Consider the following 55,965-nt stretch of genomic DNA (forward strand, 5'->3'; position numbering starts at 1 on the left):
GGGACAAAGAGAATATTTTTATTATCACTGGAATAATATTGTACTAGTTGGAAAATGTTATTCCAGCATAGCTTAATGTATGTACATGTATCTTATCGGCGAAGGTTAATATTGAGCTTCTAAGAGCATCCACAGTGGGACGGATATTCCAATAGCCTAGCACTAGGATATCCCATTGCACTGCCACATCACTAGGACAACCCACTGCACAATAATAGTCTAGCACTAGAACATCCCAATAGCCTAGCACAATAAAAAATAATGTTGTCGTCGTCCGCTCGTCCGTCGCGTGACCACAATAGCGGACGAGCGACTGGCGACACGGACAACCTCTCGTCCGTCGCCTGCTCACCGACTCCAATAGTGGACGTCCGTGACGGACGAGCCGTCGATCCCCTAGTCGGTCACTTGTCCGCCGGGACGCCCGCTATTGTGAATGCTCTTAGCATGTAGCCTAACAATTCATATGATCTATTGACCTCACACTTTTAGTCTCAAGCATCCTTGATTATTTAACCTAAGGTGTTAAACATTTCTGGTACCCCTCCGTCCAACTAAGTTAAGTCGCATTCCTTTTGGAACGTCCCAACAAAGTTGAGTCATTTCTGTTTTTGACAAAAAATAAAACATCCAATCACTCTTAATTTATTTCATCACATACTTTGTTCTCTCTTCATTTCTCTTACTTTTTTTTCCCTATTTTATTATGTTTTCATTTAATCTATTCAACACAATTTCTTAACCTTTGTGTCTAAAAGTTTTGTATCAACTTAATTAGGACAGAGAGTGTACTATTATTACTCATCTATTAATAAGTCTTGTAACAACACAATAAATCATTCAGATATTGGCCAAACAATCAAAAGCATTAGGATTATTAAAGTAAACAAGTCTGGTGCCCGGAACTGCTGTTGAAACTGTGAAAAACAGTCGAAAAACTGTGAAGCCGAACCGAAACTGCAAAAAATCACTAAAAACCGACCGTTCGGAATCGTAAAAACCGCCGATTTGGAACCAAAACTGGAACTGGTTGTTTTGGAACTGAACTGTAACGGCGAAACATCCTCGCGTTTCAGTTCCAGTTCGACAATTTCCAAAACCGGAACCGTGGGCATCTCTAATAACACCGACAACTCTATCACAAAATGTCAACTAAAGCACAACTACAATTTTTTTTCAATTCATCAGAGTTAGAAATAACATGAAATGTAGGATGAAATGAATGAGCGAGGATGTGAATTTTATATCAGGAATATATAAAATTTTTTATTATAATGATTCAATAAATTTATAAAGAAAAGAAAAAAGTCGTAGCCGCCCAAACCGAAAGTGACGCTTTAGCTGCTTAAAGATTATCATCTGCTTAATATGGTTTATCTCAACCACAAAACAATTAGTAGTGCATTAGCTAAATTAAGAATTAGGCCAAATGAGATGGAAATTTTTTTTTTGAAAAAAAAAAAAAAAGGATGGAAGCTGAGATTGAAAATAGAGATAGCTAGAAAACAACAATGGTGAGTTAGGGAACCAAGTTTGCGCAGAAGAATGAGTTGGCATTTATTCTATCTTTTTTCTATAAATGAATTTAAATTCAAAAATCGCACCATGGTCGACTTGAATTCAAGACCTTTGGCATCAGATAATCACTCTACCACCATACCAACGTACACACACAAAAGAATACATATTTTCTCTTTTTTATGCATGGAATTATTTAGTACGAAATGGCTCGTTTAAATAGAGTAATATATAAACAGAGATTTCTTCAACAAGGTAATGTGCAGCTAAGTTTGATGAACATATCAGTTAAAAGTAATGGACTTTACAATTGAAATGATATCAGAAGAAATATATATATTTACTGCCCTTCATTACAGCCAAAGGTGTTCTCACCACTATAAGTCATGTAGAGAAACCCATCCTCGTCCTTGTATTCATCATAGATTGCTGATAACAGAGAAGCTATAACAACGAAACCACATTGTAAGCGAACTACAAATATGAATACGCAGTCAATCACAAGGAGCCCACTCACCAGTCGGAGGCAGCACGTCCTTGACAAAGATGAAAATAGCTTTCTCAGCACTTAGTTTGATCCTCTTTCGAACCACATAAACAAACTGCCCCACAGTCAGATCAGCAGGAACCAAATATCTGTAAATCATATGAACAAGGGTGATGATGCACTCTAGTAAGAAACAAGAAGAATCTATTATTCGCATAACCTAACAGCCACAAACTAAGGCTTTGTTGCAACCCGGGAAAGATATAGGTTAAAATCGTACATTTAAGCAGTATCTATCACTGAATGGGAAAAAACATGTGTGCAAGCGAAAGTGCTAAAGGATTGTAAGAATAATTCCTTGTACATTAACCCATCGACATAAATGAATAACCGAGCCAAAAATGTCTGAATCAAAATATTCAATCTCTATAAAGACCAGTATTCAGCACATTAAAGCCTATGCACCAGATGAGCAGTCATTCCAACAAGGACCTTACATGAGTAATTAATAAAATCAACTTAGCATATATCCCAATTTGCTGATTACATAATCTGAAAAGTAAGGCAAAGATAAACACAGATAGTCAACTAAGCTTTATCCAAGCAAAAAAGAGAAAATCCTACTGATTATAGTACTCTAGTTACTACTATTATTCTTTATCTTCCTTTTTTTTTTTTTTTTCTTTTCTCTGGCTGCTGGGGAGGGATTGAGCTTGAGACCTCTCCCTTTTACACAGGAGAGGATCCACTTCTGCGCCCCAGAAGTGACTACTCATTACGGTTCTTAATTAACAAGCATCTACAAATTATACTAGTAACTCATATTTAGCTGTAACCAATAATTAGACATGATACTTTACGCCAAGTTCTGAAAAGACAAAATAGATTGAAAATTAGATTAATGAGCTCTTTACACCACAGTAAAGTTGCTGCTCTCACTTCTTTTTATCAATGTCAGGTACATCACTTCTCTCTGCCTTCTCCACAATGACCTTTATAGTAGCAAAAGGAAACAAGAATTACAAACACAAAGACTGCAAATAATTAGACCTCAACCACAGAATAAATTGTTTATAACTCACTGGAATTCTATCCGGATATTTCTCTCTGATACGAGCAGATTCCGCCTGTCTTTTCTCTGCAGTAATGGATACCAAACCATGAATGATGACTGATGAATAAGGAGATATATGGATGAAGAGACCGAAGCTTGACAGGAATCTTTAAGCATGAAATGCTGGGCAAACAAAAACATTATACATGTAGAAATATGTAAAATAAAAGCTGATGAATTGACTAGAGAGTCCAGATTGAACCTATCCAATACCTACAGAACAACGGCCGGCTGTTCATGATTATGCAATTTTATACAGTTAACTCTTGCTTACATCAAAGATAGACACAGCAGCAAAGTAAAAGCTTCAAGAACTCTAATTTAGAAAGTGGTGTGGCACTATCCATTACATCCAGGGAAGTATGTCAGCCAATTTAGGGGGAGCTTTCAATCTGACTGTTATTGTTTGGTTATCAGCATCCCACGAGAATTAGGCCAAACTATTATATTAACGCATCATTCAGCAAGAAATCGCATACATGTATAATGTATCCAACCCAAAAACAAACCAATAGATATTCAATGGTATTTAATCACATAATTAACCATATTAGATCAACAAAAACGAAAGTTTTCCATTGGGGAAAGATATCAATCAATAGTAGGGGCGACCAGAACATTTTGACCTAAATCAATCAAAATAGGTAAGGGAAAAAAGCATACCCAAAGGATGCTCTAGCTTGAAAGAACTCTTGGCCATCGCAAGATTTGATTTTTTTTCTCCAACTGCAAATTTAAGACATGTAAACAACATCAAGAAACAGGGAAAGGAATTAATTCTTCACAAATACCGAAAACCCAAAAGAGCAGCAAACACAAGTATATTTAAAACAATCACGGGTTATAGTTTTGCGTGAAGAGGGCAACTAAAACACAAATTCAAGCAGAGAGGTACTCGGAAACTTACTAAAGACGCAACAACAAACGGTAATTGGAGCTTGAAAGGGTGACTGGATATAATTTGGGACGTTAGAAACAAGGAATATGGGATAAAGAATATGACGCAGAGATCAGAGGGCTGAGGCTTATTCTAGTACGTATTTTAAAAGGATACAGAATTAGGTATCCAATTCGTATACGAAATCATAATTAACAAATTCCCATATTTTCTTTTTATCAATATTAAAATTGTAATTAAGTGAAAACTTCCTCCTCAGTTTATTTATGACTATTTGCAATTCCTTGGTTTAAAAAATGAAACTTTTTCCTTGGTTGGTGAAAAAGAATATAGTACTCCATATCATTTCACTGCATAGAATCATGCTCACACTCTCAAGTCTCAACCCGTCCGTCCGACTCGATACGAGTTTAAGCTACTATAACAAAAAATTAGCTGAATTTTTTTTTTGATATGTGATATCTATTTTTATACTGTATATTAATTTTATAGTAGGTGTGAGTGTTAAATGAATTAGTGAAATATCATATCCTTACTAAAAAAGTATACTAAGACTCAGTTTAACAAAAAATATGGAATATGAGAAGATATGTAAAATAAGATAAGAAATAAGGGTTTCGTGTCAAGATATGCAAAGATATGGTTTTTTTATTGTCTGATAAAACAAAAATTATCTAAATTTGTATAGTACTCCTATATTAAATAACATGGCTTAACTTGACAAATTGATGGGTTACATAAACATGGTTAAAGTTATAATTTTGGTAAGATTAGGTAGGACCCTTGTCTTATATTGGGCTTCGAGTTAAGCTTAACTATGATATCAAACAATTAGAAGTGTTCATATATAATTCTCTATCTTGATATTACTAACTTATCAAACACGCAGTACAAAGTGAGTGTGACAAGAATTGATGAGCATAATATGACATAGAATGCCGATCAGTCTCACAGTCGGTCAATGAGGGCTAGAAAACTTCACTAAATTTGATATTTGGATCCAGTAGCGGAGCCAGGATTTTAATCATGGGGGGCCTAAATTACTACTTAAATTTTGTTAATTTGTCTCGGTGTCAAGTTGTTTCAATATCTACAATATGAAATTAACTCGAATATAAGTAATAGAGAGATATACGCAAGAGATGGATAATGAGATAATTAGAGGATGGTAATAAAAATAGAGATACACGTCAACATCGATATAATTAAAGAATATAGTATTTATTTTATAATATAGAGCATAGTATTAACATTAATTTTGCTAATATTATATGCTTATTTATGTAATGAAAGAGTTATTTTCTATTCATAAATACCATAACATTAAAATAATATTATACTATGGCGGGCATATTTACATATTTATGTTCTTAAATTATGAAAATAATTCTTAACCGTTACAAAAGAAAATATTTATACAAGATTACTAGCTAAGATTATAGTTACTAGAGAAAATAAACAAAATTATTAACATTAGGAAAAAATCTAATAGAACATAAACATATTCAAGAGAAAATCTAAAGATATATAGAAAAATATTAACACAATATTCAATAGAAATCTAAGGAGATAATGATAAAAAAAAATATACACGCTGCAGGATCAAGAATCGAACCTGAGATCAATTAGTTAAAAGTGTACCGTCGTAACCAATTGCACCACTACGAACTTAGATAATTGTTTCGTACATATATAATATATAGGCAAAGTTCGAAAGGCTGAGGGGCCCAAGGGCCCCCCGGCCCCACCCTTGTTTGGATCTTACGCCGACCCCATGATGTAACTTCTTCGCTCTAGTCTTTGGAGTTGGAGTTCACTTTCGTTCTTTGTCTGTCATTCATTGATAGTGACGGACCATTGCGTTGTACACTTGTCTTCCAACGCTGACATGACCTTCACCGTGTCCAATCTCATAATTTTTTTTTATCCGTAGTTATATTCCACTATGGAAAGATTGATATATTGTGCCATCAATTTTGTGTTTTACAAATTGATGCTGACACGTTCTTTTAGGCGAATAAAGTGTGCATGTTGATGCATGCTTCATTTGTGGCTTTAATGGCGGTAGTGGATCAAATGAAGTTGTTTGGGTACAGTTAGTCGAGTTACTTCATTTATTAATTAAATAATTTTGATTGAGTAATTAATAATTGAGGTGGTTTTCATCGTGGGCGAATGCTCATAGACATTGATATTTGATACGCATGTTAATATGCAGTTGAGTTATAAATTTAAACTTTAGGTACTCAACGTTATCACATACACTGACATTTACATGCATGTTAATTATTAATATGTATAGTTGAGTTATAAATTTATAATTTAGGTATTCAACTTTAACACATACACAATGTTAATTAATTAAATATGTAGTTGAGTCATAAATTTATAATTTAGGTACTCAACTTTAACAAATACTACTAACATATTACCGAGTGCGGTAGTTCGTGAGGTTTACTAACTGAAATCCATATTGACACTACGATGCTAGAATTTTGACATAATGGTACTCTTGGAAAATCATTGAATGATCAAGATACTTTTATACTACTCTGTAGTAAAAATATTTTTATAGAACGTGTCAAAATTCATACCGTAAGTTAATAGCATGTGGAAATTGGAATTACAATTGTAAGATGTCCTCACTATCACATTATTGCACATGTCAATTAATTTCACCAACACTATAAAGACTCCCAAATCGCACCTTATTAAGCTACTTTTAACTAAATACAACAGTTTTGAGAAGAATGAGTGAAATAATAAAATGAGCCAAAACTTGTATTTCGTGTTTTTTTTTATTAAATACTCGGTTGCTATTCGGCGCCATGACATTGGAAAAAGTATTTTTTTTTTACCAGTTTTAACCCATGGACTAAATTGGTATTTATGAATAATAAATAGCAATCGGAGTTGGAAGAGAACAAGTAAGTGAGCAAGTGGTCCATCTTCATTTATATTTTGTAGACGCCACTCTCACCCTTCCCCTCCTTTCCTTTATTATAAGGTCCCAAATTAAATTTGGTCATTACAATTATCGGCGCTCTATTCAATTCTAGTGAAGCTTAATTTAAATTATACTACTAGAATGGTTCATTGTTATTCTGGACCACCCTGCACAAAGCTCGATACCATCCGTTGTCGCCGTCGACATATTTAGACAAAGAGCCAGGGGATCAAGTCTCCATATTTATAAGACGTTGCATCTCATTGCTACATATATGTATGTGTGTGAATTTAATCACAATTGTATTGAATTTTGATGTGTAAATGTGCAGAGAGAGAGATGAGTTAGGTGAGGTGAGGGGCAAGAGGGGGTCAGTAAAATCACGTGAAAACAGTCATGGGGATGTTTAATGTTGTACGTTGAAAACACAGCATGGTTTTTAATGGATTACTTACCAACATGAAGAGAGGGACTCTTCCTCAACCAATTATTTCTCGTTTCTACACTCCACATTCCTAACTTTCTTTTTTCCTACCCATAACAATTTTCTACTAGTATCATGCTTGCGTAAATACAATTATATAACATGACAACTCAACTCGTGTATATGATAAAAAAAAAAAGTGTTACTCTAAACACAATGGAAGAGCATATATTACTATAACCTTTAAAATGATGGCTCATGTCACAAATATATATGCACTCACAAAAACGTCCAAAAGAAGAAATAGGCATATTGCATTCAATCAGTGGTGGATCCAGGATTCGTAAACGGAGGGGGCGGAATATATATTACTAACTTGGTTTAAGGCGGAAATGACTATTTTTTTCCACCTTCGAGGCAAATGGAAGAGACATGGCAATTTTACGTCCGGATAAGAGGATGCCCCGTAGATCCGCAAGTGCATACAATATATTTTAGGAATATTGGTCTCTAAAACCATGAACTTTGGCCTAATTCTGGGTATTTTTTATGAATTTTAAAATTGTCCACAACTAAATTGTGGTTATTTTTCAAAAAAAATTCAATGCAAATAATTAGTTCTTATGCTGTGTATAGATCCTAATTAGTTCTATATGTGGTTTTATTTTTACTTTTTGAGCTGAATATAGTTTCAATTTTGTAGGCTGTAGCCCTTTCCCCCAACAGTATAATGTGCATGGGATTCGGGCATGGGCTGGTGGTGGCTTCTTTGGAGCACAAAGCTCTATTATAAGATTTATTTTGTCTCTTATCCTTAATTCCACTCATAATTTCCCACATTCTGTAACCACGCACCAACCTAAAGTAAAAGAGAAATGTAGGAAAATGAGTTGATGAAACTCGACAATGAGACCCCTCCATATTGATGATGTTAATTCAAACTTCTATTACAAGATCATATTTTATTCAGGGCTACTAAAACTTCCATCATTAATTTCCTATTAATTTAGAATATATTAATCACAATCAGGGCCGAAGTTGACCTCTTTGATTTCTTTAACATCACAATTTGCAATGTGTGTATAGATTACCATTACTAAATTGAACAACCCCGAAATGTGATAAAGATGAAGATTCCTTTTTTTTCAACAGATTGCAACTTTATTTAATAAAAGGAAGAAAACGAAGCTTGAAGCACATAAAGACAATTTACTGTTGAATTCATGATGGAAGAAATGGTCCATAAATAAAGGAATTAATAGTCCACTGGTATTTATAGTTATAGTTACAGCACTCCTAATACGACAATCATTTCACCCAAATACTTGACGATTCATAAATACAAATTAATAATCCCAATAAAAAACAAAAAGAACAAACAAGAAAAGGCCACAAAACCAGAGCATGCGATAGAAATTAGAAGCTTCATCATCAATGCACATTTGACAACGACGGATAAAGAACATTTCTTGGATAACTTAAATATAATTTTGGCAATGTATGAATAAATCAAAAAATGTTTGAAATTCAAAAAAAGAAAACAAAATGCAGGTAGTGATGGTGTTAACACGCCTTTACCCCGACCTCATAAATGCATATTGAAGGCTCCAGATTTGCTGCAGTCACCTTTTTCATGGTTACATAGCTTTTGAGTAAATATACTCTCCTTTTTGTTGTTGGGTTGTTGGCAAATTCAATGCCTTGTTGCTTCCAACTTCCATCCCTCTCTCTCTCTTATTTATATATCGCCTTGTATTTCTCTTGGAGGATCACAATTCACACACACCCTCCCTCCTTCACTAATCTTTCCTCTCATTACTTATCTGCAATGTGAAGGGTTGGAAGAGTGAGTGGTATGCTAATGATACGAGATATTGGTGCGGTTCAATTTGAAAGCCGTGCTCAATATGCTTAGAGCTCGGTTATTTGATTGAGCCGTGCCAATATCACGTATGCGTATTATGCTAGTGCTTCCTATCACTCTCTTCCCCTTCCATGCAATCCCAATAACAGGTAATACTCCATGTTCAAATGTTTTTTTAGCAACAATATCTGTGTTTTTTTACTATTACTGTGTTTTTTTACTATTACTGTGTTTTCTGTCTGTGGTCATTGGCCAAAAAGAGAGAGAAGGCAAACTTATAAGGTGAATGTCAGTCAATGCAAACATATAGCTAGATAGATAATTATGCTATTTTTATGTGTGTTTTTACCAGAAATACTGGATAGATGCTAACTATCATCCAAATCTGTACTTGGACATGTTCTGTTAATGTTGTTTCATCAAATATATTATGTTTTGTCCACATTAGGACATTAGTTTTGTCAAACAAGGCAAAGTCATACTACCCCAAACTTATTACAGTGATGATACAATATTCTTCTCTCACCAACTATTCCCCAAGATTCATAATCACAATGCATGGTAGCTCAAGAAAAGTTTATCTCCTAAAGGAAGAAGAGCAGAAGAATTGCATTTACTGAGCACTGCCTAAACGCTTCCTACTTTTCTGACCAAGTGCTTGTGGTAGGTGCAAGAGTGCCTACTTTTTGGTATCATCATTAATGCTATTTCAAAGAAGCAAACAACAGTTTCCAAGTTGGTTCACTTTTCTTCTCTCTGTAATAACTTCACAACTAAGCAAATCATGTTTAGGACATCAGTTTTGCAGTTGATTTAGACGATAATGTATGGAACAACAAGCTGAATCACATGCATGTTATTCCTAGCAATGGATAATTAAATGAGAAAGCGAAGAAAAAGACATACCTAACTGAGGTTATGTGCAAAGAGACTCGAGGCCCCAACTAATGAGAGACACGGAATAAATCTCTTCGGGTTTAACTTCAACACTGCAGCATCATGCACCCAACATGAGAGACTACTTTGCAGATTTTCATTTTCAGCTATATTAGCAATCCAACTTAAGACAAGCGTGCAAAGTGTCTTTCGTTATATAACTTCAAATACTCTTTAGTCTGTTTTTTGGAGCTGAGAACTCTAACTCAGAGAGTAATTACTGATCTGAATATACTGGAAATGCCAGGAGTTCTTAGTCATGTTTCAATCAAATATCTAGAAAAACATAGGATAAGGTCTTGGAGTACAAATAAACTAGCCTCATCACACCAGAGAGCCGTTATATCTTCACAACATTGCTCACAATGTACTTCCATGACCTAATGGATAATTACTCTGAGTTGCTACTTGCAGGTTGAAACAGAGTAAATGTATGTAATTGATTGAGTAAGCAATCATTCATCACATCTCGCCATGACCAACAATGGTTCATTGGCATACAGATATTTAGTTAACCATAGATCGATATATTTAATGCTTCAGGTTCTCAAACTAGATAATATATATCAGAAAAAATATTTGCAGTAGGGTAAAAACACTAAACTAGAAGCTTTCATTTACTATAGTAGAACTAATGTTCTTTAGACAACCTTATTCTAAGACACAAAACAAATAACATTGCCCGAATTATTTCAAGAAATGATGCTCCTAACTGAGCTTCTTTGCTAGCAAAAAAGTTCCATGCTCTTTCCAGATATAAACGAAGAAAATTATCGCATGATTCGAATAAGAAGCAAGTTTGTTGGCATATCAAGCTCCAAAATAACCAACCAACTTAATCAGTGAAAACAGTTCTAATTATTTAAAGACATCCAATTCCCTTCACTACAAGGCAAAATGTATTCCATCAGTAAAGAGCTTGAAAAGTTCTTGTTTTGGATTCATTTGCAAGTCAACCACACAACCACAAACAAAAAATTATTTCATCCAAGATTTTCCAGTTTCATACAGTAACAGATATTCAACGATTCCATTAGGATTCATCTCCGCATACAACATTATGTCAATTTGGCTCATGTTTTGACCTTTTGCGGTAAACGCACAAACTGACACGCACATATAACATTCTAGATATAGGGAGAGAGCAAGGATTGTGCAGCCTAAGGATAAATACATACTCCACAATGTGTACCCGATCCGAAATTTTCGGGTACCCGATCCCAAAATTCCCAAAATCCAATGCCCGATACCCGACCCGAATTTGATTTCGGGTACCCGGATACCCGACTCGGGTATCCAGTCCCGAAAAATCGGGTATCCAGTCCCAATTGTGATTTTGATTTTGTTTTTTTTTTTTTTTGAAAATTAACTACAAACTTTTAGAATTTATTTAATATTATTTAATTCAAATTTAATACAAAGTTGAAGTACTAGTATTCAAAGTAAAAATAATTACAAACTTTTAGAAATACAAAATTCTTATAATAGCTCGAATTTAAGAGAAAATAACTACAAATTTATAGGAATATAAAATTCTTGTAGTAGTTCGAATTTAAAAGAAAATAACTACAAACTTTGAAAAATACAAAATTCATAAGTTATACTACATATTAACATCTTTTATCCATCCACAATAAGTCAATAACCATCAAAATTAATAAGTTCAAACATTCATCCTTTATAAATATCACAATTCAATAATTCATAAGAAATAGAATCCAACAATTTTTAACGGCAAATTTTTATATTTGAAAACAATTTAGATGTTAATTGATCTCCATTTCGAAATTCATCTCCGAATAACAATCCAAATTAATAGCTATCTAATTTCAAAACAAGTAAACTAAATAGAATTCACACATCACCTATAGTAAGTTATTAAAATACAGTTTAGATTGAAAAAATAATTTAAAGTATCAAGTCCCAATTCACTATCATTAAATAATTAGTTGTCTAATAATTGTAAAACTAACACATAAGTATTTTTTACGGCAAATTTTAATTATATTTAAATTCAATTTGGATGGTAACTGAATTAAATAGTAGTAAAAAAAATTGTTGGACTCTAGGTATTTGACGCAAGATGAATAGCGAAAGAATTGTCCAAATTGCTCTTTGAAGGCTTGAAGGGCATTTTCGTCCGGAAAAAGTTCAAAATACCTCAAATGATATTAACTTGTAGTTCACGGACCTAAAATGATATTTTCAAAGTTCACAGATATAAAATGATACTTTGGCAAAGTTTGTGGACTAAAAAAGACGTTTCCTCATTAAAATATCATTAATCTTCAAATCCTTCGAATCCCTCCATATATTTATGGAATCTCATTCCTGCTATCACAATTGACACCGGATTGGGCGGGCCGACCTTAGAAGCTCGGCATTAACGGCCCTATGATGTCCAATATTGGGCCCGTCCTATATTGCAAGTTGCTTATAAGTTTTAATTAACTGATTTCTAAATGAATACTCGTCCTTGCAAGTTTCAGACCTTGTCTTGTCATTCTTTGCAATTGTGACAATTTATTGCATAAAAATATAGTATTTTATTTCCCTATAATTGTGGCATCTCAATTAGGGTCGGGGAAAAATACCGAAATACCGGCCTTATCGTACCGAAAAAATATCGAAAATATCGAATTTTCGGTATATCGTGATTTTCGGTACGGTATGATACCTTACCGAAAGATTCCGGTAAGATAACGGTATGAATTTTCAAATACCGCGGTATACCGCTGCATACCGAAATTCGGTATATACCGTAAATTAAGGTATATACCGTAAACTAAGGTATATACCACAAAAATATAAACACAATTATATATAAAATATATTTTATATATTTTAAAATTATAAAATCTATTGTGAAATATAAATATAATTATGAATAAATTATATTTAATTTATTTTTAAAATTATAAAATATAAATAATATTCTAAATACTCTAATTTTCTATTTTAATTGATGTTGAAAGTCAGGTATACCGCAAAAGTAAGGTATACCGAACTTTGGTACGGTATACCGCAAATGAGGTACGGTATCGGTATGGAAATTCGTCATACCGAAAATAAGGTATACCGAAGTTCGGTATACCGAAAACTTTGGTAAGGTAAAGATATGACTTTTTTGCATACCGTATTTACGGTAAGGTATACGGTATGGTGGTTTCGGTAAGGTATACCTTACTTACCCACCCCTAATCTCAATTCGATTGGTCACTTATTGTATGGGGGTGTTACAATTATAATTACATTCTACAGAATATACTAATTATAAACATGAAATAATTTTATTGTGTTTTATTATATAGAAAGATATTGTAAAATAAATTTATTTAAAAAAAATATTCAATAATTTTTTAGGAACAAAAATAATTTAAGATAGAATATGTAGAAAAACAGAGAGAAAAATGATTTAAGTAGAATATGCAGAAGGAAAAATAAAAGACAAAAATAAGAGAAAAAATATCAAAGGCAAAGTGGTTGAATAGTGGCAAGTTTCAGTGGAATGAACGATTAAAAAAAACAATCTAATTTAAACTAAAACACGATTGTATTTTAGCACAATTCCATAAGTTGTAATCCACCCCACAACAGGGGATCCACACTTAGCGTCGATTATCTGTTGTAGAACGAAACTAACCGAAGGTGATGTGTTTTAAAACGATCACACTTTGAATCAAATTAATATGGCTTCTTTTATTTTATTTTCAACCGAAACTTAGTGATTTTCTAAATAGTTCTATCACTTTGTTTTATGACATGTGATTAATCTTGGAAAGTTCATAAATTATTTAATATATAAAATTATCATTAAATTGTATACAAAGTAGGAGAACTAAACAGTATACAAATTTTGTTGTGTTTTTGTAGAGAGAAAAAGAGTGTTAAAATAAATTTAGTTTGATGCGAATTTATTAAAGAGATAGGGAACAAGAGATGAGGAACGAGATAATGATTTAATCTGAAGATAAAAAAAAAGGAGAGGAAAACATAGACAAAATGGATTAAAGATAGAAAATTATAGAAGGATAAAAGAAAAAAAAAAGAATAAAAGAGCAAGATTGGAATTAAAATAGTGAGAAGTTTTTGTAGAAAGAAGAATTATAAGAAAACACTCTAATTTAAAGTGAAACACGAGCATTTTTATCAAACATGATTTGCTTTGTCCCTTTTATAGCAAAGGATCCACACTTGGACGTGGATTCTCTGCTATGAGGTGAAACACAACACATGGTGATGCGTTATACAAAGATCGCACATTAAATTACATTATTACCGCTTTCTTTTATTCCTATTTCCACCAAAAACTTGCTGTTTATCTTTATTAATAGGATCCCACTATTTTAATCATCCTCTTTTTTCTCTCTTTTTAGCACTTTTTTTCTTTCTTTCTACGGGTTCATCTTAATCTCTTTCTCCTTTTCCCCAATCCCTTTTATTATCTACAAGTTCAATCGAGTCTCATAGCTCATGGAATGAATAATTTTTTGTTCAAATTAATTTATAATTACATTCTTTACAAAGCAAAATTTACAATATCAATTATCATGTGAGGGAGGAGTACAATCTAATGCCAATTTTATTGAATAATCCATGAGGCACCGTATCTATATATAAGATGCTATAACAAGCTTATATAAACAGTATTACATCAAATCAATCAAGTAACTATCCAAGAGTAGGTTCTATATTTAATCATGATTCGTGCCGGAGTGTATTGCATAGTCTTTCCACTGTGCATCTGATTTTTTCCATTAGAATTTTGCCAAAATATTTTACTAATGTTTGTTAGTGCTCCAAACAAAAAAAATACTCCATACCATCATACCGTCGAGATCAATTTTCAGCTCTATATATACGTGTCGATTAATATTGTATCTCAGGTTATTCGTTCATACTAAAATAAAATTTAACAACTCTAGATAGATTTGTCATTTGTGTACAAAGGAGCAAAGGCGTGACAAATGTTAGTGTGTCGAATCTATTGGAATAATTAAATGCATGACACGAATTTAGAAATTAAGATAAGCTATAGTATTCATATTGTTGGACCCAGATTATACAAATCAATAATATTGTAGTACTAAGTAATATTGACCCAGATTACACAATTCAATACAAATATTGTATTTTTTCCAAAAATGCAAATTGCCGTACAAAATCTTAGACCATGCCATTTTGAACATTTTTCTTGCTTCAATTTTATACTAGTACTACGCACTAGCTACGAAACCCTCCCCCCACAAAAAAAGGCAAACTCCGACGTCCAAAACATTGCTACCTCACAAAATCTGTCCCCTTTTATTTTCATAAACCAAACCTATTGAAGAAGTAGTAATAGCAACTATACTATTCAAGGAAACCCGTTTTCGTCAAAATCGCGTTTCTGAGGTTGCTGAGATCTCTCCCTTTGAGAGTTCTTCCCACTCCTTCACACATGGAGAAGGATGCAATCTGCGTCGACGCCACCCTCCTCGCCAGATACTCATGCGGCGGAAGCATCTCATCGTCGCCGTCATCGATGTCGGTGACATCGCCGTGGTGGCTGTGTGCACCACCACCACCCTTCTTGGGATTTTTCTTCAAGATTTTGGACCAATCGGGGATGGAGAGGGGCGCCGAAGACGCGCCGCCGGAGGAGGCGGCGGATCTCGGAATGGCCCTCGCGGCGGTCAAGTGCCACGTGGATGAGGCGGGCGAATTCTTTCTTGTTTTGGGGCCTTGATCTCTTGCCTTCATCATGGCCCACATCTCCTCTTCTTGATAATCCTCCGCCGCCATTCCTCCGCCGGCGCCGCCGTGAAAATCCGCCATCGCAACAAGAGAGGGAGAGGAGGAGAGCTTCGAATTTGATTGAAGTGGACGTTTAACAAAAGAGCTTACTTATTAGTAAATGCGCGCGTGTGAGCGTGGATATATATAGTGGTTGGTTAATGGTTAGTTTTAAATGGAGGTTTTCCAAATTGAAATTACTACTCCACTATATTAATTATGGAGTGCAAAAATGGGGTTTCTATTTTGTTTTTGTTTTTTATTATTTAATTGGACCACCACAAAACCCCAAATCAAATTTACATATATCAAGGAGTGAAAACACGAGTTTGATGCAGCAGGAGAAGGGAAAAAGACAAATTCTAGAGGGATACACATGACATAATCAAAACTAGAAAATAAAATGGCAATAAATGGATTAACAAAACTAGGGATTTTCACATGAGAAGTCACTCACAAGTACATTGAATTTAAGAGGTTTGGTTTTTTTTGTTATAGATAAAGTTCAAAACGCCCACAGAACCAAAATAAAAACGAAACTACCCAAAAGGAAAAGAAACCCCTCAAGATATGTAGATTATTTAATTTTCCACATTTAGTAAAATTAAAAGGCAAAAATGTCAGAATTCTGAATTAGGGTTTTCTACATCGATTGTAAGGGTGTACCCACCGCATATATATACGTGTATAATCATAAATATGGCTTATACACAAGTTTCAACAAGAGTGACTTGATTGGGCAAGATGGAAGAAACTTATTGGGCGTTGCCCCCAAACAGCTTATCCGAACTTAATGAATCAAGATGTGTAGCTGAGAAATCCAGATTGTAAAGAAAACTTTATAAAGAATGCCTAGGAGAAGGTGCTAATGCAATTGCACATTGAGATTTGAGGTTTTTTATTTAATTGTGACTCAAATCCAAGTGAGTCAAGTTTATGTAGTACTATTAGCATTTTAAGATAAATGTATCTTATTTCATTTCTATTATTTCATTCTATTTAAATGATGAAATTTAGTCAAATTATATTTTGTTTCACCATTTTTAAAATTAGAATATTAAATCACAAATTTTCCATTTTTCTCATTTATCTTATTCATATACAAATAAATGTCTTTTGGTGATGATAAAAATGAAATTATTTCAATAGAATAGATAAGTGAGAGGATAAAGTAATAGAGAAGAAATATACTCCTCCGTCCCTAAAATATGGACAACATTTGAAATAGAACGAATTTTAATGCATAATTGTAAAGTAAGAAAGAAATAGAAAGAAAAAGTTGGAGTATTGTTAGTGGAGAATGAGACCTACCTAATTAGAGAGAAAAAAAGTTTCCTTAAATAGAATTGATCTATTTTTAAGGGACATCCCAAAATGACCAATGCGGTTTATTTTTAAGGGACAAATGGGCATTATTTTTTGCTAAAAAGGTAAATGGTTCACTTATAATGGGACACTGTAAAAAGAAAAGGGGACACATTTATGATGAGACAGTGAGAGTACTTCATTCGTCCTTGTTGGGTTTCTGGATTACAAGAGATAAAACTAGCCGGGTGTAAAACAACCAAGAAGAAATACAAATGGAAAAAGCTGAAACAAGATTACAAGGAAAAATTCGAAACAAGTAAACCGTGTAAAGTTATTAGCCGAGTCGAGGAGTCATCTTTCCGCAAGACGAGATACGCCCCGGTAGTGCTCTTCGGATTGGCGTTTCGTCCCCAAAGATAAAACGGCTACGTCTCTGGTGAAGCAGCACCGCTATCGCTCCGGAGAATTGGATGGAGGAGAGGGCAGAGCTTCGACATAAAGACAATGCAGAGAGGAAGAGAGCTTATGATGCAGAATGCTTCTAGTGTTTGATGTTGTGTATAGAATGCATGGAATGGCTAGCCTATTTATAGGCTCGGTCCACTGCAGGAGGTCAACAGCCATGATGGCTATCATCATTGTGAGTCTGTAACCGCTGAGCGTTACAAGACGTTACAAATCTCAGAGCTAGAGAGGAGAGGTTGAATCTAGACGCGTCTAGGTTCGTTCCTGACGTGGACTATCACGTGTCAGCCACGTTGGCTTTACCGCGTCACACTGACGAGATGTCATCCCGCTTGGCTCGCTGACGTGAAAACGATGGTGGTCTAAACAGAACTAGACCAGCCTAAGGTCGAACTCAACCACCGAGCCACACGACCAAGCCCAAAGAATAGTTCAAAGACCAATTGCCAAGATCCAAGGGCACGGGCAGGGCTCGAGGCTCGCGGCGGGGCGGGCGGGCGCGCTTGTGCGCGCGTGTGGGCTCTTACAGCCCATCTTAGTCCACTATAATTATTAAATACTTGATTAATAAGGTTGTAACTTCCAATGTGGGATAATTAACTCTCTTAATTAGTATCACAGCTTCTCTCATAGCTCATTTAATTAGTTTGCAATTTTGCACAACTTTAATCCATTATTTCTCAATCACCGGGAATCGGATTTGAGAAAATGAATATACAACGGTCATCTTCTCCGAACGTAGATCGATCCTATATAATTTAATTTCACAAAATTAAATGTCTCGTTAAAATTATAATTAGTCAAAAGTCCATTAACCGGGCATAGATTCCAACAGTCCTACTACAGGTAGTAGAAACAAGCCTTAATTTATCCAATTGGGTAAGACTAAGCCTGTATAGTCACCCGACTTAGTACCAATCTATCATTCCAGGAGAATCTACCTTGTCGAGTAGAAGCAATCTTAACTTCATCTGGCTGGATCCAAGTTGGAATTCAGTTTGAAGCCTTATTTTATACTCCATCCATCAACGAAAAATAGTCTTATTTTTGGAAAAGACAAGTTTTAATAAGAAATTGGTAAAGTAAGAGATGAGAGAAATAGTAGATAAGGTAGGAGATATAAAGAGATAATAGCCCCATCGAAGAAATTTGGTCACGTAACCGTTGAGATTGTACTCTCTCCGTCCCACTCCCAACTATGTTGAATCAAAATATTTGGACACGGAGATTAAGAAATTGTGTTGAAAAGTAGGAGAGATGAATATTGAAAGATAAAGAGAGAATAAAGTAAGAGTGATTGGATGTTTTTTTTTGTCAAAAAAGGAAATGACTCAACTTAGTTGGAATATCTCAAAATGGAATACGACTCAACTTAGTTGGGATGGAGGGAGTAGTTTTTTTAGTATTTCGTGTTGTACTTTTTCGGGTTTGTAATAAAACAAAGATTTTCATATTGTGGTCTTAACTTTATGTATATATTTCACTATTTTATTATATTCGAAAAAAAAATTAAAAATAAATACAAAATGGTTGTTAAAAGATAGGGTGGGTTAGAATTTGCCCCATTGCCGGTGAATTGGTAGGATTACCGAATGCTGACGTGGAGGACCATAAATTGCTATAGGACGGACTATAGTCCACCACACTGCGGATGCCCTAAGAGCATCTCCAATGCTACATAGGCCAGCAATAGGCTAGCCATTCTCTCCCCTGCCACGTCAGCAACACTAAAAAATCTACCTGCCACATCAGATTTAGGCCAGCCGCAATAAAAATAATTCAAAATATACTACATTTACGGAATTAAAATTACGATTAAAATACGGAATTAAATTTACGAGACATATACATGAAAATTAATCCATTCCATTAAAAAAAAAAGTACAAAGATTTTTAAAAAAAAGTACATGATTTTTTTTTATAAAAAAGGGCTTCCACACACGAGCCCCGCCACTCTCTACTCCTCATCGCCGTCGCCGCCGCCGCTGCCGCTGCCGCTACCCGTGGTATCGAGCCCACGTCGGAACCCGCTAGCCGTGCCCTCGCGATTTCCAAATCAACCCGCATGCTCTCGAGCATCGAGTGAAGAAACATCTTCTCCGTGGGGTCAGTGGCGGTCCTCCAATCTTGGAAGACCTTGTACATCTGATCCCGCGTATGGTTACGCGAATGGAGAGTGTACTCGAGTGGGGCGGGTGGGAGGGCGGAGGACCTGGACCTCGCGGGGCGATAGGGGGATCCGCCCCTCGCAGCCCGTTGCGCCCGCTCTCGTCCAACCGGGCGGGGCGACCAAGCAAATGAAGGAGGGTATGGAAACTCCCTCAAGCATCCGGGGGGAGGTCGTGAGATCCGCCGCTGCTGCCCTGTAGTCGCCGGTATAGTTCAGCCTCTACTTCTTCGGCCACCCAGCGTCGCACCCCGCCCGGAACTTCTCGGAGTCCTTCAGCAACAAGAAGCACTCCCAGAAGGTGAACTCCTTATACTTTCCCGCCAAGGGGAACCGACTCTCGGCTATCCTCCGGGCGTCGTCCTCATTACGCCCACTATCGAGTTGACGGAAGGCGTTGGCGTACAAATTCGCAAAACGGCCCACCGCGGCCCCGATGCGCTCCCACCCCTTCCAGACCTCCTCCCTGCCGAAGTCCTTCCCGTGCGGGCAGTGCCTCCTATAGGCAGCTCGATCTTCGCCCACATGTTGATGACCCGCCGGTTGTTCGCAACCAGCGGATCGTCGCACACCTCCAACCACCCCCTGGCCACTCCGGCGTACTCATCCTCCGTCCACTTCCCCGCGGCCGGGGGTGTCGTCAACAGCGGGCTGTGATAACTCGCCGACCGCCTTGGCCTTCCCCTCGTCTTCTTCTTCGGCGCGGCCCGCCTCGCTAGAACGGGAGTATTCGGATCCCCGAGATCGATCCCCATATCATGCAATGACAGAAGGTCATCGCCAGTGAACTGCGTCTCCATTGGGGTCGACGTGTGAGACGAAGCCATCAAAAAATCAAGCGAGGGACGATATACCGTGTCCCCTCCCGGTGACCCCTGCATCCCCCTCGTGCATCCCGGATGCATACCGTGCCGCATCCCCCTGCATCCCGCCCCCGCCACATCATCCCCATCATCTCGTGCCGCATCCTGGGCATACCCTCCACCCGGCGCTCGATCGCCCGTCGCTTCCTCGCTTCGCCCGGCATCCCCACGGCATACCCCCCCGGTTCCCCTCGCATCCCCGGCGCGCACCTGCCATCATCCCCATCATCTGATTCCAAAGGGATGTTAAACCCCGGGCCCATCTCGCCCACCATCTCGCCCCATCCGCATCCCACAGTGTACCGTGGGAGTCTGAGAGCCGCTCGTCGCCGGACTGGACTCGTTGTTGTGATCCATCGCTCGATGATGCTCTTGTACAGAAAGAGAGAGAGAAAACTCGTTAAAACAAGTGGTGCAAATGAAAATGAAACGAAAATCGCGTTTATATAGGTTTTTTAAATAAAAAAAAAACAAAAAAAACAAAAATCGGCGCTGGCCGATCGGGCCGCCACAATGGCGGCTAGCCGATCACAGCCAGCGCATCGGCCAGCCCATGCCGGTCCGCTCGCCGATTTCGCGCTGGCCGCCTCCAATGGTTCGGCTAGCCGATCGGCCAGCGCGAAGAATCGGCTAGCCGGTCGCTAGCCGACCATTGGAGATGCTCTAATGCAAGTTACAACTCCCTCCGTCCCAAAAAAATAAGGACATTTTCCATTTTGGGGTGTCCTATAAAAATACCTCCTTCTATTTTTGGTAACTTTATTCTCTCTAATAAGGCGAGTCTCATTCTCTACTAACAATACTATAATTACTTTTGCTTTCTCTCTCCCGTCCTAAATGTCCATACTTTTATTGAACGGGGGGAGTATATAATTTAGTTTGACACGACACGATAATGACTTAAACATGATATTACACAATTGAAATATGTTCTAACATGATTAAAACTTTATCATAACATAAATCTAAATAATAAAATTAAATTATGATATTTCAATTGATAAAAATAATTAAAATAATAATTTTATTTCTCAAAGGATAAATCAAACCTACCACGACTCAACCGAAATAATCAAGTTCTAATTGGGGAGATCGATAAGGACTCAAACTCATTAACTTCACGCGTGTTCATGTTGAATTCTCGTATTGTATCAAAATTGACAGGCCTAGGGTAGGTGACTTTGGCAAGGCAAGCTTCGATTGCGGCACTAGTGGGCAGCTGACACTATGGTCATCCTTACCCCAAATCTCCTCATTTTCCTTATTTGTCCTTAATTTTTCTCTTTCGAACCCTGTTGCACGTGGAGCTACAAAAATGTGCCTTCCTTGTAAAAAAAATAATCGCTCCATCCCTGAAAAGTATATAAACAATTTCATTTTTAGTTCGTTCCTAAAAAATATGAATTTTCTAATTTTGGAAACTTCTTTCTCTCTAATGAATTGAAACTCATTCTTCACTAACAATATTATAAAAAAATTTTCTTTCTATCTCTCTCTTACTTTTTCAATTATTCATTAAAACTCATGCCGAACCAGGGGCGTAGCTAGAATTTTATTGAAGGAGAGACAGAAATATAATACATAGAAAAATTTATGTATTTGAGAAGATGCATTTAGTGTGGTTGAAGTATATAACCAGAAATTCATATATAAATATATAAGGAAATAAATGGATGAGGAGGGGCATTTGCCCCATGTCCCCATAAGCTAAATCCGCCCATATGCCAAACCAAATGTTCATACTTTTTCTCTTTGAGAATAGAGGGAGTATCAACATTTCATCAATAACCGAGCAAATTAAATAGAAAAGGAAGCAATAAAATCGGTTTATCACCTCTTCATCACATACCTCTTGTATCTAAACTAAATTATTCTTCTTTTTCAGATTCCCTTTCAGACGGTGGGCTACAGAAATACTATGGACTACCACATGGGACATCCTCTTCCTCACACCAACATCATCCATATCTACTTCAGTAGTGTCGCCGGCCAAATTCATACCTCAAATTAAATATCTATTTGTTACTCCTTTAGAGCATCATAACTGGTTGAGACTATTATTGCGAAATCAGTGGTATTTCAACATCCAACTCAATTATATGAGAAGTATAAGTCGCATCGAACATCATGTGCATGACTGCATATACATTTCATCAGGCGATCGGCTATATAACTATATCCATATCCCAAATTTATAAAATACTATCCACAGCACCAAATTTTATCTCAAATATATCATATTCATTAAACGAAACCCGTTAATATTAATTCTTGAATGCGAAACACTGTTCCTGTGTTTTGGGATTTATAGCTGAGATGACAGTGCAGTTTCACAGTCTACTGAAAAACAGTAAAATTCAGCAGAACTTGGTAGGCCTTATCTTTTGGAATATGGGATAATTCCATAGCTACCTATATATGCAGTTATATGCCTGTGTTCCTCAGACCTCAGTCATTATATGTCAGGAATATGTATACAGAGAGAGCATATTGATTGTATATGTTGGATTAATACTGTTATTAGGAGTCCTAAAAATGGAGTACTCCCTCCGTCCCGGAGTATTAGACTCACTTCTTTTGGGCACATGATTTAAGAAAGTGATATTTAAATAGTTAAAGTGGAGAGAGTAAAGTATGAGAGAGGGAAAAAGTAGGGGAGAGAAGAGAGAAAAAAATAGGTGGAGAATAAAATAAGATAGATGCTTTTTGCTAAAAAAGGAAATGAGTCTAATATATTGGGACATCCCAAAAAGGAAAGTTGGTCTAATACCTTGGGACTGAGGGAGTATTTTTTTTCATGTCGAATAGTGCATAAATTCTTTTCCCATGAAGAATACATTATTAATACCTTCCAATTTATTTCAGCTGATTAGAAAGGCTCAACTTCTCTAGTTACATCACTACAATTCATTTCATGCTTTACTAATTTCTCTATGAATGCATAAAGTTATTTTTGTAAATGTATGTTATAAAACGTGAAGCTCCTCAATTTGAAATTTCAAATAGCCTATTTATAGAAGCACCGAGCCAAATAGCCTATTTATAGAAGCATTGAGCCACACGACCAGGCCAAAAGACCAATTGCAAGATCCAAGGCTCGCGGCGAGGCGGGCAGCGCGTGTGGGCTCTACAGCCCATCTTAGTCCACTATAATAATTATTATATATAATAATTTTTCTTATTAAATACTTGATTAATAAGGTTGTAACTTTTAATGTGGGATAATTAACTCTCTTAATTGATCTCATAGCTTCTCTCATAGTTCATTTAATTAGTTTGCAATTTTGCACAACTTTAATCCATTATTACTCACTCACCGAGAATCGAATTTGAGAAAATGAATATACCACGGTCATCTACTCCGAACGTAAATCAATGCTATATCATTTAATTTCACAAAATTAAATGTCTCGTTGAAATTATAATTGGTCAAAAATCATTTGATCGGGCATAGATTCCAACAAAATCATGTAAAAAGAACAATAAGCACGCCCGCACACATAGAGAGGGTGGGGGAAGAGACCTAGTTTCAAGAATTATTTTATTTATTTGGTGGGTGACATGTCTTAGTTTAAAATTGTATTGCCAAACGAGTCTTTGTCATTAGCTACTGTTAAACTAAATATTCATGCATTATATTATTAAAGGATGGTGATTGTTGGGGTCGTACTAATCATGTCAAGATCAAATTATAACAAAGGAAATGCATATTCAATGTTATCTCTAGTTGTGGGTGAAATCAAATATTAATAATTAATATAGTAATATACAGAGTTAAATTGGCAAATAAGTCATTCCTAAGGATAACGATGAATTTATTATATAGTACTTCAGTGATAGACTGATTCAGTCGGTTAAAGAGTGCCAAAATATTGAGCAAAATAATTAATAACCCAATTTCTTGTCAAATTCTCTGCGGGTTGGTGGCAATGAATTATTAGGCTTTAATGTAACTATCCAATTTATATGTACTTGTACAGTCTTTTTCTTTCTTTCCTTTTCTTTTGAAAAAAATAATCTCTGTGCCAAAATTTTCAAGAAATTCATTTGAAGTTCTAAAATTTAGCCGGGCAAATTGGCTATAAAGTTTTGAACTTTTAAATAGTTTGTTTTTTCCATAAACTTTAAAAGTTGCTTGAAAAATCATGAACTTTATCGGAATGTGTAAACTTTCCATGAGACCCAACCAAATCTGATAGATTTCCGATACAATTACTTATCCTATGTGGCGCGGAGGTGTGAATTGGCAAAATTCCACTCATTCTAATTGTTTATCTTCTATCTTTGCAATCTTTGACGCTGTACTTATCACAAACATACAAATAGCACAAATGAAAACATACAAATCGACATAAACATACAAATCGAATTCCACAAATTGAATTCAGCATAAAAGTAACATTAATTTCACAATTCGAATTGAACCATAAATTTGTCATTTGCCAAGTCACACCTACAGCGCACCACGTAAGATAAGTTTGTGCCGGAAATCTATCGGATTAAGTCGGATGGAAAATTTATACAGTCCGATAAAATTCAATGAAAAAAAAAACAAATTATTATAAAATTTCATAATAACTTTACATGCAATTTGTCTGAAATTACATTTTTATTGGCAACATCATAGCAATTGTCGAGGCAGCTATAGATTAAATTTTTTTCAGAAGATGATAAGGCCATTCAAAATTCATACTATACTTCCATTTCTTTTTTATTTACATTGTCCATATATCATTCCCTTATTTTACGATTTATTTTCAAAACTCACCACTCCAGTCACTAAGGCCTAGGCATCAACATTAAAGCCTAATTTTGAGCCTCATTTCACAATCCTTTTTTTTAATGCTATATCAATAAACATTGTTTCAGTTAAAACATATAGAATAAGGTCAGCCTCATTTTTAGTAACATTTCAATCTCATTAAATTTCTCAATCTATCATTTTAAATTGTATATGTATATAATACGGAGTATAATATTTGAAAATAATAAAAGGAGTACAATTTACAAATAATAACATAAACTATTTATAAAATTACAAATTTATAAATAATAAAATTACTACTTACAATTTTAAATAAAATTATTTAAAATTTATAAATAATAGTATAAACTAGTACTCTTACTTAATAAGTTTCGAAGTGCATTCTTGTTTGATTCGGTGTATGGCATTGCCATTCTTGATTACAAACAAAATTAGTATGTTCACGAATTTGATACGTTTGTATATATAAACCTCAAATTCTTAGTATTGGACTTCAATGTAGTTCTTAAAATTTACAAATCGTGAGACATTTGGAGGTAAATTTATTCTCGTTTATATTGAATCGCAACATTGATTGCCGCGGCGTGCTGGTCCATCTCGTGGGGACGGGTTGCCGACGCGAGCAGCCCACTGCAAAGATCACCACCCGTTCTAGCAGGCTGACACGCCAGCGCCACGTGGCGCATTATGAAGGGTGTCGTTTTCACCGTTTGAAATATTTATTTTAAATTGCGGAAATAAAAAATAATCATACTTCTCCAAATATAACAGTTTATCACCGTTTTTCTCCAACTTTTCACTTTTTTTACTACATTCGCTCCTAAAAAATAGAAACTATTTCTATTTGGTGTTTTCCATAAAAGTAGAAACTTTGTATTTTAGGAAGTGAACCCCATAATCTAATACTCTACCTATCCCTTAAATTTTGTCATACTTGGACCAGACATGAGTTTTAAAAAATATAATAGAAAGTTAGTTGAAAAAGTTAGTGGAAACCGGAGAGTGTGTCCTACTTATTTTAGTTTTACAATAAAATGTGACTTGGAATGAATCAGTGAAATGTGGTAAAAAGTGAAATGTGACAAATTTTGTGGGACGGACAGAAATGAAAAAATGTGACAAAATTTATGAAGAGAGTAACATTATTTCCACTGATCCTATTCTTCCCTATTATTTTACCCATTTTATTTTTCTCTCATCCTTTATCAATTCTTCTCTCTTACTCTATCAATTGTGCATTAAAACTCATGTCATTCAAGAGTTCCTATTTTTCAAGAACGGATGTAGTATATTTTTTATCCTTCAATTCTTTCTCAAATCATCTAAAAATACCTCATTCATCAAAAAAATTTTACACCAAACTCTCAACATTTTCATTCCCTCTCTAATTTTTCTCTTCACATTTTCATTAACAATTGTGCAAATATGTCTGACCAACAACCACCATCCATCCCAAGCTGGAGCTGGAGCAAGTGGAGCATGCAGACCCAAGCCCAAGCGGTTCCCCAAGCTCCACCCCCTTCCCCGCCTTCTAATCTGACTATTTTATTCGGATATTTAACCCAGATAATTGCAACCGACAAAGTGATGGGATCCATGAGTAATTAATGAATGAGATGGATTGTTACATGTGTTATCTCTTATTTAACGAAAGGAATAAAAATAGTTTAAAAGTAGTGTGAGACCAATGAATAGTTAATTAACCAATGTGTAATAAGCAACTATACACATATACATATTGTTAGTATAGTAAGATCGAGTTTCTTCGCCGCCGCATTGGATTGGGGCCATCCTCCTCTCAATCGGAGAGAAATATTTTGTGGGCGTTGTTGAAAAAATCCTAGTTTTTGGAGGAAGTAGCCCAATAAACTGGTTGTGATTGATACACATAGAAGAGCATATTACACAAAGTGGTGTCTAAGTCATGAAATTTTTCAAACCGTCCAAATCGAGATAAATAACTTTGATGAGATATGAGCACAGTTTAATTACAGTGCCATTTACGTCACCAGAGCTTTTCAAAGGAGGTGGGTCTTTGGTTCCACTAAATATGCTTCTTTAGTCACACTATAGTCTAAACCATCATTTTCAGCTGCAAGTGTGTTTTCAGGTTTAGAACATCCTAAGACTAAAGCAATTTATGTGGTGGTTACTTGTTATATTAGGCCCCCACTGACTACTAATGCTATGCTATTCTATCAACAATTGTTGGCTTGTTGCATTACACACAAATTACTAGTACAAGACAAGTGGGGTTGTCAAGATAGTTTCACAAAACAACGATCCAATGGCGATTGTTTCTACAATATCTACCAATAAGAGGAACTTGAAGTGATACATTCGATTACTGAAATGTAAAAGTGGTGAACAGAAAACGTTTTAGCTATTATTTTTACTTGGAAAACTATTAGGGGATTCCTTTCTTGTCAACATGATGGATACATGGTGTGGCCCATTTATAGAATTTTGCCCTTTCTTTAGAACATCTCCAACACTTTCCGACGGGCATCGGACCGGCGTGTCGGACGTCCACCATTAGGCGCGAAGGAGACGGATGCGGACGTCCCTTGCGGACACCGGAGATCCACGGCATTCCCGGGACGTCCATCGCGACGGCGGGCAGACGTCCGCCATTGTGGCAGACTGACAGACGTCGCCGGTGGACGCCCCGATGCGATTTTTTGAATTTTGTTTGAATTCTATATATACGGCTCGTTGCAAACTCTAAATATACGGCTCGTTGCAAACTCTAAATATACGGCTCGTTGCAAACTCTATATGTACGATTTTTAAAAAAACTCTAACGCATGTATAATCATTAAAAACAACGAGACCCCGTTCGGCTAGCGACAAACTATATAGATTCAACGCACATGTATGTTTTTTTTTTTTAAATAAAATAAAACCGTTGCATTTTCCCCATATTCGTGTCTAAATTTTAATTCCGTAAATAGTTTAATTCCATAAATTAATTAATTTGGTGAATTTGCGAATTTTTTTTATTGTGGGAAGTCCTTGGGAATGTCCACCACTGTGCAGTGGGATGTCCTTATGACGTGGCGGTGCTGTGAGAGATCTTTATGACGTGACAATAAGTGTTTTTGGGAAGTCCGTCGGAAAGAACGACGGGACATCCGCACCATTGAAAATGGTGCTTACATGGCCATCATCATAAACAATGTCATAGTAAATGTTAAAGCAGTTGATTGATAAATTGAGCAGATTAAGAAGATAGAATTGGCCACAGAACGATTTTTAATAAAATTCTACACTAATTACTACTCCACTTTATATGTTAAACTTGGGTTAAATAAAAGAAAAACCTGTAATTCGAATTTTTGACATAAAAAACACTAGAAAGTTAAAACCCCAAATCCAAAACCCTCGGAATCAAACGCCGCCGAGAAGAAAATGGAGTATGAGAAGAGGAAGAGCGCGGCCCTTGCGGCCATGAACTCGGAGGCACCAGATAAATCTCCCAAAGGCACCATAGACGCGCCGATCATCCCGCTGTTGACCTCCATCAACTCCCACCCCTCTTACTTCACGACTAGCTCTTGCTCCGGCCGCATCTCCATCCTCTCTCAGCCCATCCTCTCTCCCTCCGCACCCAAGAAGAAGGCTAGGGGCGGCTCCTGGCTACTCTTGTCTCACGAACCAGTTCACCCCTCTTCCGTCTCCGCCTTACTATTTCCTCCTCAGCCGCCTCTCCCCGATGCAATCGAGGACCAGAGCATTGTCTTTAGGTTTGAGCCATTGATAATCGCCGTGGAGTGTGTGAATGTGGAGGCGGCTCAGTCTCTGGTTTCTCTTGCTATTGCTTGTGGTTTCCGAGAGAGTGGCATTACAAGCGTAAGTAAGAGGACGATAATCGCTATCCGATGCTCGATACGGATGGAAGTGCCTCTGGGAAGCACACACAAGCTTATGGTGACCCCTGAGTATGTGGAGTATCTTGTTGATATAGCTAATGAGAAGATGGGGACTAATAGGAAGAGGACTGATCATTTTCATGATAAGCTAAGGGAGAATGGATTTCTGAGAAGGGAGATTGAGGCAGATTGTAAACTTATTAGAAATGGTGAAGAAGCCTATCCTGAGGCTAATAAAATTGAAGTTTTGGAGAGTTTTGAGGTGAGTGAAGTGGAGATCTTGGAGGGACAGTTGGGGCCTCAAAGCAAATATGATCGCAATGCTGAGAATGGTAATTGCTGAACACAAATCAATTGTTTAGGAATAATTTGCTTATGATGGTTGAAGCTCCATGTTTGATCTGCCATTGAAACTAGGTTAATTTATTAGCCCGTCACATTTTTTATTGTTATTGGGGTTTGATCAGTGTGCAGATGTCTTTTGAGTTACATTTTGATTGTTATTAGCATTGGAATTACTATATTTTTAAATCCATGATTTTCAGGAAAAGAATTGAGCATGGTTTATCATGTTCTGTAATATTGTATTCCACCATAATTATAAACTTATTTGGCTATTGCACAGTAGTGTGGCCAACTGATAAATGTCTGATTGCAGGACTGCTTTCCCTTAATGTGTCAGGGGTTTAAATCTTTGAATAATTGACAGGATCAGAGAATGTTTTTGGCATAGATCTCTCTGTTATTGAAGTAGTTGGTGAACCTGTTGAGAGACTCTTCTTGTGGGGTCACTCTTCTTGTCCCTTGAGCCAAAAGAAGATTATTATTTTTGGTGGCTTTGGAGGTATTGGAAGACATGCACGTCGAAATGATCTTTTGATATTTGATATCGAATCTGGATTTGTGGAGGTAATTGCTGCTGCTGGAGCCCCTTCCCCTCGGCTTGGTCACACATCTTCCTTAGTAGGAGATTCCATATATGTAATTGGAGGTAGGGCTGACCCCATGAATATCCTGAACGATGTTTGGGTATTTCATTTGCCAAGGAAAGAGTGGAAGCTTTTGCCATGCTCTGGTAGTTTGTTTCCTCCAAGGTATTGGTTAAACGATTCTTGTTAAAATATCCATGTTTTTCTCCTTTTGACACATCCACCTTGATTGGGGCATTGCTGTTAAAAAATCTTTCTTTGTAACTGGGGTAGCTATATTTTTTATTCATATGAATAGTCCATTTCATTTTATAAATGTTCTCCTCAGCAGCATTCTATATATGGTGACTTCATTGTTTGTAGGTCAAATTAAACTCGGCTGCTTTGAAAGTTTTAGATTTTATTTTCTGTGTTTGGGCCCTGATTCATATTCATCTCACAGGCACCGGCATTCAGCTGCTGTTGTTGGTTCTAAAATATATGTCTTTGGTGGAATCCATGATAATTCAGTCTTATCATCTATTTACGTCCTCGACACTCTAACCTCTGAGTGGTCAGAGATACAATCCCATGGAGACTTACCTGGTCCCCGTCATTCACACTCAATGGATGCAAATGGGTCTAAGCTATTTATTTTTGGTGGATATGATGGAGACAAAGCTCTTGGGTATCTTTACACTTTTGATGTACATAGAAGTCTATGGAGTAAGCTAAAGACAATTGGGCAGTCACCAAAGGCAAGGTTTTCACACTTGATGTTTGTTTATCAAAATTTTATTGGAATTTTGGGAGGTTGCCCTGTCACCGAGCACCAAGAATTGTTCTTACTCGACATTCAGTCAGAATGCTGGAAGAAGATAGTCATAAAGACTACTGAAGCAAGCCTATTTGTTCGAAGTACAATCAATGTGATTGGTGATCATCTTATAATAATTGGTGGTGGGGCTTCTTGTTATGCATTTGGGACGAAGTTCAGTGTACCTATGAAGATTAACCTGCTTCAGTTGATGTCCGGTTGTGATAATTCTGAGCCTACAGAAAATGAAGAGAAAGGTGCGGCCTTTCTACATTCTCAGTCTATAAGTAAAGAAAAAGTTAATGGGTCTACTAACCTAAATTCTGAGTTTGAAGAACTGAGGGTAGATAGTGAAGAGGTACCTACCCCTTGCGTTCTTCAGCTTGAAAAGCAGTATGCAAAACTGGCAAAGGATGTACTAAAAAAATTTAGTTGGTTGGATCTTGAAAGGAAGGTTTACTCCCAGGAGGGAGGCTCACATATCTGTTTTCCTGTTACCAAAGAATTCTGCAAAGTATCAGGAGATAACCAGGGCATAGCTGATAAACTTGGACCGCTAGCTGATCAGCTTTCAAAGCCAACTTTCTGGCAAATTATGTTGAAAGACATCTCCAGTTCAGCTGCTCTGGATCTTCTTATGTCATGTGGTGCAACCAAGAAGGTGGATGAAGTTATCAAAGTCAAGAAAACTCCTAATTCTCCTTTCAAAATTTTGAAGGAAGCCGTAGCCACTTTGTTAGAAAATGCTGGTCTTCCAGCCAATCTCATAGAACAGTTGCCGTCAAGGTGGTCTTATATGTGATATCTGTTGTTTCTGTGATGTTATTATAAGCTAACATTATTTTACGTTGGTGTAAGTTCCCATAAATTCCTGAATTATAGTCTTATATATTTTGGCAGATGGGAGCGTCTAGGGGATATTATTGTGCTTCCTGTTACATCATTCAAAGATGAGGTGTGGAATTCAATTGGAGGGGAGCTTTGGCCTCTTGTTGCACGTACTCTGGGGGCTCAACGTCTTGCACGTCAAGTAAGATCTGAAACTTATCTTATCTTTTATAGAATCTACATGATTCTTCCCTTTGAAACATATGTTGCATTTTTATTTCGACTCACAAAAAGAAAGTGAAATCTGGGGTAGACACTTTCCACTTTCTGTTAGAACTTTAATTAGTTGTTGAAATTCCCTGTTGAGCTTGAATGGCACGGTGTTAATATGCTGCTAATTAATGGCAACTGGCAAGGCTTTTATTTTCTCCCTGAAAAACAGTTGTGCTACTGCATTTGGATGCTACTATCTTTTGACCAATTTTCTTCTACTCAGTTCTGCATTTTGCCTTCTTATTTATAGTGCCCAAGTTCTATGTGAAGCCTTAATCAAAGGGGCTGTCTGCTGATGGAGTGTGTTGATGATACTTAGGGTAGGATTGCGCAAACAGAAACAAGAGATAGTAAGTTGGAGATTCTTGTTGGAGATGATGGCTGGGTTGATCACCGTGAAAATGGCATACTTTATTCTTTTGATGCCACAAAGTGTATGTTCTCTTGGGGCAATCTTTCTGAGAAGCTGCGGATGGCCCATCTCGACTGTAGAGATCAAGTGGTTGTAGATTTGTTTGCTGGCATAGGGTATTTTGTACTTCCGTTCCTTGTGAGGTGTGTTTTTTCCTGAAATCCTGACTCAACATTTGAATCCACTTGGCTTTGTACACCTATATTAACCATCAGTCTCTATTTTAATTGACTATATGCATTCATCGTGTGTCATGACTATCAGGGCAAATGCCAAAATGGTTTATGCTTGTGAGTGGAACCCACATGCTATAGAGGCACTCCGTCGCAACCTCTGCGCTAATTCTGTGGCTGATCGCTGTGTTGTACTGGAAGGCGATAATAGAGTTACAGCTCCTAAAGTATGGCAATTTTATCCTGCAGTGCTACATTGTTTTCCTAGATCTTGTTTTCATATGTCAAAACTTAGTTTAAGGGGTCTCATTTCACGGCACTTTAGTCTCGAAGACTATCTCATTTACAGTATATTCTTGGGCTGTCCTCACCTTTAGCTGAAAACATGATATGCGTTTCCGCTCCCCCTTCTTCAATCCAGCCACCAATACGAAAGATACATTGTATCATAATTGTTGATTGGTAATTATTAAGGATTAGTTACCAATATATCTTAACATCCTTTCCCACCCCCCTCCATATCTTATACATCTTGGTAGAAGCTTCCAACTTACAGTTACTCAACTGACCTACCACTGGGATTACTATGTATAACATCTTTGGCTTTCCTTTCTGCAGTATTTTTGTGAGGCGATTAACCATCTTAAAAAGTATTCCTTTGACTGGATGTGACTGTTTTAGCTGTGCTTTTACTTTTACTTCTCTTAACAAAAAATTTCATATACAGGGAGTTGCTCATCGAGTCTGTCTTGGTCTCATACCGTCAAGTGAATGTAGTTGGGAAACTGCTGTTGCGGCCTTAAGGTAACATTAATCTGAAATTGATAATGATTGCGATTATTTATCCTGCAGTAAATATTCCTTGTTTTGAATGCAAAATTTGTGTTTCTTGAATTTTTTACATATTAATCTCGCACTAGATGGGTAAAAGAACCGATTCTTCCCTGAAACCATCTTTGCAGTCGAATAGAATTGTAGGAGGATTGTTATATTTGCTGTGGGAAAACATTTCTTGAATTGAGTCTGCATGCATATATTGCACAATACAAAGTTTTCAGTGTTCTTGGATTTTGAAGATTGAAGAAAAAAAAATCTCGATTGTCAAACTAGATTGGCTATCCAAATGTTAATCTTCCATGTTTTCATGCAACATCAAAATTGCAGGGATGAGGGTGGGGTGCTACATGTCCATGGTAATGTGAAGGATACGGAGGAGGGTCAATGGACAAACCACTCCATCGAAATGATCTCTGAGATTTCAAAATCACAAGGTAATCTGATCCACAAGTACATATAAACTCTCTACAAACATAACTGATAAAAGCGTGCAAACTCCACTTGCTTGTAATTCGACATGGCTTTACCTGCAGGTCGTTTGTGGGAAGTGTTGGTTGAGCACGTTGAGAGAGTAAAATGGTATGCTCCTCGTATTCGCCATCTTGTGGTAGATGTGAGGTGTAGAGTAAGCCAAAGATAGGAAGCTGCTGCAGTCGAGGTATATAATGAAGATTCGTGGTTAAGTCATTGTACCAACCATTACTGTTGCTGAGAAGCTTTTCATTCTTTATTCCAGTTGAACAAAGATGATATGATTGTCAATATAAAAGATTAATGATTCTGTGCGTTCATTTATTGTAATGGTTTTATACACTATTGTCAAGCCTAAGTACTTGCTTTCCTGGATTTTATGTCTGAATTGTTTGATTAAGAAAATATCTAAACCACTTATGCATCTATAAATATTAATTCAATCACGAGTTTTGATTTGCATCTCTCGACTTTGTTGGAAAACGAAACTTAATTCCACATCCATCTGAAATATAGAGTATGAACATTAAGTTTGTATGAACTAAGAGCATCTCTAGACTCCAAGGAAGAAAGTATTGAACTCATATTCTATCAATTTTTTTCAATTCACTTTTCTTTATATTTTTTAAAACTCGAGTTGGAATTAAAGTGGACAATTACTGAGAGATGGAGGAGTATATAGAAAGGTAAATTATTTTTTGTAATAAAAAAATAGTACAAGATGCATTTCAAAATATAAAAGTATAATACCTTCCCAAATACTTCCCCATTTGAAGAATGATTTTTCATGAAAAAATATACGTAAAATTTTACCTCTCTATATACCTCTCTCTATCTAGATGTTCTAAGAACATGAAAATTGAGGTTGATAAGGGTTTTTAAGGATTTATTATTGATGTTGAAAATTGAGGTTGAAAATACTTCCCTGGAATGCTAGAGAGCATCGACTGTATGCACTGGCAGTGGAAGAATTGTCTGACGGCGTGGAGAGGCTAATTTACTAGTGGCTACAAGAGCAGCCACCCGACGATGATCCACGAAGCCTGACCAACGGCTCTGGATTTGGCATGCATACTTCGGTGTAGCCGGGTCGAACAACGACATCAACATTCTTAACTCGTCCACCCTCTTCGCCGATCAATGCAGGGGTCGCGGCCCGTCTATCAAGTTCACTGCCAACAGACGCCAATATCATATGGGGTACTACTTGGCCGATGGCATATACCCAAGGTGGCCTGTTTTTGTGAAGACGATCAGCTGCCCAATTAGGCAGAGGAGAGTGTTGTTTGCGGCAAACAGGAGGCTGCGCGGAAGGATATGAAGCGGGCTTTCGGTGTGCTCCAATCGCGGTGGGCAATAGTGAAAGGTCCGACGCGTTTTTGGTTCAAGGAAATCATCGCCGATGTCATGTATGCGTGCATCATCATGCATAACATGATAGTCGAACAAGAAGTTGGACATGTCACCGATTGGATCGATGATGAAGCCGGATCTAGCTCCAGCACGACGACCCCGCCTGTCGCTCGAGGATTAGCGATGGGCTTCAGTGCGGTTCTAGAGAGACAATCCTCAATGCGTAGCCGACAAGACCATGCGGCGCTCATGAACCACATGATTGAAGAAGTTTGGAAGCGCCACGGCCATTGAGGATTTGTAGTTTTTTTTATTTCATATGTAAAATTTGAACTTTCAATGGAATAAAGTTGTTTTCTCCAATTTTTGTAGTGTTTGAATATTCAAACAATAAATAAAATGCTTAGGGCGGGCTATAGTCCGCCCTATTGTCAGTGGAATGGGCGGAGGATAAAATGCTGATGTAGCGGTGCATAGGACGGGGCTTAGAGCGTTGAATTGTCTATGCTATTGTGGATGCCCTTAGGTGTTGTGGAAGTAATCCTCGACCTATTCATCACAAAAGCAAAAGAAGACAACATAAACCCATAAAGCGCAGGTTCTATCTAGACTAGATCCTAGTCTATATCCTCTTAGACTATCAGCTGTCTTCCTTATCAGCTAGTCTAAACCCTAAACCCTTTCAGTGTTCTCTCTAGTCTTTATAGAATGAGATAGCTTGAACTCTACTCTATTGGCTCCTTGTTTCATTGTAATTGCTGTCTCTACGCGTTATGCGTTTATTAGTAAATCAAATATCAAATTTCCTATTAGAGCTATTTTTCAATCCCAATATTTTTAAGTTGTCTTTGCCTGTGATTGTTCTTTCAACCACAAAAGCATAGTATTTGGCCTTGACAGTTGCAGGCAAGGGAATATTTTGGATTAAAGGTCTGATTTCATAGTTTGGGATTGCTCAGAATTTTTTTTTTTTTTGATAAATAAATCAAATGGAATTATAAAACTAAAGATTACATGAAACAACTTGGGCATACCCAAGGAGCATCCCACCGGACAAGCCCGACAAGAATAAAGCGAAGCAAAATACTCGAGGGAGAAAACCCAACGAGGGCAGGAACAAACAAACAAAACTCTAGGTCAACGATCCTACACTTCGGTACAACTTACAAACCCCAAGAGGTGGGCCGGGCCTCATTAAAACCTCTTGGAACCAAAAACTCGTAGGAAAAAAGATCCCAAGAGGAAAAAGAGTACCCAAGTAAGGAGCACCAAAAGGCTGTCCAAGGTTCGAGCACTGGTCGGAGATATCCAAGTCTTGATGCTAGGTCTGACTTCCTTAATCCAGTAGGACTTGCGTGACTTGATCATCTGGGAAACGGGCGTAGAGAAGGGTGTACGTGGTTGACTTGACCAGGAACGCCGAGCACACCATGTCGAACTTCACCCCATCATTGACAAGCGCGTTCCTTGCTTTCCATATAAAGTAGACCGATGCCATAAGAGCAATTCTTCTAGCATTTTGGATGATGGCTGATCCAGTGCGGTATCTTGCAATCCATTTAATGGTTCCTTTGATTGTAATGGGCCGGCGTTGCATGCCCGTCCAGTCTCTAATGGTCTCCCAAAGTTTCATAGTTTCTGCACACTTAAAGAAGAGATGATCAATAGTTTCGGCATGAGTTTTACAGAATTCGCACCCTTTTTCAGTGTCTGTCCAAGTGACACGGTCTCGGGTAGTTAATCTCCCCGGAATGGCCAACCAACCAATAAATGAGAACTTGGGTGGAAATGGATCTTTCCACACAAATTTTGCCAAGAACCGACGTTCCCCATGGGGGCGGAACCAATCATAGGCTGCCTTTGTTCCCTTACCCCAACTCCATTGGTTGAGAAGACACTCCACTTCTTGTCTCGGCACTTTGCTTGCCATCTCGTCCCTGATAAAGATGAGATGCTTTATGAGCGTAGACTCAATCTTCTTCCTCGGCGTCCAGTCCCAGAAGTCGGTTCCATTGATGATCTCCGTATGAACCCACTGGATCCAAAGTGTGTCCTTCTTGGTGAATATGCTCCATAGGATCTTCGCATGCAAGGTTGTGTTCCAGCTATCAAGGTCTCGGAGGCCTAGTCCTCCCTTCGAGGTAAGGAGGCAAACATCCTTCCATGCAACCTTTGCGTGTTTGGATCCCCATAAGAACTGCCTCGAGATGGTAGTAAGCCTTGAGGTGATCGTGCCCCGAAGGGGAAAGGCTTGAAGCCAGTACGCTTCAATACCCTGCAAACAAGCTCGGATCAGTTCAAGTCTCCCCGCAAAGGTGAGAGACTTACCATTCCATTTTTTAAAAGTAGAGGAAATTTTTTCCATGAGACTGGAAAAGTCGGCAGTTTTGAGCATTCGGGAAGCTAGTGGGATCCCAAGTATTTGATCGGGAGGTGTCTCTCTGGGAACCCAAACATGTCGATGAGAGTGCTTCTGTGGATGTCCGAGATGGAACCTGCAAGAAAGATATTAAACTTCCCTTGATTCACTTCTAGTCCCGAGCAGCTTGAGAGTTCCATCATAGCTTCCTTTAGAACATAAAATGAGAACGGGTCTCCATGGCAAAACAGCATTAGGTCGTCTGCAAACGCTAGATGAGTGATGTTAAGCGTACTACAACGGGGGTGATGGTAGAAATGTGGGCCATCAGTGCGAAGAGCAAGAAGTCTAGAAAGGTATTCCATACATAAAATGAAAAGAGCCGGGGACATAGGGTCACCTTGCCTTAGTCCCCTTCTACCTTTGAAGAATCCGTGAGAGCTTCCATTGACAATGATCGAGTATGTGGGCGACGTTACACAAGCCATGACTCTCTGCACAAAGATTGGATGGAATTTGAGTCCAAGAAATACCTCTTCCAGGAAGCTCCAGCTGATGGTGTCATATGTCTTTCATAGATCGATCTTTACCGTGCAACGATCGTATTGCCGCATGAGCTCCGTTGCTAAGTGGATATTATCCATGATACTCCTTCCCGAAACAAAGGCTGATTGAGCTTGATTAACAAGCTTTGGCAAGAGTTGCTCCATTCTCTTGGAGATGATTTTGGTTATTGCCTTGTAGACAACATTACAACATGCAATTGGCCGGAAGTCTCCGACTTTAGGGTTGTTGTTGGTCTTTGGGATAAGGCAAATGATGGTTGTGTTGAGACTTTTTTAGGAGTTGCCCTGTGTGGAAGAACTCCCTTATAGCCTCCACGAAATCAGCTCCAACAAAATCCCAGTTCTTCTTGAAGAATGTCGAGGAGAACCCGTCAGGTCCCGGGGCCTTGCCTTCGTCAATTTTGAAGAGTGCGTCTTTTATCGCCTGAGCTGAGACCTCTCGGATCAGCCCTTCCATCTTTTCTTCACTCAAAAGAGGGCCATTTTGTAGGACTTCCCGACTGGTCGCCTGAGAAGCTTTCTCCGTCCCGAAGAGACTCTTATAAAAGCTCACAAACACCTCAATAATGTCATCTTGGTCGTCCATTATTGAACCGTCGTCCCTACAAAGAAAGGAAATGGTATTTCTAGTATTGTTAGTCTTAACCATAGAGTGGAAAAAGGCAGTATTCTTATCACTGTGGATGAGATTTCTTTTCCCCGTTTTTTGGCTAAAGAACTTTGTTTCTGATGTGGCAAGCTGTTCAGCTTTTTGCTCGAGGCCCCTAAGCTGCTCCCGGAGGACCTGGTTCTCCGTGTCTTGATCAATAGCAAGTTTTGCAACTTCCAAATCCTTGGCCGCTTATTTTGCTCGCTTGGGTATCATGCTATAGTGCTTGAAGTTGAACTCTCGAAGGTCCTGCTTGAATGCCTTAAATATCTGGAAAAGAGTGTATTGCTTTGACCCGACAACTGGTGTCCTCCAATTTTCCTCAAGTAGTGGCTTGAAACCTGCATGGGTCATCCAATAATTGAAGAATTTGAAGGGTTTAGGATAGGATTTAACATCACCGAAAATTTTTGATTTTTCCGGTGAGTGATCGGTTTGGAATCCCGCAGGCATGAACGTTGTTTCCACCATGTAGCCCGCATCCATCCATTCCTGGTTGACCATTGTCCGGTCGATTTTACTGGACACATTCCCATTTGTCCATGTGAAGCGGCATCCCGAGGCTGGGGTGTCTTGTAGTCCTAGTCTCGTGCAAGCTCTAAGAGGGCCATCCATTTCTTTATTATCTGGTTTTCTCTTGCCACGCCGTTCATCCACGTGCATGACTGCATTAAAGTCGTCACTCACAATGTAGGGAACCCCCTGCATACCAAAGTTCACCATCGAGTCCCATAGACCCTAGCGGGTACCGGGTGAATGAAGGCCATACACAAGAGAAAAAAGAAAGGAGTTTCTAGAACGAATGCACCTGATATGAGAATGAATGGCTTGTTCCTCAATTTTGTTCACGTCCAAGTCAACCGTTTGCGGGTTCCAAAGGAGAAGCATACGGCAGGCTTTATCGCGATCTGAGGCCATGACATAGACGAATTTCCACGCTACCTAGCCATAAACAAGGCTATGAAATCCCCTTTTTCATTAATCTTGAGCTTTGTCTCGATGAGACCCATAACATCTACTCTATTGGACCTTATAAAGTCCGCCACAACAGGTTGTCTGCATGGTTGTTGTAGGCCCCTGACGTTCTATGTCGTAATAATAATTGAGGAATGCAGGCTCTTGATCTTGACACGTCTTGGCGACGGTGATCAGCGGCAATGTCTCGCGAGGGGTTCATCATATCAATATCACTAGAAATGGACAAGCTTTCGGTCGCTCCAAGTCCTCGACTTCTTGACCGAGTAACATCCCTAACTTTTTCTCCATTCTTGTCCCTACTCTTGGATCATCCGCGGCTTGTGGTTCTAGTTAGGTCCTTGGATTTTGATCTTCGAGCACCGGTATCCTTCGGGGGACGGCCTGACCCAGCCATAGCCGTGTCTTGAACTCCATTCACGCTCGCCTTTCTTCCCTTACGCCCCGAGTTGGCCTCAAGGAGTGGAGGGAATGCAGTAGGGTCCATACCCTTGTTTTCGAGACCTCTAGGTTGGTTATGGCTTGGATCATTTGTTATGGTGACGGTGGCAAGGGGGACGACTTCAAGGTCAGGCTCTTCAAGCTCCGAGTCCTCCACACGAACATCATCGGGTAAGTTGGGCGGAGCCACATTTGCATTGGCTTGATACGCTGCGCCATTAGTCATAGTGGCATTTTTTATTGCATTCATGTATGCTTCGCCTCTGATATCAATAGGATAGCTGACCGCATTGCCTTGATGGTCTACGGGTGTGTTCCTTTCCTAAGCCGGGACAGCGGGGGTCCCCGTATCCTGTTCGGCAGGCTCTTCGTTTTCGAGACCTTCGAACTTATTTGAAGTCTCAACATCGGATGTTGCAATTTTTTGCGTAGCACCTTTTCCTTTAATTTTCCCTGCTGGCATCCAAGACCTCGTGTTGGTGTTCGTGCTAAAGTTATTTCGTTGTTCTGCATTTCAAGATTGGCTGCGACCTCTAGAGTTGCCCCTTCCTTTGCGAGGGTCAGGGCCGCGGGATGGCTCGCGCGCGGTAGCACCATGGGGGGAGCTCGGTTCAGCTTTGCCCTGCAGATCCTCTCATTCTCTCTTTCCTCCAGTCCGGGGCACCCCTCACCAAAATCCCGAAAGCATGGCACGTTCGGCAGTACTTTGGGAGGTGCGCATACACGATCTCCTGCACGAAAGTGCTTCCGTCCGACATGTTGATCTCCACTCCCTTGCGTGTCTCTTCGAGGATATTGACAATGATTTGTACTCTAGGACCATCAAGAGTAAATTTAAGGATTGTATCCTCATCCATCATGACTGGTGTGCCTGCTGCGGTCGCAATCTTTTCGATGGCCGTTCTGCTCCATAAGGTTAAAGGGAGGTCAAGGATTCTGATCCACACCGGGATGTCGACCTTTAATTTTTTGTTGAAGTCGAAGTCCTCCGTAGCTAGTTCAATGATCAGCGGAATCCCAAAGATGGCCTGGGGGCCAAGGTTCGGCACTTGTTCCATATCCTTAGCGTAACGGAAGCTAAAGATCATCCACCCCTTCCTGTGAAACGCCACTTTTACCGGGACTTTCCATCTATTAATCATGGCGAAGACGGCTTCTTTTCCAGGGAATCTACCTGCGAACATTCCGCAAAGGGAGGTACCCCAACCTTTGCTAATAGGCATGAGGTCCTCGTTAGTAATAGTAATGGACTTAGAGTTAGTCGTGATATCTTCATCACTAATGTGGATGCGGATAAATGGTTCTGCCATTTGTTTCACGGCTTGTTTTGAGGCTATCCATGCATTATTCCGCTCCGCTTCAAGCTTTGCCTCAATCTCCCCTCTAAGTTCATCGTCCGTCTTGTCATAAACATCTCCATGCTCACCATGGACGCGAACGGGAATGTTGAATTTCTTGCAGAGTGCTCCAATATTTGGGGCTTTGCCATCAATCGCCACAAGTTGGCTTAGGAGTCGTTGGCGGATAGTGGCTTTGCTTCTTTTCCTCTCGCGCTCTACTTCTTTGTTCTTGTTTCGCACCTTATCCCAAGGCATTTCCGAAATATTTAGCATGTGGTCGCTCTGATTTTCCGGAGGATTGTTGATAGAGGTGAGCACTTCAGTCCGTGGCTCAATCGGGGTCGACGATCCAAGGCCGTCCTTTGCCGTCGAACCAATCTCCATTTGGTAGATAACTTCACACGAATCTAGCCTACAAAAGACAAGTTAGGAAATAAAGAATAAACAAAGGAGGACAGAGCAACCTGAGGTGAAGGATTGGCCCAGCAGCTGCGTCTTCGTCAATGGCAGTGCACACTCCTTCGTCTCTCCTCCAATAGGAGAGTGCTCAAAAAAAACCAAGCGAGAGGCTAAGACAAAGATTTGTTTCACTATAAATTCAAGTGACCCGGATGAGAAGGGCAACGACCCAGTTCGGCCCAGATTTTTCCAGCCCAGATTCGAACCCCCCAGGTCCAGCTCCAAAGCCCAAAACTCGAAAGAGGATTAGACCCGGATCAAGCCCAAGATCGGGCCCAAACCCGAAGCCCAACTCTGACCACTTGAACCGGCCCAAAGACCACCAAGCCCAAACCCCAAGAAGGCCCAGACCCGAATTAAATTAATGACTCAGCCCAGACCCGATGCCCAAACCCGGCAAACCAGACCTGACTCAGGAAAACGCGCCAACTCACCAACCCCCACTATCGCCCAAATTCAAATTTAAATTCTAGGAAATAGAGAGCAATTAAAGCGGTTTATTGGGACTTTAAAATAAATTAGTTCCAATGTAGTGACTGTTGGGATGGCGCAAAGGAGACTCTTCGTCAACCGGAGCAGCAATACAACTTCCAACAAGACAACACCGGAAAGAAAAAGGTTTCCGGCAAGAGTACTGCCGGAAAACACGAAAAGGCCGCGAAGATCCAACCCGGAGCGCGCTGGAATGTAGCTCCGAGGCTTCCTTCCTCAACTCCGACCTTCTCATGCCTTTGAAGACTTGAATCTCGCCCTGCACAGCAATGAAACGCAAGAACACAAAGCAAAAAGCACACTACCCAACTCACACTTAAGATTAAAATAGAGAAAGGGAAAGGGAAACTTAAGCTTTGGAGACGAAAAGAAACTATAAGAAGAGCTGGACTTTTCGAAAATCAACCAAGTCCCCAATCTCCACACAATAGCCGCCCTTTTTTTCAAAACCTAGATGGAATTTGACTACCATCGAAAAGGTTGCAAATGGCCCGATATTTCAAAACCTTCGAAATAAGATACTTGGTGGGGTTCGAAAACGGTCTAAACCAAAGTTTGCCTTAGGCTATCTTTGACCGAGGTCTTGATAAATATTTTTTTCTTAACCCCAATGAGGTTAGCATTGAGCAACGGTTTGATTATCCCTTTGGCTTTGTTTATCAAAGGGTTCCCGGGTTTTTCGAAACCCAAAATTATCTTATATTGGGGGTGGTGATCGATATCTAGCGGTGCTAGGATTGCTATTATATTGAATCGTGCGGGGAGTCTCGTTTGATAATGCCCTTCAAAAAGGAGCGGCAGGTTTTATTATTGGAAACCCAAAACCGGTTGGAGTGTGATTCTCTATGAATAATAAATAAAGTGTTTCATTTTAAGTCCCCCTCTTGGAATTAATAAGAAGTTAATTAATTAAGTCAATAAAGGAAAACATTTAATTAATTAATGGACATTTTTAAACTTAAGCACGGGGGAAAAAAAGTTAAAAAGGGAAACCCGGGTTCGTAATTTCGGATTTTGGGTGGGGGGAGTTAAAAATTACTTAAAAGAAAAAAATTTTCGTAATATTTCCAAAATTTTAATTTTATTAAATTGTAGGTTCAATTTAATTGTAAAAATAAATTGGATGACCCCTATCCCCAAAACCTTCCCTAGATCCTTTAAACCAAAAGGAAATTTAAAATAAATAAAGGGGAATAAAGGAAAGGGGAAAAAAACCCAAATTTTTTTGCTAAAATTTTTGAAAATTTAGCAATTTTTAAAATTTTAAATTTTTTCTCCCTATTCCCAAAAAGGTTTCTTTGTCTTCTTTTTTTAAGTCCTAGTATTCCCAGTAAAATCGCCCCCGGTTTGGGATACGGGGTTCGGGGGAAAAGGGGGAGGGAAAATTTGTGGTCTAGTACTCCCAAAACATCACGTGGAGAAATTTTAAACCATCTTAAATTTTTTGGAGAATTAACAAAAGGGATTTTTTTTCTCAAAGGAAAAACATGTTTTTTGGTTTCAATATTCTTAAAGCATGATTGATTCAAGTTATGAGCATGATCGTGATAATTTTGGTAGCTTTTTTAAATAATGCTAAATAGTCGTTATTATGTGATTTTTTATTTATGCACCCATTTTGCCGGTTCCATCCGGGGTCCTTCATGCTTGGAAATCCCCCCCTTGGCTTTGGGCCTACTTTTGGAAAAATTTTTTCGGGATTCGGGTGGAAATTAGACCACACATGGCACAGATCTGGGACCCCAGGGGCCTGACGATGGGCGAAAAAGGGAGCTATTACGTCTTCCGACATCCCCCCAAAACCGATGAATCGCGGGGAAAGCTCGGAAACCCCCCCCAAAAAGGGGATGGGGAGACCTCCCCCCATCCCCCTCGTTTGAGAAGTTTTACCCCTCAAACTTACCTTATTTGAGGTATTTTTGTTGGGTTAGGCTGGGCCCCGCAGGGGAGAGGACCTCATGGAAAATAAAATCCACAAGTTGCGCCTCCCAGGGGTCAAACATGCGACCTCCAGGATTATGGAGCGGTAAGTCAGCGCCCTTTGCCAATAGACCAAGGGGCTTCCTTCAAAACTAAAGTATGGGTAAACAATATTTATAGTCGCAAGGACCCACCCCGAAAGGCCCCTTACTCCAGAAACCCTAATCGCCACATGCCCACTAAGGTAGCCCATGTCGTAGGATTTTTTGGGAGTCACGTTTCGTCTTAACCGACGGGACATACACACACGCACACACCCCAGGGACCCCCTCCGGCATCGCTCTACGGGGTTTTAATCACCGCGTGCCCTTACTCATATGGGAAGTCCTACCCCTCTGGCTTGGACCTACTCATTTGAGGTATTTTTGCGGGATTATGCTTGGGCCTAGACCACACAGGGCCTGGCTCTCGCACCACAAGGGCACGAGCGAGGAGCCGAGACGCTCGGCACGTCTGCCAAGGCATCCCGGCAACCGCCGATAAATCGACGGGAAAGTACTCCCGAAACCCCCTCCGGCCTGGGTATGACGGAGACCTCCCCGCATACCACGCTCGTTTGAGAAGTTTTACCTCTCCGGCTTGTCCCTACTCATTTGAGGTATTTTTGTTGGGTTATGCTCGGGCCTAGACCGCATGGGCCTGGCTCTCGCACCACGAGGGTGCGAGCGAGGAAATAGACAGCGCGGGACATCTCGGCACGAGACCGAAGCTGAGCCACAAGGGCTCGGCACGGCCTCACCACGAGGGCACGACCATCGCCGAAGGGCACGAGGCCCAACGGTGAAGCACATGCACGGGGCATGGTTCCGGGCTGAGGCCCGTTAAGGCACCAGGCCCGGAGGTCCGATGGAACGCCGAAGGGACGGGCCTTCGGGCCCGAGAGAGACGCGGGCCCGAAGGCCGGCGAGAGACGCGAGCCCGAAGGCCGGGGAGCAACATACCCATACGCGCATGGACGGAATAGGTAGCACCTCCATGGAAAATTAATTCCACAAAGTTGTCTCCATTGAGAACCACTGACCTCATGGACGAATAAGGAGGTGGCGCCCTTTGCCAGTACACCAAGGGGGCTCCTTTGTTCAGAATTTTGTTGTTATTGGGAAAGTTGTCATTTAAAATGTGCTCGTCACTCTTGTGATATGTGTAGCCGATTATAGTGCAAACACTCGCGTAAGTCACACATCAATACAACTTTGGTTTTCCTTTCCATTCAATTTCTCGTTCTTCGATTCTCACATTTGTGGAAGCTATATCCCCGTCCCAAACTATTTCCTCTATGTTTTAAAATGTGGAAGCTATATCCTCGTCCCAAACTATTTGCATCATATTTCGTGTGTGTGATTATATCGGAAGTTCATAAATAACAAGTGATATCTTTTTCTTGCATATTTTTCGATCACAAATAATAGAAGCTATTTGTAAGCAGTGAAGGCAGCGGGAGAATTCGCATCACAGATTCACGAGAAGAAGTATTAAAAACTAAGAATAACTGGCTGGGTAGTTCTGGTGAATTTTGAGAGCATCTTTTGTATTTATCCACCATTGTTATTCTCTTAATAAAAATAATTATTTTGGAATATACTAAAATGTCAAAATGAATGTTCTTATGTGAACGGAGGGAAGTATTAATTTATCATCATCATCATCATCATCATCATCATCATCATCATCATCAATGCAGTTCTTATTCCTGCTCACATAGAATAACCGGAATCAGTTCATCACTTGGAACAATGATTTGCAGTAGTTCGTCCGCATCACAATTGGAGAACTATGCGTGATTACATGGATACAGTAGTACCACTGTTTCTAATCACTCACTCTGTTTTCTCTCTCTAAGAATTACTCCATATTTGCATACACATTACTTGCAGTGTTTTTGTGAGGAGGTCCAGTAGCTAGAGAGAGAAGAGACATGGCTTATGCTGCAGTCATTTCTCTCAAGCACACAATCCACCGCCTTCTCAATTCTTCAATTGCCTCTGCCACTCTGCAATCTGCACTCGTGGAGGTGACGTCGCTACAGCAGGTTCTCAGAAAACTCGATGACAGCATCTGGAGAAGCAAGAGGTTGAACGAATTGGATGAAGAAATCAGAGAGGCAGCACAAAAATTAGAAGATTCGCTGGAATACTACGAAAAAAATCTGGAGATGGAGGAAGTGAGGCTAGAAATAGTTTCTTTCTCCGAAAATGTGAAGAGGATGAAGGAAGAGTTCATCAAAAAATTAGACACGCCTGAAGAGGATGACAGTACATCAGATTTTTCCTCAATTAGGGATTTCGGAGTAGAGATGGTTGGAATCTCCGATGAGATTAGTGGCATTAAGAAAAAGCTGGTTGGAGGTGTGAGGCCATGCGACTATGGCATTTTCTGGATTGTTGGGAGGGCTGGCAGCGGAAGAACAGTTACTGCGAGGATCATCCTTGAAGAGCTGTGCGTAGGCAAAGATAAATGTGTGGATTGTGGCGCGTGGGTGACAATAGGCCGCAAATATCAATGGAAAGATATCATTTTAGCTATTCTTCCTCAACTAGGTTATCCTTCCAATGAAATTAAGGTTTGTCTTCTCATTTTAGGTAATTTTCACTGTTGAAGTATTTCGATTAGATCATTCAATCTGCCTTAGCTCTGCACAACTTCCACAGCTGATAAATACTACTGATAATTATAATGTTATGAAACTGATGTTTTAATTGCCAAGATTCAAAAACTCATATGATATTGCATTAATATGATGCAGTCATTGGTCCACTTGCAAGTGGAACAAGTGTTGAGTTTTTGTTTAAGCGAGTTAATGTATAAAGACTCGATTTGCCTTAGCTCGATACAACTTCCGCTAGCTGAACTATAGTAATAATACTCTGGAAGTGGTGTTTTCGTTGCCATGATTTGGAGCTCATATGAAGATTGCAGAATGTTGTAAATGTAATGCTAAATCCAACAGTCATCCGCTATTATTACGCGATATAGGTTTATGTAGGTTATGGATTTGTGGAACTAATGTCGAGTTGCCTCCAAGCTTGTGAATGAATAAAGACTAAATGTGTTTGCTTTCGTCTTGAATATCTCATTTCAGACTGGACATCCTGTGAATCCAGACCAGTCTATGGGATTAGGAGATGATGAGGAACTACTAGTTGAGCATTTGTACACGAGATTGAAGGATCGGAGATACATGATTGTTTTGGATGATGTGTGCGACACAAATATTTGGGAGTACTTGAGACGGTCATTTCCAAAGCAAGACAATGGAAGCCTACTCTTGCTCACTACCAGTTTAGAGGAAATAGCTCTGTTTTCAAACAGTTTCCATATTTCTCGTATGCCTGACTTTGATGAACATCCTATGTGGGACTTTCTTTGCCTGGTTGTTTTTGGAGGGCCATTTTGCCCACCACAACTTGAGGAAGCTGGAAAGAATATAATCAAGAATTGCCAAGGTCTCCGTCTCGTAATCATTAAGGTACTTCTCTTCCTTTCCAGCACCAAGAAGACACCAGAGTACTGGAACAACATAGCAGCTGACAAAGACAATCCTATTTTCATGGTTGCTGATGAAATATCTGAGGTACTACTACTTTGCTGAAGATAACAAACTTAGTTAATGATGTACAGGAAATGCATCTTTACTTTGATACATGACTGATCGTGTTTTTGAACTAAAACAAACCACACACTAGTTGAGCTCGAACTGCAGTCAATATTATATAGACCACAAACTTGAACTAAATTTCAATATTAAAGAAAAGGAGTGGCCAGTCTCATATCTACTCTTTTAACAGGTTTGTAGATTCAAAGACGATTTTAACAATTCAGTGCCAGATGATGATCGAAGAGCTGCAACTTTTAAAATAGTAGCAAAAATGCTCAACTTCTCAAATCATGTGGAAGGGATTAAGTTGCAAATGTTCCCAAAAAGGTTACATCCAAACATGGAGATTTTTTCGATCTTTGGGATGGCAGGGATTGGTAAAACTACTCTGGTTAAGAAAGTTTTTGATGACCCACTAATTCAGTGCCATTTTGATCACCATGCATGGATCACTCTTGGCCCAAATTATCAGTCGGAAGAATTCTTGGTAGATGTTTTGGCGAGACTATGCGTTGCTGTTGACAAAAAGCATTTAAGAGAAGATGAGAAACTGGTTAAGGATTTGTGCACAACATTATCCAATAAGAGATGCCTCATTGTGTTGGATGATTTATGGAACAAAGAACCCTTGCATTACCTGAAAAATCTATTGCCCGACATCAAGGGTGAAATCTTCGTAACAACAAGGCTATTTGAAGTAGCAAAATGTGGAAGATCTGATTTTGTTTACAAGATGCCCTTGCTAGATGAAGAAGAAAGCTGGCTTCTTTTTTGTCGGAAGGTGTTCTCCAGTGACTTATGCCCTCGTAGATTAGAAAAAATCGGAAAAAAGATCTGTAAGCACTGTGAAGGTCTTCCTCTTTTAATCCTCACAGTTGCCGACCTTCTATCCAGAACTGAGATCAGCCTAGAGTTTTGGGAAGAGGTAGCAGAGAAAAAGAACTATGTATTCATGGAGGCTCAAGCTCTAATGTCAAATGTAGTATCTCCGAGCTACAATTACTTGCCTCAACATTTAAAAGCCTGCTTTCTGTATATGGGAATTTTCTCTCAATATTATGAGATCCCAACTTCCAAACTTGTCAGAATGTGGGCTGCTGAGGGTTTCCTCGAACCAAATCCATCCCAAACTTTGAAAGATTTTGCCATGGATTGTTTGGCAGAGCTTGTTGACAAAAGTCTAGTCGTGGTTTGCAAGAAGGGCATGAAGGTCAAAGTCAAGACTTGCCGCCTTCATTCTGTCTTCTGGCACCTATCTAACTGTGAAGCCATGAGGAGCAAGTTTTTTCTTACACTGAATGTTGATGTCCATAATTCAGTCGAAAGTATAGAAGCATATCGCAGGTTGTGCATTCGCAGTGCAGTCCTATTCAGCCTCAAAGATTTGCAAGATTCAATCATGTCAATCTCGCGTATACATTCTTTGCTCTATACTGGTCCTCACCATCAATATCCAGTACCTATATCTTTCACTTCAAGGTTCCTAAGAGTACTCTATGCTCTTACGATCCGCTTGTACGAGTTTCCAGTTGAAGTAGTGAAACTAACTCAACTAACCTTTCTTGCACTCACTTGCAACGGGAAATTGCCAGGTTCCATATCCAAACTTCAGAAACTTCAGCATTTGAGTGTCAGCCGGCATCTGAGCATCAAATCACGAGAACATTCTTCACATTTGCCAGCAGAAATTTGGGATATGAAGGAATTAAACCATCTTCAGATCGAGGGAGGGCGCTTACAGAATCCTAGTTCCGACACTATTTTACCTAAACTCTTGACACTCTTAGATGTGGATGCTCAAAGTTGCACCAGGAAGGTCCTCAAGAAAATCCGAAATCTGAAGAAGTTAGGAATTCAAATCGAACTGGAACCAGATGATGACAACAGTAAAAGCTTCCGTTGTTTGAATCGTATCTCTCGTCTCCGTAGACTAGAGTCACTTAAATGTGTCGTGTTGAATCCTGACCTTCCCCCTGATGTTGTCCCCCCGCCCGCTCCTCGTTCGATGTTTCCATCGGGTCTTAAAAAACTGAGTCTGAGTGGGCTTGGATATCCATGGAAGTACATGACTATAATAGGTAATTTGGAGAATCTTGAAGTGCTCAAATTGCAATGCTACGCCTTTCAAGGGCTAGAATGGGAAACGAATTACCGCGACTTTATGAATCTGAAATATCTTGTGATTGAAGATACAGATCTGGTCTGGTGGAAACTCACAGTACCCAGCTTCCTAAAGCTTGAGCATATAAGCATTAAACACTGCTATAATTTTGAAGAGCTTCCTCTCAATACCGTATCCTCTATGAAAATGATTGAAGTGGATGACTGCAACTCTGTGGTTATGAAATGGGCAGAGGAAATGAAAGCGAAGCATGCATGGAATGTTTATGGCATGCCAGCTCGTAAAAATCAAGTCACTTGTTCATGGGATACTGGGAAGAAATTCAAGTAAAGTAATTAGATTTAACTAGTTACTTAAAGTTTTAACTTTCTTCTATGGTTTTTGGATAACTGAATTTATATTTTCTTGTAAGTTGTAGTGATTGGGTTGTTGCAATTTTGGCATGTTTTAATCAAATTTTCCACATCGAATTGTACCAAGTTCTCTGGATTTTCCTCAACTGATAAATACTACTCCCTCGAAATAAGTCATTTAGGAACAACACGAGTTTTAATAAATACTAATTGGTATAGTAAGAGAAGGAAAAAAAGTTTCTATTAATAGATATATGAACTTTTTTTATGGGACGACAAAAAAGGAAATTGAGCCTATTCATCCTTAAAATCATGAACTTCGGACGAAAGATGCTTTCGCTCATAAACTTTTAACTTGTGTTTATGACTCAGATGTAGCATGTGATTCTCAAATGAACATAAATACACTTACATTAAATCTTTGAAAAAATAAACAGATCAAGATTTGTAGGCATTAATGGAACAATCAAACCCAATTTCCTTATTCCTCTATTAATGAAATAAATATCATATATTCATTAACTGAATAACTCGAAATAGCTTTGTTAAAAGCATTCGAAAAAAGAGAAAAAGAAAAACTTATGTAAAACCATAAACATTTCTAACTTGCTACTCTATCTCTTGTTACAAAATTACACCATAAAAAACTTATGTAACTAGATGAAGAAATAAGGCTTTTTCTCAGGTAAATACCTCAAAAACTCAAAGCATCATGGAGGTGCGGTGAAAAAGCACCATCCTCGACTTGATCCTCTACAAGAGCTTTCCAGGTTGCTGTGTTCCGCTTCTCATCATTGCACAGAACTCCTCGTAGTTGATCCTTCCATCCTATCAAGTGCAACCCCATAAGTTTCATGCCCACCACAAACAAAACAAAACATGTCCATACTAAGGTAACTTACATTATCTGTATCCACCTCCGAAATTATTTCCCTGATGCTTCCCTCATCCCCTATACCATACTCCTTCATAGCAGTTTCCAGTTCATCTCTTGTGATATAGCTGAAATCAATCAAGTCATGCATTATGCTTCCACTTTGTATAACAAAAATGGTTTTTTGTAGTAGCATACATGATTTCCTTTCACTTTAGTCATATACAGAGACTAATGATAAAGTATTCTTTGAAAAAAACGCCCTATCCAGACGTTAAAAATACGACACTGAAACAATTTTCTAGGCTTACCCGCTACCATCCCTGTCAAAATATTGAAATGCACTGAACAGATGCTCGTCCTTCTCCAGCTTATGTCTGTGCATCGTTGCAGTGATAAATTCTTCGTAGTCGATAGTCCCATTTCAATCAACATCAGCCTGTATTAGGATAGAAGTAGCTTAGGGTGGTGGCAAAGCTAATGAAGGCTGACTCTACTTTCCATATAAAAGTGTGATACTCACAGCTTCCATGAGTTGCTTTACTTCAAATTCTGACAATTTGGACCCAAGCCGCGCCAATCCAGATTTCAATTCTTCATAAGTTATTGAGCCACTATTGTCAGTGTCGATGTTCATGAACGTAGCTTTAAGACCTTTTATTTCTTCTGTGGATAAACTTTGTGCAATGACCTGCAAAAAATCTCAAATGCATCAGAATCTTGATCGGTAGTGAGAATTCTCATCTAAGTAACTATTAATACTTCACGTAATCACAAATGTGATTAAAGTTCTTGATCAGAAACTTTTGACAAATGCAATAACAAGTCTGACCTTTAATGCAAGTTTCTTGAGCTTATTCATTGCCCTGAACTGCTTCATTCTGGAGAGAACTGCACTATCGATCCGCTTATCAGATGCCTGTCCCTTAATCCAGGGGTGCTCTTCAAGAAACAAGAAGAAAATAATATCAACTTTGGTAACTTATGAATATACTTTCATGACTAGGAGTCTGTTGCAAAAGAATAGAAAAAACTACTTGGTTATATAATCAATGGATTGCAAACAAAACTATCCAAAATGTAGAATGTGACAACAAGTCCACCGAGAAATTATTAAATCATGCACACATAAGTAAACTTAGTTCAAAGAAGACTATCTGTGCTCTGCATTTCATAGAGTTCTTGACATCCGAACACCTATTTCTACACTTCCTCGCCCAATAATTACTGAAACATTGTGATGCTGCAGATTAAAATCATCGACTTTATCAAGATAATTAATGGTGCAATGACACCATATCACCAAGTCAAATTTATTTGTCTTAATTCTCATCTGCACTGTGTTATGGCATAAAGTCGAGCTAAGATTATAGTCATGGGCAAAAACAAACACACAATTTATAAGCAACCAATAGACAAGATTATAAAGACTGAAACTGCAGCTATGAAAAAACAAGAGAGGAAATTACCCAGTACTTCTGTTGAAGTAATTCTAGTTTTTGGATCCTTTGTTAGCATTCTACCAACAAGGTCTTTGGCACTGTTTGATATGGAAGGCCATGGGTTGCTATCAAAATCAACTTTTTCTTTAAGTATAGCATCAAATATGCCATGTTCAGTTTCTGCATAAATTTTTCACAAACCAATTAGAATATCAGAAACATTTGTCATCTATTTGTCATCTTGCAACACAAGAGGTTAGTCGTACCAGCCCAAAAGGGAGGCACGCCACTGAGGAGGATGTACAAAATAACACCAGCACTCCATATATCTATTTCCTTCCCATAACTTCGTCGCAACACTTCAGGTGCAACATAGTATGCACTGCCAACTATATCTCGATACACCTTTCCTGGAAAATATTGATGAAATGAAGTCAATTACTGATTCATAGTACAAAAAAATAGATACGTATGACACAGAAGATTAGTATACTCAACTGAAGAGATAAATGAGTTCAAAAAGTTAACTGCAAACATGAATATCTAGAATGCAAATAAAGACCTGGATGAGTGTCCAGAAGACTTTTACACAGACATGTATCCCATATCTGTAATCTGGATGACAGTATCATCACACTGAGCAGAAAAACTGGTATTAAACTTTTAATAATTTTAGAGCTATATTCTTCCTTCACAGGGATAAAGATTGTCAAAACTCAAATCCCTACAAGAGACTAGCATATAGTATATGGCTAATATGCTGAATCATAAGTCATGACCAGGGAGAAAGGATTTACTTTCCTGCAACAAATGCCCAATAAAGTGATAGAGGGCTGAAAGATCGCACCTTTACTTTCGCATAACCTCCCAACACTACCCTCCCAGTCTCCCACCACATTATTAGGAACCATAATTACAAAACGTACTATTCACATTTTCAAAATAACTCACTAATCTGTAGAAATTGATCACTTTAACTTAAACTGGGAAAACACAAAACAGTTCAACTCATACGATAAAGAACATAAATTAAATCCCTTGTTTTTAAAGCAAAATCATGAAAAGCATATGCCTAGTTTGGTGCACTGTAGAGCTCTATCAATCTTGAAATCGTAGAAAGCAAAGGCGTGCTAGGAGCACAAAGTTCCAGTCTTCCAGAACGTCAGCATTATTACTCAATCAAACAAGTATAAGAACCATAAGTTGAACATGGCACCTCAGACAAGTCGCCAGAAACTGGCCTAAACATACACATAAAACAGCCAGGAGAAATGAACTCTTTTTATACAGTTTAGAGCACAGAAAATTAGTGTAGGCAGTTAAAAGCTCTTCTCATGGAAACAAAATTCAGCAATATCTATCCGAATGTGAATGGCAAAAGAAAAGAAGAGAGGTAATCACCTTCTTCAATGAAGACAGAGAGGCCAAAATCAGTAGCTTTGAGCATGGCCTTCTCCTCCTTATTGGAAAGCAAGAAATTCTCAGGCTTGAGATCCCTATGCATGACCCCCATAAAATGGCAGTGATCAACCACATTGACAATCTGGCGGCAAAGATCAGAAGCATCCTTCTCAGAATAATGGCCCTTGGCAATAATCCTGTCGAAGAGCTCACCGCCGGCGCAGAGCTCCATGACGAGATGCACAGACTGGCGATCCTCGTAGGCGCCCCTGAACTCAACTATATTGGGCTGGCCGCTCAAATGCTGCATGATGTCAATCTCCCTCTTCACATCCTCCCTATCGTTCTTGCTCACCAGCTTCCTCTTCAAGATCGACTTACACGCGTACTGCAGCCCCGTCGCCGCATCCGTACACGCGTACGTCACCCCGAATTGGCCCCTCCCCAATTCCTTCCCGATCGAATACTTGGACTTCACCTCCTCCAATGGCTTCCCCAATATGCTATTCGCCTCCAATTTCTGCCGGGATGGAGTGCGGGGAGATGGCGATGGAGACGGAGATGGAATTGGCGCCGGCTGAGCTTGCGCCGGCGGTTGATGTTGATGTGGATGCTGATGCTGCCTCCTTTCAGGGACGATGGCTCGGTTTTCGGATTGATCGGGGCGATCAATTGGTGCCTTTTGATGATTGGTCGCTCTTTCTGATCTGAAGCCGTTCACATTACGGCTAGGGGGATTTTTCTTGCTTAAACAACCTCCCATTTTTTATTTTTCCCTCTTCTCTCAGTCCGACCAAATTAGGTGCACGAAATCATTAGTGTCGCTTTATGGTCGGAATAATTGGAAAGAATAGAAAAGCGGACCCCAAAAAAAACCAAATCTTGGGACTGAAAAAGGACTTGTTCTGTCAAATCCCGAGTAGTGACAAATGACGATCGGAAATATGGGAGTGAGATTGAAATGAAGGAGAGAGAGAGCATTCAATTGAGTGAGAAATGAGAAGAGTTATGGGAGAAGGCCTCGACAACGGCAAGCGTGTTCGCCTTGACGCGCGGCTGATTTCTCACGCTTTTACTTCTTCATTTTTCGATTTAAATTTTAGTTTACACGTTTTAGGAAAAAGGAATATGTCAAAGCAATTTTGTAATGGAATGTTGCAATTATAGATTTACGTCTCAATTACAATTGGATTTCCTAGCAAATTGTAATAACTGGCAATCTGGCATGTTGTCGTTAGTGTTGACTGAATTTTTAATTTATCTAAAACAATAGCATCTCTTTAGTCTTTACGACCACATAAAGAGATAGAGGTCTATTTATTCTAAGAAATGTGAATTTAAATATTCTAATGAGTCATACTAAGTGCAATATATATCATGATTTTGATTCATATTTGGATTAAATAAAATTGTAAATGTTATCCTTGCTCGAATAAATATTC

At 38.8% G+C, this 55,965-nt stretch overlaps 6 protein-coding genes across 8 annotated transcripts; 3 read left to right on the forward strand and 3 right to left on the reverse strand.

Annotated features, from left to right (window-relative positions):
• Nucleotides 1–1,729: 1,729 nt before the first annotated feature.
• On the reverse strand, nucleotides 1,730–4,169 carry LOC125191352 (autophagy-related protein 8C-like). Of its 2 annotated transcripts, XM_048088897.1 has the most exons (6): nucleotides 4,027–4,169; nucleotides 3,783–3,845; nucleotides 3,088–3,143; nucleotides 2,945–2,997; nucleotides 2,036–2,154; nucleotides 1,730–1,962 (listed from the first exon to the last, which is right to left on the reverse strand). In XM_048088897.1, exons 2-6 carry the CDS (start codon nucleotides 3,817–3,819, stop codon nucleotides 1,859–1,861), a joined length of 369 nt encoding a protein of 122 aa, XP_047944854.1. In that variant the 5' UTR covers nucleotides 3,820–3,845; nucleotides 4,027–4,169; the 3' UTR covers nucleotides 1,730–1,858. The 2 variants fall into 2 exon arrangements, with proteins under 2 accessions (XP_047944854.1, XP_047944853.1); XM_048088896.1 differs by lacking the exon at nucleotides 4,027–4,169 and having other exon boundaries at nucleotides 3,783–3,969.
• An 11,130-nt stretch (nucleotides 4,170–15,299) lies between these two features.
• On the reverse strand, nucleotides 15,300–16,152 carry LOC125190442. The gene has a single exon (XM_048087757.1). It carries the CDS (start codon nucleotides 16,003–16,005, stop codon nucleotides 15,541–15,543), a length of 465 nt encoding a protein of 154 aa, XP_047943714.1. The 5' UTR covers nucleotides 16,006–16,152; the 3' UTR covers nucleotides 15,300–15,540.
• Nucleotides 16,153–28,880: 12,728 nt separating this feature from the next.
• Nucleotides 28,881–34,442, forward strand: LOC125188778 (tRNA wybutosine-synthesizing protein 2/3/4). Of its 2 annotated transcripts, none has more exons than XM_048085831.1 (9): nucleotides 28,881–29,735; nucleotides 30,119–30,497; nucleotides 30,775–31,914; nucleotides 32,029–32,158; nucleotides 32,549–32,784; nucleotides 32,906–33,041; nucleotides 33,542–33,618; nucleotides 33,979–34,085; nucleotides 34,185–34,442. In XM_048085831.1, exons 1-9 carry the CDS (start codon nucleotides 28,943–28,945, stop codon nucleotides 34,289–34,291), a joined length of 3,105 nt encoding a protein of 1,034 aa, XP_047941788.1. In that variant the 5' UTR covers nucleotides 28,881–28,942; the 3' UTR covers nucleotides 34,292–34,442. The 2 variants fall into 2 exon arrangements, with proteins under 2 accessions (XP_047941788.1, XP_047941787.1); XM_048085830.1 differs by having other exon boundaries at nucleotides 28,882–29,735; nucleotides 30,113–30,497.
• A 997-nt stretch (nucleotides 34,443–35,439) lies between these two features.
• LOC125189981 lies at nucleotides 35,440–35,769 on the forward strand. Its single transcript, XM_048087187.1, has one exon. It carries the CDS (start codon nucleotides 35,440–35,442, stop codon nucleotides 35,767–35,769), a length of 330 nt encoding a protein of 109 aa, XP_047943144.1.
• A 10,776-nt stretch (nucleotides 35,770–46,545) lies between these two features.
• LOC125187891 (putative late blight resistance protein homolog R1B-16) lies at nucleotides 46,546–50,926 on the forward strand. Its single transcript, XM_048084540.1, has 3 exons — nucleotides 46,546–47,296; nucleotides 47,816–48,307; nucleotides 48,522–50,926. The coding sequence occupies exons 1-3, from the start codon at nucleotides 46,652–46,654 to the stop codon at nucleotides 50,781–50,783; spliced, it is 3,399 nt and encodes a 1,132-aa protein (XP_047940497.1). The 5' UTR covers nucleotides 46,546–46,651; the 3' UTR covers nucleotides 50,784–50,926.
• A 669-nt stretch (nucleotides 50,927–51,595) lies between these two features.
• LOC125190293 (calcium-dependent protein kinase-like) lies at nucleotides 51,596–55,536 on the reverse strand. The gene is made up of 8 exons (XM_048087560.1): nucleotides 54,524–55,536; nucleotides 53,389–53,532; nucleotides 53,150–53,302; nucleotides 52,513–52,622; nucleotides 52,204–52,371; nucleotides 51,992–52,119; nucleotides 51,709–51,808; nucleotides 51,596–51,634 (listed from the first exon to the last, which is right to left on the reverse strand). The coding sequence occupies exons 1-6, from the start codon at nucleotides 55,284–55,286 to the stop codon at nucleotides 52,105–52,107; spliced, it is 1,353 nt and encodes a 450-aa protein (XP_047943517.1). The 5' UTR covers nucleotides 55,287–55,536; the 3' UTR covers nucleotides 51,596–51,634; nucleotides 51,709–51,808; nucleotides 51,992–52,104.
• Nucleotides 55,537–55,965: the final 429 nt, after the last annotated feature.

Source organism: Salvia hispanica, chromosome 5 (genome assembly GCF_023119035.1).
Source record: "Salvia hispanica cultivar TCC Black 2014 chromosome 5, UniMelb_Shisp_WGS_1.0, whole genome shotgun sequence".
Lineage (NCBI taxonomy): Eukaryota > Viridiplantae > Streptophyta > Magnoliopsida > Lamiales > Lamiaceae > Salvia > Salvia hispanica.

Coding starts and splice junctions, on each gene's coding strand:
- LOC125189981 (XM_048087187.1), top strand. CDS start 35,440: ATGAAGCGGGCTTTCGGTGTGCTCCAATCGCGGTGGGCAATAGTGAAA.
- LOC125187891 (XM_048084540.1), top strand. CDS start 46,652: ATGGCTTATGCTGCAGTCATTTCTCTCAAGCACACAATCCACCGCCTT. Junction 47,297..47,815: donor ATCCTTCCAATGAAATTAAG/GTTTGTCTTCTC, acceptor ATCTCATTTCAG/ACTGGACATCCTGTGAATCC. Junction 48,308..48,521: donor TTGCTGATGAAATATCTGAG/GTACTACTACTT, acceptor CTCTTTTAACAG/GTTTGTAGATTCAAAGACGA.
- LOC125190442 (XM_048087757.1), bottom strand. CDS start 16,005: ATGGCGGATTTTCACGGCGGCGCCGGCGGAGGAATGGCGGCGGAGGAT.
- LOC125191352 (XM_048088896.1), bottom strand. CDS start 3,873: ATGTTGTTTACATGTCTTAAATTTGCAGTTGGAGAAAAAAAATCAAAT. Junction 3,144..3,782: donor CAAGCTAGAGCATCCTTTGG/GTATGCTTTTTT, acceptor CCATTACTGCAG/AGAAAAGACAGGCGGAATCT. Junction 2,155..2,944: donor CCTGACATTGATAAAAAGAA/GTGAGAGCAGCA, acceptor TATGATTTACAG/ATATTTGGTTCCTGCTGATC.
- LOC125190293 (XM_048087560.1), bottom strand. CDS start 55,286: ATGGGAGGTTGTTTAAGCAAGAAAAATCCCCCTAGCCGTAATGTGAAC. Junction 53,303..53,388: donor CGTGCCTCCCTTTTGGGCTG/GTACGACTAACC, acceptor AAATTTATGCAG/AAACTGAACATGGCATATTT. Junction 52,623..53,149: donor TACTTCAACAGAAGTACTGG/GTAATTTCCTCT, acceptor TGTTTCTTGAAG/AGCACCCCTGGATTAAGGGA.
- LOC125188778 (XM_048085830.1), top strand. CDS start 28,943: ATGGAGTATGAGAAGAGGAAGAGCGCGGCCCTTGCGGCCATGAACTCG. Junction 29,736..30,112: donor TGATCGCAATGCTGAGAATG/GTAATTGCTGAA, acceptor AATAATTGACAG/GATCAGAGAATGTTTTTGGC. Junction 33,619..33,978: donor ACTGCTGTTGCGGCCTTAAG/GTAACATTAATC, acceptor TCAAAATTGCAG/GGATGAGGGTGGGGTGCTAC.